The sequence below is a fragment of the Rhipicephalus microplus genome, chromosome 3 (genome assembly GCF_043290135.1).
Source record: "Rhipicephalus microplus isolate Deutch F79 chromosome 3, USDA_Rmic, whole genome shotgun sequence".
NCBI classification, from domain to species: Eukaryota; Metazoa; Arthropoda; class Arachnida; order Ixodida; family Ixodidae; genus Rhipicephalus; species Rhipicephalus microplus.
This window is the reverse complement of record NC_134702.1, coordinates 118359580-118431668: the sequence shown is the minus strand read 5'-3', so window position 1 is coordinate 118431668 and position 72089 is coordinate 118359580. Positions and strand designations below refer to the sequence as shown.

Here is a 72089-nt window from a genome sequence, read left to right as displayed (position 1 = left end):
AAACAAACGAGGGTTAAGGATATCATATTTGAAATCAAGAAGAGGAAATGGACATGGGCCAGGCATGTAGCGCGTAGACAGGATAACCGCTCGTCATTAAGGGTAACTAACTGGATTCCCAGAGAAGGCAAGCGGGTTAGGGGGAGACAGAAGATTAGGTGGGCAGATGAGATTGAGAAGTTTGCGGGTATCCGGGTTAACTGGCGAAACATAGGAGAGGCCTTTGTCCTGCAGTGGACGTAGCTAGGCTGATGATGATAATACAGTACCTGCAAGGTCTCAACGTTCAAGTCTCTGGCATATTTTCCAGAGGGCTCTCCGCTTTCTACCTTCGAGGAAGTGTCCTTTAGAGCAGGAACTTCGAGTCTATTGGCGAAACGTATTTACTAGTCGTACCTACATCTGTGCGAGAGGAAATTCCGCATCCATACCACGACGAGCCAACATCTGGACTCTTGGGTGTGAGCTGAACATTCGCCAGGATTCGCACAAAGTGCTATTGGCCTAAGTTGCTTGCATCAGTGCAGTGCTACGTGAAAACTTGTCAATGTCAACGGCGCAAAACTACACCCGTAAAATCAGCCGGCCTTCTCCAGCCAATAGACCCTCCGAATGCCCCATTCTAACAAATCAGCATGGACTTCCTAGGACCTTCCCCGACATCGTGTGCAGGCCAGAAATGGATAGTCGTAGCCACAGACTATCTGACCAATTATGCTGAGACTGACTCTCTGTACAGTGCGACAGCTGCCGAAGTCGCCAAGTTTTTTCGGAACGGCATAGTGCTCAGGCATGGTGCGCCCATCATCGTTATTACGGATCCGGGCACCGCATTTACTGTAGACGTAATGCAATACCTGATGCGCATGACAAATACTGATCACAGAAGAACAACGGCGTATCACTTTCAGTCAAATGGCTTAACTCAACGCCTCAACAGAACTCTGACCGATATGCTCTACATGTATGTCGTTGTTGAACATTAACAGTAAGATGAAATATTACCGTACATCACACTCGCATGTAATACAGCCGTTCAAGAAACAACCCGTGTTGCCCTTGTCGAACTAGTATTCGGCCAAAAAGTTACCACCCCACTGGTTGCCATGTTACCAGTATGACGCGAAAGCAGCTATCCACCTGAATTATATGACTTCTTGCAAAGAGCCGAAGAAGCACGACAAATGGCAAAATACTGAATACGCTGCTAACAGTGCATCGATTCAAGTCGGTACAACAAGCGACGCAGTGACGCACTTTATCATCTTGGTGACAAAGGGTGGATATAGATCGCAGTGCGCCACCGCGAACTATCTGAAAAGCTTCTTTGCCGACACTTCGGCCCTTATGATGTACTCCACCGTATCAGCGACGTCACTTATGAAGTCAGATCTGCTGGACAAGAGAGCTCAAGAGGCCGCTATACCACGGAAGTGGTACACGTAGTCCGCATGAAGCCCTATCATGACAGATCATCGGAAAACGAGTGAGAGTGCGCATGTATCTTTTCACTGTCTCAAGCATCAGGAAGATGCCTCTGAGGAGGAAATAATGCCGCGACTGATTGGCCCCGTTCAAGTAGCCCGCCGCTATCATCGTCGCACGAGCACTAGGCAAGACCCGGCTGGCATGCTCCACGCCGTCGTGCACTCGGGCTACGAGGAACAGGAAGACAGTTGGATCTGTGCAACTCGACGACTCGGAGTTCGACGACCATAGTCACTAGACTTGTGGGCCCAAGTTCACCCTAATAAAGACGCTTCTTTTTTTAGCCTGTCTGCCTCAGCATCGCTACAGTATGTTGACTCTTTTCGATAGAGAAAACACGCACCAGAAGAGAAAAGGAACTGTTATATAAGGCGGCCTCGCACATCGCAGCGATAATCACCTAGGCTACCATGAGCATTCAAGTCCCCTAGGAAGAGACACGGTTCTTGAAGTTCATCGATTAGCGACTAAAATTTGTGTTTACTCAGTTGATCGTGTAAAGGTATGCAAATACTGCAAAGTGTTAGCAATTTGTTGAAGATGACAGCTCGGACAGCTACTGCCTCCAGGGATGTCTGAAAGGGTAAATGCGTACAGCATGTTCGTTGATTAGCTATTATGGCAACACCACCGGTTCACGTGACCAAATTATCTCTGTCGTTTAGAAAAACAACAATATTGCGTAGGAAGCTGGTGTGTTTCGATTTTGATTGATTGATTGATATGTGGGGTTTAACGTCCCAAAACCACTATATGATTATGAGAGACGCCGTTGTGGAGGGCTCCGGAAATTTAGACCACCTGGGGTTCTTTAACGTGCACCGAAATCTGAGCACATGGGCCTACAACACTTCCGCCTCCGTCGGAAATGCAGCCGCCGCAGCCGGGATTCGAACCCTCGCCCTGCGGGTCAGCAGCCGAGTACCTTAGCCACTAGACCACCGCGGCGGGGCGTGTTTCGATTTTAGGTGCTGTTTTTTTTTTGTTGTATGTTTGTGTAAAAGTTCTTGGATATTGTCGAGGTTCCTCAGCAGTCCTCTGACGTTCCAATGTATTATATGTGTCATATTGAAGATGTGTGTTGCTGAATGTACAAAAAGGGTTATTTCCGGTTACAGGGCCTTTCGGGAGCCCAGTAATTCGACATTTGTCTTTCTGGGCACACTCTAAAAAGTTGCACCTGTCTTTCGGCGTCTGAGGCACTGGAGGAGTGAAACTTGTATCCATCACCTTCTGCGAGGTGGCAGATGGTGCCTAATGAGCAGGCACATTCGCAGAAGTTTCGGACCTCACTGTGAGTGCAGTGGTCCGGGGTCTGGTAGACTCTGAAGTGTGCTGAAACTGTTTGGCAGTAGGCGAGGCAGCACTGCCTACTCCAGCTTTGGGTGCAGATGGCGCGACTGCGGTCACACTTTCTGTGACACTCGCGGACGCTCAAAAATGTGGCGTGGTGCCCTGGCGCGTCACATATGCAAAAAGAGTGCTTGTCATGGAAGACGTTCATCAATTATATGGATAAAGCGCACCACTGCAAAGGCACACACACACGCAGACCGCTGTGCGCGCGCGCGCGTGTGTGTGTGTGTCTTTTTTGCGTTTTTGTCGCGGTGCGCTATACCCATATAAATGAACTCCAACCAACTAGCCCGGCACCGTGTCTTAGCAAATATGAAAGGAAGAAGTGCCGGCGCGCCTCTTGAAGAGACAAAGTGACTTTAGGTTTAAGCTAAAGATTTTTTTTTCAATACGGGCATCATCGCGAGTCGACGGAATGGTCTACTTCGCAATACACATAGTGGGTTGCAGCAGTACAGTTGTCTGATGGGTGTCTGTTGGAGTGCTTGTTGGAGCTACAGTTCGCGCAAGTCTCGCGCCCTCTGAAGCTTTGTGATCCATGTCCAAAGCCCAGACATTTGAAACACCTACGAGGATTTTGTATGTAGAGCCTGACTCGAAGCTTTCAGTAGCCGGTTTCGTTTGAATCGTTTAAATCACTCAAGTCCCGAAGGTGATAATTATATGTTTTCTTGGTGTTCCTTTTTTTGTCTCGTCGTATCAATAATATTTGAACCTTCACTACATTCTGGTCTTACCAGTCTTGCAATATATCACTCTCTATTAGTCCAAGAAGGTGGTCAAGAGATGGCCCCACGTACTTTTTCAAGGATCTGTGAGGGTCTACTGAAACTGGGACATCCCAAACGTGACCAGTGTAGGGAAGTTGTCGTATTGGAGCTTGTCGCGAACATCCAAAAGGAGGTCGCCACTTCCCAACTTTGCTACACAATATTCTGTACCCATTGCTTGGGTCAGTGTTTTCGAGACATGAAAAATATCAGATTGCTCCGACTGTTTTGTTCTGTTTCCGGCTATGCACGACATAAAACTTGGAAAAAGAATGCTTTAGTTTAGAAAAAAGGAATGGTTCTTCGGTGCGCCACCTTTTCGAAAGGTGATCAGGGAGAGCGAGGAAAACGTGCGCCATACAGACTTTGTACATTTCAGCGGCAATGGTGGCTACCCATCGCCGAGCCCAACAAGCAGACGCTACAACGTCGAATAGTAATTACTTGGTGACGCCAGCCCTGCATCGCCGCTGTAACCAATTATAACTACCAAAGGTTGGGTAACTACACAAGGTTAACCCTCGGCACCAGAAAGTTTGGAAGTAAACGAAAAAGAGAAGATAAGAGGACAGATAAAAATCGAAATATGAAAATGAAGATGTAGGGAGAGAGAGATAGGAAAAGGCGACTGCCGATTTACCCTGTGTGGGTCAGCCCAGAGGTGCCGTCTACGTGAAGCTGTGGTCAAAAGGTTTGTGTAGCCTCAGCCGAGAGGGCCTTCAAGGTCCAAGCATTCAGCGTGAGTTCAACCCCCAAGATCCCCCTTTCCCGGACACGGCTCAGCGATGCACGGCTAGGCATGGCAGAGAGTCTGAACTACCCCCCCCCCCCCCTAAGCTCAGTGGTGTCGCTACATACCAAACGCCTGCTCACGCAGACGCTCCTGCGGGGTAGACAGCGCATTAGTTATCAAATCCCGGCATTGCCGAATTGTCCAGAATTTACCTAATTCAAATTGTTGATTAAGAGTTTCTTTATATCATTGTTATTTCAAAACAAAACTTAATTTGTCCAACTTTATTTCAATTCCCCTCGTCTAGGAAAGTGTGCTTTGCAAGAGTGCAACTGATGTTAATGACAAATAAATTGAATCGTACAATGTGCTCAATTTTTGCATGTGCTAATGTTTCGTTTTATATGCTGTTCTAATGTAATATATTGTAATGTGGTAATGTACTACATGTCGTTATTGTGCAAATTACTTCTTAATATTTAAACAAGCGCCAAACATTACGAACACTAAGTAAGACACATGACGAACACTTTCTGAGTGTTGAAACTTTTTTGCACTTGTTTCATCACCAAATTGGTGTACCAACGTGCCCGCCTGGCAGTCATCCCAAATGTAATAGTGCCGAGTGCATAGATGCGTCTAGCTGCGAGGTAGCATCGACAACGAAAATTGCGAATTCGCTCGAGAAGCGCAGCGCCGGCAAGGGAAGAAGACGACAATCTTAGCGGCCTTCTTTTGAGAGCGTCTCTACGAGTTCCACTGTTCGTGTTTTTAAATAAACCCTCTGTATTTTATAACCCGCGACACTGGTGGAGGTGCAGGGTACTACCACCTCATGGTCGGCACCCCTGTGAGAAGCCCTGAGTCAAGCTCTACGAGCACCCACGCGTGGAGACGCCTCTGAACCGCTCAAACTGTCGCCTTCAAGGTCTTGAACCGGAATTTGGCCTTTTAGAAGGAACAACACTTCCGACAGCCACCCATACTCAAGAGATGGCATTTTTTGAAGAGTCCTGCACAGGTGATGGTCCAGAAGATGCGCATTGCTGAACCATTTTATGGCCAGCCGTATGAAGATGCGCAAGACTGGCTTGAGCCGTTTGAACGGTTAGCTAAAACGAACTGGTGGAGTCTTGATTAAAAGCTCTTGCACGTATATTTCGGCCTTGAAGACGGCGCGAAGACGTGGTCTATCAACCACGAGGCAACGTTGACGACATGAGAGGAGTTTTGTCGTCAGTTTCTTGACACCTTCGGTAACGCGGACCAATGTGAAAACGCACAACGCCTTCTTGAAAGACGCACCCAACAGCTGCATGAAAGTGTGGCCATGTTTGCTGAGAATATGGTGCGTCTGTGCCACCACGCGGACCCCAACGTGCCCAAGGCTCAAAAGCTAAGCCATCTCATGAGGGGTGTCAAAGAGCAACTGTTTGTTGGTCTTGTGCACAATCCGCCAACAACAGTGGACGAGTTCACCAGGGAGGCCACCGCAATAGAGCATGCACTGCTGTAACGGTAGCGACAGTCGGAGGGCCCGGACATCGGCGCAGCTGGAGGCGCCGCCACACTTACCGCAAACGACGAGTTCTTTCTACGCCACCTGATTCGACAGATCGTGAGTGAGGAGATTGCCAAGGAGAACGCAAAGTACACATTGCAGACACATGCGTCCCGCAGCAGGAGTGCACGGTAGCCTCCATCGCTGAGGTCGTTTGCCACGACAAGTGTTTGCCTCTCCTCATCAATATTTCGCTACGCCATACCATCCAAACTTTTATACCTACGCAGACGCTATGCTTCAGCCATTGGCTCCAGAAGTATCCGACCGGCCTAACGGATACAGCTATGCAGACGCTGTTCGTCAAAACATACGCATGCCTTTGCCACAGTAGGTCGAATCGTATTCTGTCACAGCCTGGGCTCAGCAGGATTCTATCAGGTGCCCCTATATGCGGAAGACCGACATATGGTGCACTGTGGATCGCCGACCACTCTGCTACAACTGTGGAGAGCCAGGGCACATTTACCGTTTTGCCCACATCGCCGAGCTGAGTACCATAGGAGTGCACCTACCACTACGCGCTGAGAGTTCACCGAAAACCGTGCCCCCATCGATGACGACCAGGCTGGACGGCGGGAAGGCTTTGCTATCTTCCGGACGTGCTCACTATACCCGGCTCGTTTTGATTGCTACAAGCGCCGTAGCTTTGCCGACGCCGTCAGAGGTCGGTCTCCCAGACCACTGCGGGGAAAATGAAAGCAGCTACCTCTGGGGGGAAGGTGGCAAGCCGTCGATTTGCCAAAATTTCCCACTGCTGCTGAAACACGCGAGAGATGACGATGAAGACTGTGGTGACAAAACTGTGACTGCCGACCTCGCTGTGACGAATGATGGCGTTCAAGTGACGGCCTTAGTCGACACGGTGCAGACTTTTCTATAATGAGTGAACGATTGGCAGACAAACTCAAGAAAGTCAAGACGGAATGAACAGGCCCTTATATCCGAAATGCTGGAGGCCAGATGATGACACCCACGGGAAAATGTACAGCATGACTTACGATTGAGAACGTGGCTTTTGTTGCCACATTTCAACATACGTGATGGTGTGAATACATTCATCGCTGACAAGCCTGTGACCCATGATCCAGACCGAGAACCCAGGGTGTTACGTGTGGTCGACGACGACGTCTGCGTGCCACCGCTGTCATGCAGGCTTGTTTCCGTGTGTTGCGGCGTGTACTGTAATGAAGACGCCATAGCCGAACGCATCACTGCCCTTCTTTTTCGCCAAGGCTTTGCCATCACTCGCGACATCGTCAGCTTAGAGGATGGGCGTGCAGTGGTGCTTCTGATCAATTTCACGAATGAACGCCGCACATCGTTAAAGGCACGGCTGGGGCGTACCTGGAGGAGCTCGACTACTCTCACGACTGCCTTCTTATGCAAAGGGAAGCCACAGCCCAATCACCTCCACATGCACCACCAGTCGATATCGCTCGAGTCTAACACCAACGGAAAGATTTCGTCTTATGGAGCTACTCAACCAGTTCAAGGACTGCTTCTAATCGATATCACAAGTGGTTCGAACGCCTCCGAATGAGCATCGCATCATTACGGAACACACAGCAAGACCGATACGACAGAACCCATATCGCGTCACTCAGAAAGAACGTGAGGTAATCAAGCCGCAAGTCAAGAAGATGCTAGAGGATGATGTAATTCAACCGCCAAAGAGTCCTTGGGCATCGCCAGTGGTACTCGTGAAAATGAAAGATGGCAGCTTGCGTTTCTGCATCGATTATTGTAAGCTGAACCACGTTACGAAAAAAGACGTTTATCCGTTACCACAGATCGATGACTCTTTGGACAGGCTATGACATGCGCGCTACTTCTCGTCAATGTACCTTAAAGGTGGATACTGGCAAATTGAAGTAGATGAGCTCGACCGAGAAAAGACTGCGTTCGTTACGCCACATGGGCTTTATCAATTCAAAGTCCTCCCTTTTGGTCTATTCTCAGCCCTAGCCACGTTTCAGAGACTAGTGAATACCATTCTGTCCGGCCTGAAATGTAATACATGCCTTCTGTACCTCTAGAACGTGATTGTTTTTTTCGGTCACGTTTGAAGAACACCTAAAGTGGCTAGTGTCCGCCGGACACACACTAAAGCCGAGAAACTGCCCCTTCAGCTTCGAAGAACTCCAGTTCGTTGAACACGTGGTCAGTCGCGAAGGTGTGAGGCCTTACCGAGATAAAAATGCAGCCGTCTCAAAGTTCACAAGGGCTGTTGATAAGAAAGCGGCCAGGTGTTTTCTGGGTCTCTGCCTTTACTACCGGTGATTTATAGCAGATTTTGCACACATCGCCTCTCCACTCACCCGCCTTACAAGGGAAGACGTTGAGTATGTATGGGGTGAAGAGCAAGAAGCTTCATTCAACGAGCTGCGACGGCGTCTACAAACTCCACCCATCGTCGCTCACTTCTACGAGAATTCATCAACAGCCATTCATACAGACGCCAGCAATGTGAGCCTAGGTGCTGTTCTTGTCCAATGCCACGATGGTGTGGAGAGTGTAGTTGCCTACGCTAGCAGAACGTTGAAACGCGCCGAGTCTAACTACTCAACAATGCAGAAGGAGTGTCTGGCTGTTGTTTGGGCAGTTGCGAAGTTCCGCCCCTACTTATATGGCCGTGCTTTCCAAGTCGTAAGCGACCACCACTCTCTTTGTTGGTTGAACAACATAAAATACTCATCTGGACGTTTAGCACGATGGAGCTTATGGCTCCAAGAGTACGACACGGCCGTAGTTTACAAGTCCGGAAGGCAACACTTAGACGCCGACTGTTTGTCAAGGTCACCGATTTAATCACGGGGGTCAGAGGATGAAGAATTCAAAGGTTGTTTTAGGAGTTGTTGATGCGGCTATCATTTCTCGGCAACAGCAAGATCATCGGGAGCTCAACTCAATAATAGAATTCCTGAACGGACAAGCCCCTAATACACCAAGAGTGTTTCCGAAGAACTTATCTTCAATCTGTTGACGGGACGAAATTCTGTACAAAAAGAATTGCTCATCAAGAGGTAGATGCTATCTGCTGATAGTTCCTGAAGCTCTCCGCAGCGAAATTTTACAAGCCTGCCAGGACGAAGGCACTGCTGGCCACCTCAATTTCACAAGAACACTTACACGTGTTAAAACAAAATATTACTGGCCAAGAATCGCAGCAGAGGTGAAACATTACGTCCGAACATGCATTGACTTCAGCGGCGCAAAGACCACCTGTCAAACCCACTAGGCTATTATATTCTGTGGCCGTGCCAGAAACTTCATTTTCTCAAATCGGAATGGATCTGCTGGGCCCATTCCCAACATTGGACAGTGGCAACAAATGGCGACGAACTGATGTGTGGAGACCAAGGCGATTGCGAGTGGCATTGCAGCTGAAGCGGCCCAGTTCTTCATTGAGAGCATTGTCCTGGGACATGGTACTCCAGCTGCCGTCGTAACAGTAAAAGGTACCGCTATTACAGCCGAGCTTTTGCGCACTGTGCTTACGCTCATTGGCACAGAACATAGGAAACTGACATCTTACCACCCACAAACGAATGGGCTTACAGAAAGACCTGAAGGGACAATCGCTGGCATGCTTTGCGTGTACGTCGATGTGGAACACAAGAATTGGGACCGAATATTGCCGTACTTCACAATCGCTTATAATACGGTGCGTCAGGAAACGACAAAAATGACGCCATTCACACAAATTCGTGGCAGAGAAGTTACAATGCTTGACGTCATCTGCCTTACGATTGCAATGATTCCGAGACAGTGGCCGCAGGCTTCACTGAGCCCGCCAAGTAAGCAAGGCAGCTTGCCTGCGTCAGAATAATCAACCAGCAGCAAGTTGACGTCCAACGTTACAATCTTCATCATCTATTCTTCGGTTATCAACCAGGAAATAGAGCCTGCGTTTGGTTTCCTGTACGACGGCGAGGCCTCTCGGAGAAACTCCTACGCCAATACTTGGGACCCTGCAAGGTTTCGCGCCGTCTTAGCGAAGTGACATACGAAGTCGCGCCCGGCGCCTTCTCCTCTTCGAAACGTCGCCAGCATCTGCCCAAGACATTGCTGAAACATTACCACTCTGAGTGATGTAAACACACGCTGGCCGCATCTCTACCTGGTGAGCATCGGGACGACGCTCACTCTGGCGAGAGGGTAATGCCGCGTGCATAGCTGCGTCTAGCTGCGAGCTAGCATCGACAACGAAGATTGTGTATTTGCTCAAGAGGCGGAGCGCCGGCAAGTGAAGAAGGCGACAATCTTAGCGGCCTTCTTTTGAGGGTGTCTCTACGAGTTCTACTGTCCGTGTTTTAAATAAGTCCTCTGTACTTTATAACCCGCGACAACATTGTCTTCACTGCAGCCAATTGTGTGAACGGAGCAAGAACCTCCATGAGGCCTCGGTGCCTTTCGCTCTTGCCACATTTCACAGAATCTATAGAGCCTTTCTTTTCCCTAATTCAGTAATCATGAATTGTAATACGTGCACTGAGCTACTCAGCAATGCAATGGCATCGATGAAGTGGAGGGTAATAAGATGCTCCCCAACAACTGTATGCCTACAACTTTTCCAAATCTAGGCATCCGCAACCTTCCTGTACGCAGGCGGTGAAAAGCACTGAGGCTATTCTATCCCTTTGTCTGACACCCTTCTTTATTAGTATTTTGTCACTTTCTTGAAGGAGCACCAAGGGGGCAGTTGGTACACTATAACTTTCTGAGAATTCAGAAACTTTCGTGAGCAGAACAGGAACAATATAAAATATTTCTTAACCGCACGGAAGAAACAGAAGAAACAAACACAAGGATAGCGCAACTGAGTTATTACGCTCCGCAGTTCGTTCAACTTTCTCTAAAGGTCTCACTGGAATAGATATTCTCTATAGGAATGTAATTGGTCTGAAATGTTGGTTGTTGTGCCGGAAGTATTTGTGCTCTAAATTCGCGATCTCTCGCGTGAGACTAGTGACACCGTATTTTCTAAAGAAAAAGGCACATGCACCCGAAATGAATCACCCACTCAGCATATGAATACATATACGGTGGTGCATGCTTAAAGGTGTCATGCAATAAAGTTTTTTTTTCATTGTGACTGCAAATAGGGGAACACTTATTGTGAACTATACCATCACCCTCATATTCTATATGAAGTTTCACGGATGACATCACCTTGCGGATGGTATGTTCTATGTGCGAGTGGAAGCTTGTGAAAGCTGCAGACAGGCTCGAGTACAGTAAGATGTACTCGCATGAAGAACAGGATGTGCAATATCTTATACTCAAACTTGGGCTTACCATTCCAAGAGCACCATAGTAGATTGCGGCTGGCCCGTATTCATACATGAATGGAGGATGCACTATGCCTATTGGTATTATTACGGTAGTCGGCGAGATGTAATGTGCATTGACTTGCTCCTCGTCGAACAGCCTAGTTCTCATGTTTTGCCAGCAGTAGCGAGTGTGAATGCGACGGCTTTTTATCCATGAGGGAAACAGGCGGTTCAGTGAAACGTCCGGAAGAGGTGCTGCACCGTGCGATCAACAATGCACTATTACACTAAGCTCTTTTATTGCTGCGCAAAAGCTATCGGCTGCTGAATAAAATATGAAAACTGTTGAAATCATGTCTGTCATGTTAGGAGTTGAAACGAGCACGTTATGAAATGTAATTAAGAAATGAAGTCTACCCCTCTTATTGGAGGCTACTCGGTGAAATATCTGGGTTTACCAATCCACACACTTTGAAAGCACACGTGAACGCTATATGTGCAGCTGCAGAAAAAAAAGTCATGGTGCTTTTTCTGTAAACTAATACTAGCAATAACAAGCTCTGAGTTGCTTGCAAATTCTATCCTTTTACTCTAGCACATATTTTTCGTCTGACATGCTCCAGTTGCTTGAATATCCTGTGCTGGCTTAAGACAGGAAAGTTAGTAGGAATAAATATTCATTTTTTTCGCTATCAAAAGGACACCTTAAAGGCTTCCAAACCACACCAAGTTCGAAGGCGATGCAGCAGCTTCCTTATCGCTTTCGCTACATTTTCTGTACAAACTCACCCTGTTGTTCTCCACTTATTTCTTCTTAAAACACGCTGAATGTCCACAATAGGCGCTCATTCATGATGCTTTTTCTTTAAACTAATACTAGCAATAACAAGCTCTGAGTTGCTTGCAAATTTTATCCTTTTACTCTAGAACATATTTTTCGTCTGACATGCTTCAGTTGCTTGAATATCCTGTGCTGGCATAAGACAGGAAAGTTAGTAGGATTAAATACTCATTTTTTTCGCTATCAAAAGGACACCTTAAAGGGTCCCAAACCACACCAAGTTCGAAGGCGATGCAGCAGCTTCCTTATCGCTTTCGTTACATTTTGTGTACAAACTCACCCTGTTGTTCTCCACTTATTTCTTCTTAAAACACGCTGAATGTCTACAATAGGCGTTCAGACAGACATGATTTCACGCTTTTCTGTGTACACTTTCACATACACAAACACCAAAAACAAAGTAACTTCGGTTTATTGCACATGACAATCGGGCCTCACAAGAAGGAACGGGCATGCGGCTGCAAGACAAAGGTGGATTGGAGACTATTCAACGCATACCAGTCCCACATATTGACCAATTCGGAGCTTATTTCATCCTGACGTCATGGGAAAAAACTGGTGGCGTCACGAACTGACCCGCAAAAAACTGCAAATGCCGATAGAGAGTACGGCACTAATTCTCGGTATTATTAGAGATTGTTAAGAGGCCCTTTGTTATTTGAAGTAAACCTTAACTTGCTACTGAGGGGAACAGTGCGAAAACGGGACCGAGAAAGATTAAGCGCACAAGACAAGCGTTGCTGTCTACAGCTATATATCTTGATGTAATAAATTTACACACAGCTGTTCGCAGTGCATATGTCGTGTGTTCATTCTTTGTTCGTCCTTTTTTGCGCTGTTCCCCTCAGTGTCATGTACCAAGTAGCCCTTAAAGACAACTTATTGTTCCTCGGCCAACCAGTCAAGTAATCAGTATGTGTTTTTGGTTCCAATAATCAAACTTGATGTGTCCATGCACTCTTTCTTTACGAATAAGTAAGTGGAACCATTTGCCAGTTTTTCTAGTGAATTTGATTATTGTACGCAATAAAGAGTGCGTTGAATACCAATGGTAGACTTGAGGGTTTCTAGTGTTGTGTACAAATCTACCATTTAGTTTTATTTATACTACAGTATAATTGCTTTGCCTTTGTTTTATGTGCAAATTCTGTACCTACCCTTATAAGGTCATGACGGCCCGCACAGTATTCAGTAATAAATGAAATCTCGAACTATACTGATTCGACAATACGCACAATCACCCTTGCACCTAAACCTGAAAAATTACGGAGGTTCACGTCTACACCTATCGCTGATGCTAACTAACTTCTGGCAACCAAGGACATAGATGCTTCTTTACGGGTGATTTAAACAAAACCAGTCATGCTTATATGAAGGAAAAAAAACGAGTGACTCATGAAACTGCCGGCTTGGAACGAAATCAGGCCTTTGAAGAATGCTTTAAGAATCGGCATATTTTTACATCCGGCAATTAATACTGGTATCATCATGAACTAGAATACAGTATTCATATTTTATCAATGATTCCTTCAAACACAGTGGTATGAATTTTACGTCCCGATTTTCCACGAATACCTTTCCGCTTCAGCATTTAGTGCGAAGCACAGTTTTGCACTTGCAACTGCATTTAAACACTACGTAAATGTAAATAAAGTCTTGCGTTCCAAGTGTACAGGCTTACAAGTAATAGCTTTACTTTTTATGGTGAAACGTCAGAAATGTCACCCACTAAACAAGGCGATACTGACCATAAAACGTTTCCACGAACTCGGGGTATATTCGATCCCCTGGACTCCCTGCTTGAATAGTGATTTGAACCAACTTATTCATCAAATGACTACGAGCTTCTTTGGTGAGCCAGGTGGAGTTTTCCAGGGCCTCCCGGAAGGAACTCTTGATTCGGAATGCCATGCGCTTCAAGTACTCTACCGTGTAAGGTGGAGCCACTGTTGAGTAGAAAAAATTGCAGGAACATTGTGTTAGCTTGTCGTATTGAAAATATTCTTACAATTGTGAATGAAATTTATATATTTAACAATAAGACTCACAAAGTTAAAAAACGCGAAAACTACACAGGCAATATTCCATTATTTATAAGATAGTTGTCCTTTCATTTGGTTTATCTACAAGAGTAAAATATATATGAGACCTATTGTTTCTTGAGATCGCTGCAGTTTGTCTTGTAATGAATAAGAACCCTATGTCAGGTATTCTTCTCAACGCTATTTACTTGTTTTGTTCCCACTTTGAATTGCTCGTAAACGCCGCCCACGGTAGAGGTCCCTGCTCTGAGCATTAGATGAGGTAGTGGTAGACATTTTGATTATGGGAGTGTGGGTTTCGTTAGCGAAAGAACACACGACGGAAGGGACACTCAATTGCAACAAATTTATCGTTTTTCGGAGTCGCCGCAAAACCTCGTTGAGACATCGTTGAGACATCGGCCTGGTTTTCTGATGGAAGCTTTTCTTGATTGATTGATTGATTGATTGATTTGTGGGGTTTAACGCCCCTAAACAACTATATCAATATGAGAGATGCCATATTGAAAATCTCCGGAAATTTTGACCGCCTGGGTGCCTTAACGCGTACCAAAATCTGAGCATACGGGCCTACAGCATTTGCGCCTCCATCGGAAATGCAGCCGTCACAGCCAGAATTTGATCGCGTGACCTGCGGGTCAGCAGCCGAGTACCTTATCCACTAGACTACCACGGCGGGGCGGAAGCTTTTCTTTAACTGCGTTGAATTTTCTGGAGCTCTTTCCTAGCACAGGGATGAAATGACACGTATTTCTTTCCGCACGCTGTTTTCCTTGCTTGTTGCCTTGTAAGGGCACAAAAATGTGCAAGCTCCAGGCATTCCGTAACCAAGAGGTAAGCGCCATGCTTTCATCCTATTTGTTCAGGGTTGCAAAAAACGGTGTTTATGTGTGGCATAATATCATACTTGTTGGCCCTGTTTTAGTGAAGCGCAGGGCAGAGCACCAACTGGAGTGCTAAACAATGGCTGGGCTGATTACACATTAAAATTTAAAAAATTCTCGTGAAATTCTCGGCTCTCATCAAGTTTCGATCATATTTACGCAGTCACATTATTGATAGCGCGCTTCCACATGCATTTAGTTGGCTGTCGCCGTTTAATGATCATTGCGACTGCCTGACATGTTGGAAAATTTCCTCGTAGGGCTGTGTTCTAGAGCGGTGGGCAACTAGTGTTGGACACGGACACCTTCGCGTTCTTCTTCATGAGTGACGACAAGGCCCGGTGCTAGACATCTCAGCCTTTTGTTGCTTACGTAAACATTTACAAGTTAATCTCTCAGCAGTGCGAAACTCCTAGATTCTCACGATAAAATGCTTGCTCCGTGATTCATCGACACAACCAACCACTCCCGCATAGCTCGGACAAGCACAACATTTGGCCCTTTGCGACAACGTACTTCGCCGGCATGATCGGAGAACCGATAAAAACTAGTTTGTCAGTACCTTACACTCTGCATTTAAAAGTGAGCGCTGCTTTCCATGCTAATACGTAGTGTGGCAACCTTGGTATTTCGAATGATTAGTACTAATTCTAAAAGTGGTACTAGTGGAGGTGGTGTACCGATACGTCAAGAAGTTCATGAACTCTTGTTCAAAATGACATGATCTCATTGGCAGCGCCGGCAGTTTTCACACTGTCCATAGCGCGCTGGTCCACAGCCTTACCTCTCTCTAGTAGTCTCCGTGGGTTCATCGTCATCGATCTGTACAGCCCACTGCAACAACAGCAGTTAAAATTCCCTGGGTAATGCAACTGATGCGCTTGTGGCAACTACACGTGGCGTGGCGCACTTCCGCCTCTCTTTGTCGGTTTACCTTCATCAACGGCTTCGACGGGAGTACCTGAATGAGAGCAACAATCTCCTTCTTCCCGAAGTTGTTGAAGCTATTCCTACACTTGTGTCACGTAGTTCACTGCACGACCACCATGCTTCACTCTTGCACGACTGCATGTCGGCGAATGCGCGCTTCAATCGCGATTTCGGCGAAATGCCTTCAGTATACCTCACGGCCGAGCCTACAAATGGCAACGTCTTTCTCCCCTTTGTTACGGAACCGAACTCCGCTACTGAGAGCACTACTCTCCCTTTATTAGGTATAGTGCGGTCTGCCCGCGTCCCACATCATTCACACAGCCGTACCATATCACTCGAATGATTCCGACTCCGTACCGACTTCTGACATGGTGAGAAATGCAGGAAAGAGCCACGACTCCCACAGAGGCCTCATCTCCACTGCCCAAAAGTGCCAAAACTGACTCGCGCCGCCACTACTACTGCGGTCACGTTCGTGCATCGTTTACCGAGGCCCGGTGGCGCAGTCGCCCACGTTACGGCACCTGCTCTTGCTCGGCTCCGACCTTTACAGCCTGTGCCGCCGCATCATTTCTCTACGAATTCTCTCCTTCAATCGCACCAATCCTTCTCTCTGCAATCCTCTCTCGACAGTGACGCTCCCTGCAAGCACATACTCGCCAATGCTAAAGCATGTCGAAAGAAATTAAGTTTCGCCTTAACGGCCACACAGTAAATCATTTTCTGCTGATATGTATTCCTTCATATCGAGCCTTTATTGTGATCTCTACAGTTCTTGAGTCAACGGCTGCTAAGGTGATTTCGCGATATATTGCCTCCAAGAGCTACTTTTCTTTGATTCCGTAAACAAATTAAACGGGCCCTGCAACACTTCATGAGCATGGTCGAAAAACGTCACTCAATACTGGGGCTATTATATTGTTACGTGATTTCGGCTGACTGTAATAGGGCATTGTGAGACATACGCAAAAAAGGGTGCCTCAGACTGAGAGGGAAGTAGTGGACGTTGTAGGTGAGCTATGTTGCGGCTGCGGACTGACTGCTGTTATTTTCCACGTAACATTTTGGCCGAAGTGCTGGGTGCTCTTTGAACAACGGAGCTACGCAGTGGGCGTCTCCTTAAATCTGCTACCATAACTCCGGGTGAGGATACGCCTTCGCCACCAACCTCGGTAACGACAGCAACTCGGTACGTTGCCGTAACGCAGCCCCGTGATTCCGGTACCTTTACTTGACAGGCCAATGCGAATGTGAACAAGTGACTTAGTATGTGAGAGCGCGTCAGCAAGCAATGTGGCTGGGACCAAGCCGTTATGCTTGCGAATGTCATCTTCTATCTTGACAAGACCCCTCGCATCTGGTTTGAGACCCACGAGCACGGAATCACAAGCTGGGAAATGTTTAAACAGTTCCGCAACGTTTTTGGCAACCAGTGTGGTCAACAGCTTAATGCCCGAAAGCAATTGGCCGTACGTACAGATACGTCCACGAGCCCTACTTGATTTATATTCAAGTCGTGTTAGCATTGTGTCAAAGGTCCCATCCCAACATGACTGAAGCTGAGAAAATATCGCACGTTTTAAAAGGAATCCCTGACGATGCGTTCCACCTGCTTGTATTTACGAACGTAACGACCATCGTCGCCGTGATCAAAGAGTGCCGCCGTCTCGAGCAGGCGAAGAGTCGACGCATTTTACACCAGTTCCAGCGCCTACCTAACACCGCTGCAACGTCTTCTTGCGAAGCCACTTCTTGTCAGCCGTCTACAACCGAAGACATTACGCATGTCGTCCGACGTGAACTCGAGGCCGCTTACCCGGCTGCCAACAAACCGACGTTGCCCGGTGCCTCAACGCCAGCTGTCTCTTTTATCCAGGCTGCTGTCCGCCAGGAATTCACCAACCTGGGTATCCTGTCCACTGCCCTTTCCCTGGATAATACTGATGCCTTTGTAGCTTCTATTGACATGAGACGTCGCCATCCGTACTCTCTTCGAACCAGAAATTCATCTGAATGGCGTAGAGCTTATGATAAGCCAATCTGCTTCCGCTGTGGTCGCGCGGGGCACATCATTCGTTACTGCCGCAGCCAGTGGCAATCTATGCCTTATGGCTTGTATCCAACTTACAATACCTCATTCCATACCCCGAGCCACCGTTATCCGACCCGCACTGAGTCTACAGCACTTACTGCCCCAGAGGACAGTGGCCACCTTGTCTCGTTGTCACCGCCGCCTCACAGCTGTCCTTCCCGTTCAAACGGGTCGCCGCTCTACCTCGCCATCGTTTAACCGCCGCATGTTCCCGGAAAACTAGGCTACGCAGCTTCTGGAGGTGAAGCTGCCCAGTCTACCTTACCCAAAAATCCTCTGTTGCCCTTACGTTTGAACCGGAACACCATTGAAATATATGTGGATGGCACAGCTGTTGAAGCTTTGATTGGTATGGGCGCTCACGTCTCTATTATGAGTTCGCATTTTCGTCGTCGCATAAAAAAGGTCCTCACGCCCCATTTGACCAGTGTCGTCTAAGTTGCAGATGGCGCAAGAGTCCCTGTTGTCGGTATGTGCACAGCTCAACTTACCGTAGCCGGTCATCAAGTGGTTGTCCTTTTTACCGTGCTTGCAACATGTTGCCACGACCTCATACTCGGCCTCGATTTTCGTGCCGCCAATTGTGCTCTGATTGATTGCTCCACTGGTGTGCTCCACCTTCAACGGCCACAAATTAGTGACGCCCCGTACCAACCTACACGTCGATTACAATATAGCGACTTTGTTCACCTGCCCTCCAAAACTGTGACGTACATCAATTTTCTGTGCTCACCAGCTGTGCCCAAAGGGAACTATTATGCTAGGACTCTCACTGACGTACTCCTTGCACATATTAGCGCAGTTCCCTACACGCTGCTCAGCGTCACCGATAACAGAACTTGTCTACCACTTGTAAATTTCGGCTACATAAATCAAGTGCTTCCACAAGGCATTTCTGTGGCCCACCTGTGTCCGTTGCTCGATTCACAAACTGAAGTGCTTGCCTTACACCCTTGTTTTAACTCAGTACACACCACTTGCAGCACATTCGGGCAGCCGTCAAATTGTAGACATGATCACTAATGATCCTCCACTTCCGCCAGTTGACGCCCTACAGTACTTTCTCAAGGCCTACCAGAATATTTTTAATTTTGGCAACCGACCTCTAGGGCAGACGTCCTTTGTTCAGCATCGCATACACACAGGTGATCGCATACACACAGCATCGCATACACACAGGCCGTACGTTGCTTTCGAAAGTGGTTGAAGATATCTTGCGTTATTACGAGTGTGTCAACCCATAGTCACTTCAGCTATCCCCGAGAGAAATAGGGTTTCTTGATGTCAGCTGTTGAAATTACAATGTCACACACACATTTTTTTTTTGCAATAGCAATTATAAAGACACTCTCAGTTGAATTTCGCCACCGGCGTCGGCGTCGATGTCATGCACCGTGCATGTATACGTTTCTATATATGTGAAAATGCAAGAAAGAAACAAATCAGAAAAAAATTGGCCCCAGATCTGCTTTGTAAACTGCAAATGTCGTCGAAAGACGATAATCTTGCATCCGAAGAGAGTGAACAAAATATTTATTTCATTTTCTGCGGAATAAAATTGGTGAATGGTATTCTGAAGGCGCTGCGTTAAAGTGCCTCGAGCGTGCAGCGGAGGTGAACGAGAGCATCGAGGCACGTTAGAGTTACTGTATACGCTACCTTTAGGTAGCAGAGGTAGCGCCAAGGTACGCCATCTTGGGTTAAAATGTCTTGCGGGAAAGCCACTCACCCCCCGCGTAGCAGCCGCGCTCGCGCTTATAGCGTTGCTTTATTAATTTATTTTCTTTGTTCTCTTTCTATTTTTTTGTGAAGGTACGCGACAAGCTCAGTTTCTCTGGTGATGCCTGAAAGCCTTGATTTAATGTTTACGTTTAGGTAAGTATAGTTGAAAAAAAACGCGCGTCAGCTCATTGAAGCAGTAGTACATATGTATATTGATAGTAGGCCACACATTAGCTTCAGCATTTTTGCAGTGTTTTTTTCCATTTAGATATATCACTATCGGGCTAGAGTTGAAATATTTTCATCGCGTTGGGCTCATGCGTTAACTGTGGGAGTTAGCAAGCTAAAGCTATTTAGTCTTCAAATGAATCGAGTTGGTTAGCGATCGAGAGTGGCCATGCGACGCCCGCGTTAAGCGTGCATCCCGTATTACGCTCGTATTAAAATCGCGGCTCACAACAATTGATGCGAATCATCGTTCGACTACCTTGTCGTGTCCGACTTTCTTTTCACTTAAGGTTTCAAAGCTGCATTCCTATCACGCACTACCAGCAACACCTTGCCGATTCAAATAGTTCTAGCTTAAATTCTTCTTTTTTGTTTAGCCTTTTAACAGCCGGACAGATTTTGGGCGTGTGCAGCTGACACACGATGCACGAATTTGCATATATAACGCATTCACTATTGCATCGCTGGTTAATACAAATAGAGCAATTTTTTTCTGTGTCGTGGACAGATTGAAAAAACCAAGCGCATGGGCGTCAGCAGAGAAGCGGAAAAGGGGCCCTTGTCCCCCTCAAGCCACAACAGTACTTGACCTCATCCAAGCTAAACCTGTCCTCTCGGTCTCCCTAAACCGCAATGCAACAATGATTTGCACCACTAAGAGAAAATCCTCCTGACGAGAATGGCCAAGCGTTTATTCCTTCCGACTGAACTATAACCTTTCAATAGCAACAGCTGCTGCACCTGCGGCTAATCGCATGGACTGTACAAAGTACAATTCAACAGAGAATGCTTTTGCTGCCGCATTTCTCGTGACCGACAGGCAGCATAAGCTATAATAATGAAGAAGCACGGCGAGAATGACAACAGCTGTTGTCAACCCTGCGTGATCTGCCCAGAATCTGCATAGCATTGGCTTCTCCGCAGTGCAAATGAACCACCTGTGACCACTTGATGGCGCTCGGTGAATAGGGGCGCTGAACTCTTGTGGGTTGGGTGGAGCGAGTGGTGCCCGGAAAACAGTGGCGCAACTCTGCTACCTAAAGATAGCATGTACAGTGAATCTAAGGTACGTTAGACACGAGCGCCATCTGGCAGTTATCTTTCAAAACAAAGGAGGGCGTGCGCGACTGTGAGGAAAGATGCGTGGCGTCTCTGAGGTGATAAGGCGCAGTCTAACGTTCTTTAGATTCACTGTATATGCTACCTAAAGGTAGCCTATACAGTGAAGCTAAGGCACGTTAGACACGAGTGCGAACTCGCAGTTATCTTCGAAAACAAAGGAAGTCGTGCGCGCCTGCGGGGAAAGATACGTCCCTTCTCTGAGGCGATAAAGCGTAGATCGTAAAGCGACTGACAGGTGTCACCACCGTGTCGTTTTAGCAAAGCGTTGGTAACACTTGCCTTTTTTGAGCATCGCGCTGCACTGTCAGCGCAGCTTGTTTAACGATACGGTCCTTATGATTAGTTCTGTGTGCCTTCTCGAGTATAAAGGCACACTTTCAAAGCATCGACGTTTTGTTATAGTACCTCATATATGCGAAATGTCGGATTTTTATTTGACATTCGCAAAAGTATGTATGACATTTGCAAAAGTATATTGGTGGGCGCTGTGGAAGGAGTCGTCCTGAGGTTGCTTGAAGGGCGGACAAACAGACAAATGTACAAACAAACAGATAGACCAAACTTTTTTCGTCGAAGGTCCGCAAGAGAAACTATCGTCTTTAAAAGAGTCTTTAAAACACTTCGGCGTGCATAATGGAACGTGGGACCTCTGCGTCGTGAAAAGGAGGCGTTGACCACTGAGCCACCCCGGATAACGTTCTTCATCGTTCAAACGGCAGGTGATTTGTATATACCACTTACCGCTGCTGTGTTTTGAGCATTACCACAAAGACAGCGCAATGAGCGCATGTCGCCACATTGCGCAGCGGCGCACTCTAATATCCTATGCGTAGTTTGGCCGGCTTAGAGAAGGGGAGCTACGCTTCTCATGCATCCTTATCTCGGGGTGGCGACCAGGGGAGGATCGTACGCCTTTGCTGGCCTAGGGCTTTACGTGGAACGATTCTGCTGTATATAGTTACCGGGCGCACAAACGTCACTGCAATTATTGCAGTCTCCGTTAGCGAAAAGCGCGTGCTTTTCAGACTCAGGGAAGTAACAATTAAGACGCTTATTCGCGTGCATTCGTACCTGTGAATACTTTTTCTGCGTAATTTGTGCGCAAGAAACACGGGCCACGTTTCGATCTGCTTTCCATTCTGGGCGTGAACTTTCACATTGTTGCTATTGCATGCATTGCTTCACCTTTTCGGCAAAGCTATGACTTTTTTCAGACAACGGGATTGAGAGCAGCGTACATTCTTACTCTCTACCTTATTTATTTCCGAACTTCGATATTAATGGTTTCGATGCTAGGTTCGACATTAATTATTCCGAGCCTCTGGCTTCTGTTCAAAAGTTCCGCACTCATTAGCTTTTACTTGAGAATAACCAACTAGCTCGAGGCAACGCCTTTTTTATACAATAAAACCATTTGATGATTACTTGGAAAGAGCTTCGAGACCACTTCAACCACCACAATGTTGCTTTTGCGTTAATGTCATTTCATTCATGTTGTCACCGTGTTGGCTGACGCCAACTACATTGAGCGTATGAAACGTGTGCCGCAATGCTGCGAATGTCCTGTTCGCAGGAAGCACATCTCCTTAAAAACCTTGCGGAGCCGTAATGTGTCACAGAGATTATACGCACCCGTGTTGAAGTAGTTGCTCAGAACTGCCAGTCTCATTACATTCTTGACGTGCACGAAACAAGATTCTTCTGCTGTCCGGTCACCGCGGAACAAGTATGGCTCAGTGAACTCGGCCAGCTGCCTATATATGCTCCAGGCGACCAGGTATTGCAATCCAGCTTTGCCAATGACATCGTCCTCGAACAGCTTCTTGATCATCCTGGTACCGTGTACGTAGTTGTAAATTATGGCATCATCCCCGTAATAGCCTTCGGTGTACTTGGAAAAGTAGTTGCCCCACTGCTCTGGTGTGGAAAAAGTAAATTTTGTCAAAGATAGTAGAGTTACGTCATTATAATATTTTCTTCGTTATTGCTAATACCTTTGCATACGTCACATATGCTACCTCGGCAGCGCCAGTGCTTAAGGTACTCCACTACTGACATGCAGGTCGAGAAGTCAAATCAATGCTGCGACGGCCGCATTTTCGATGGATGTGAAAATGCAGTAGGCCCGCGTGCTCAGATTTGCGTGCACGTAAAGAACCCCAGCTAGCCAAAAATTCCGCAGCACTCCGCTACGGCGTCCCTCTTAATCACATGGTGGTTTCTGGAACGTTAAATTCCAGACATTTATCAAAGCAAAGCTACCTGGGTTTTAGGCTGATGATTTACCGGTGCCACCCACTACATATACCCACTTGATAAGGCACGGCGGCACTGCCAGGATGCAACACCTCAACCCGTTTGTTTATCTACCGCAGATATTTGGCGTCCTGCTGCTCGCACAAGCAGGAGGCGAAGAACCGGCTCTGCTATCTGGATACGACGGCGCACCACTTCCAAGCCATCAAGCGCATCATGTGCGCATTGCGCACATGAAATCTACGCTCGGCTATTTGCCTGGAAACAGGCCTGCCTCGGTGACTTCATGCGCCGACGCGGATCGCCACAACGTGAAGATGGCGCTGCTGGCAGACTGGAGTGGTATCAAGACTGGACACCCCTCGACTCAAGCCATAGGGCATGGCGGCGCTGCCAGGATGCAACACCTCAACCCGTTTGTTTACCTACCGCAGGTGAGCAGGCGTTATCACAAATGTATTCGTTCAAACTACCTATGCCTGATAGTGCTGCCGTGCCCTAGGCAGATTTGTGCCCTATGGAGTGACATGTGTACCTGTATCAAGGAATTACTGTTTCTCAGTGGCGACATTGAAACAAACCCAGGACCCGATATGAACAAGATAATGAAACAGCTTCAAGTAATTGCAGATGACATAAAAGAAGTAGAAGAAGAACGTTTAAAACCTATTGAAGCAAAACTTGAACAAGTAACGTTACTGGAAAACAAGTTCACGTCCTGTGTCTCCCAAGAAAACAATCTTCAAAAAACCGTTCATTACTTGGAATTAAAAATAGACGACTTAGAAAACCGGTCTAGAAGGTCAAACGTACTTGTGTATGGCGTACCGGAGAAGGCAGACGAACACCCCGAAACCCTCGAACAAACCACAACTGAGCAGATACTTAAGAACATACCAAAGATCAAACCCGTTCCAATAGAAAGAATCTACAGGATAGGAAAACAAAACGCTCAAAAACCTAGACCAGTGATGCTGAGACTCCTCGACTTCCGAGACAAAGTAACCATTCTTATAAACTGCACGAAACTAAAGAGCACCACTTTCTCTGTTGGAGAGGACTTCTCAAATAGAATAAGATACATCAGAAAAGTGCTTTGGCAAAATGCAAAAACCAAAAAAGAAGCTGGAGACAAAGTATTTCTACTCTATGACAAGTTAAAAGTGAATGAAGATCTGTACCGATGGTATGATGATACAAATGATATTGTGCTCGTAAGCGCTCGCCGTCACACCATTAACCATGAAAAAAACGACGAAGTGAAAGCATCAGTCGAGCCACAACGACGTAGCCAACGAAAGAAATAACATTTCTTACCTTAAACACCCACAGCATGCTTCAAAAAATAGTACCGCTTGAATCCTTACTTCTTGGAATTGAACCCGACTTCGTAGCTTTGACAAAAACATGGCTTACAAATGAGATAAAGGATTTTGAGGTAACACCCACCAACTGCGTCATCATTCGTAAAGATAGGCAGACGCGCGGGGGAGGTGTGGCCATCCTACTTAATAAAGAGCTTTCCTTTGAAATACTTCCTGAGGTTAACGGAGTCGAGGCAATATTTTGCAAGCTTCTCTTCACTTCTCACCCAGTATTTGTTGGCTGCGTTTATCGTAGCCCATCTTCAGACAAGGATAGCTTGCAGGCATTGCACACGTATATGCATCGGTATGTTCTCGGAGCCAGGCTAATTTTGCTCGGCGATTTTAACTTACCCGATATAAACTGGCGAACAATGCAACACAACAGCGCATGCACGGGTGCGCTCATTGACATCATGTTGACATTTAATCTGTCCCAAATCGCAAAACAGCCTACCCGTATCCAAGGGTGCTGTTCTAATATACTCGACTTGGTGTTCTTAAGCGATCATTTTCCTGCCGATAATGCACAGGTTGAAATTATTTAGGGCATATCAGACCACAAAGTTATTCAGGGCTCCGTTTCAATAGTTGACATCCCTATACCGTCCAACTCCTTTTCTGCCTATCTTGACTTTAACCATGCCGATGACACCAGTATACTTGATCATCTTTTCTATGAACTTGCTTCATTTGAACTACTTGCGATTGATTCAAACACAAATGTGGAAATACTATGGGAAAGCTTCAAATCAGTCGTAACACATTGCGTTCTTAACTATGTGCCATCTAAAACAAAGAAAACACGAAAGCATAATTCCTGGATAACGCGTGAAATTATTCATTGCAAGCGTGAAGTAAAGCGCCTCAGAAAAACTTTGAAGGCAAAACCTACTCCACAAACTCGGAACAAGTTGAGTCAAGCTATTACTAAGATGAAATCCCAAATAAAAATGTCCAAAGCAAACTATTTTACAAGTACGCAGGTCTCTTAACAATAAAAAACCGCGCTAAACTGGCACGTCAGAAATTCCTATATCAGTTAGTTCACCATCAGCTAAACATAGACAGTTCAAAGTACATGTCATTTAAAGAAACAAGGCCAACACCACAAAAGCATTCTCAGACACTGAATGAATATCAGTGCCGGACGGACTGTCTGAAGTATTCTTTTTTTCCACTAGCAATTCGCGAGTTGAATAACTTGCCAATCAGTATAACAAACAGTCAATCATTGGAAAATTTTTCATCTCTGCTCGAATGTTATTTATTGTCTTCAGAACTGACGAACTCTGTTTTTTTCTTGTCCACTGTTTGAAGTGCTCACTTTTCTTTTTTTCAGTACTAGTTGGAATTGATGTCCCATGCTACTGAATGTATTTTAGTGGTACAGAGGTAGTCATCAAATGTATTTCTGTCTGCTTTGTCTCACTCGTTATTATAATAATTCAGTGAGTACCCTCTGTATAAATCTTGCCCTTTCACAATGTATGTGCCCTTCCTTCAATAATCCCTAATTGGGATTGGCAGTATATGTAAATAAATAAATGAGTAAAATATACGACAGCCTATTGCTGATAAAATGGTAAAATTGGCCGTATAATAAACTACAACATAAATAAGGCGACCTGAGGCTCTCTGGGGGGAGCTCCTCGTTGAAAGACAAGACCTTCATCTTACGAGTTCACTCTGATACCGATCATAGCCTTCCTCTTTTTTCTGCTTCTGAGCAGAACGCTCGAAACGTGGTGATTCCACCCTAACAGGGAGACTAGGTGCAGGTGGGGAAGTTCAGCCTAGCGCACTTGCTTTTTGTCTCATTTCTTTCTCTCCACGTGAGCCATAAAATGAGTCCTAGTGGTGGCAAGCCTTGCTGATTCGGTGGCCACTCGGTGGTTCTTGAGCCAACTGATTTATTTTAAGACATTTTCTGCACATGTTCTGATCTAGGACTTAGTGGTGTTTTGGCAAGATCACTAGTACGCCAACAGCCAACGTTGTTTATACACGAAAGCTTTTGACGCGGAGGTTAACTACTCCTCCGCTGACGTATGTCACGGATATGACGTTGTAAAATATATAGAACTATTAGCAAAAACGATATTACAAAACTCCGCCACTGGGCGAAGCTTTTGAATATTGCTGACTTATGGGAAAAAAGTGTCGCTTTTGACGATATTTTCCCCAAGGCATAAGGCCTGGGATAGTGAGTCAATTTTGCCCTAGTACAACGGTGAAAGGAAAGGGTGTTGTATTCTTTGTCGTATTACCATCAGCCAGCGTCATCATGATGCTGAGTTCACCCCTTCTCGAGTTCACTGTGCGCAGTACTTTTGTAACGCAATTCGCCCACATGAGGGTATAGCATATCGGGGCGGGGGGCGTAGACGAAAAGTAAGCCCCTCGAGTAAAGCAAGGCAGGTTCAGTCTGCCATGGGTGCAACCGACCTATCCGATTGTTCGAGCTCAGCTGAGCCCATTCCGACAGGAGTGCTCTCCCTTCTACTCGCCCCGAAGAGCGGCGCAGGAAGAGTAGTCAGGACCGTCCAGCATCACCACTGGCAGAAAGAAGCCAACGCACTGCTTAGCCGACTCCGGCTAATAGGCCTGTGGGGCACATCTCCGCACCACATGCAGAGGGTAGCTTGCAACCCGCGCAAGAACAGCCTGCATTTTTACGTGGTACAGGGTGTTCTTTTAATATAAAAGCCACGACTCCAACTTGACTGGATTACAGGGGGACGCAACAACCCAAACATTTATGACACCTCTGAATCACGAATGGATTCGGGTCAGTCGCGAAGCAGCAATGATATCCAAACCCCACATTACGGCCTCTTAATTGGCTGGATTACAGCGGCTTGGAAGTTCCCGGGATCTTAGCGGTACGTACCTCGTAACCTCTCACAAATACAGCCATTATATGCCAAGTCCTCCGAAAAGTTGCAGTATAGGTGCTTACCAACCCTTCCAGCCAAACTAGCACAGTTGGTAACCCCAGTTGGTAACCTAAGCCAGCAGGATAATTGTGGAACTCTTCCTTGAATGCTCGCTAGTGGTAATCGGTTCATGAGCGGCCCCCTGTCAGAGTGATATATAACGGACCACATCAACTCCAGGCAATGGAGTAGAGAGGCTCGCCACAGATCCCCGTTGTGGAAAATCCTGGTAGCCTGTCATAGACCTACAATGTCGGAAACCTCGGTCAAGTCTCGGACATGTTGTGGTCGGTCTTCTGGCACAAGGTTGACATTTATTGAATGTATACCTAATGGGGCTTGGTTGGCGTCTGACTACGCACAGTCAATTGTTTTTAGACAGCAATCTGTTGTCCAAAGAGGTTCCCTAAAAGATCGCATAGCAGTTTCTTGCCCCTATTGCAAAGAACGGCATCCCCAGCGTGATTCCAGTACGCTCATTGGTATTGGTACACGCTGGGGTCACTGGTACGCGCTGGCATAAACTGTTACTAAACAGGGTGCACTGAGAAATAGTGTTGCAGCAATACTTTTTTTTTCAGACTCGTTGCTTCATACTTGAAAAATTGATTCACTGCAAAAACTTGACGGAAAACGAGGGAGACAGGAAAAAGAGAGGGTGGTACTCCAAGAGGACTGTGGTTGTGATACAGGCCAGCAACAGTTCGCAAAGCACAAAAGGAAGGCGAATAGAATGGCGGAGTTCTTGTGGCAGAACGTCAGGTCAACCTTTACTTCCAAACCACGACTGTCTGCAACAGGCAGTAGTGTCACTTACCTGGGAGACGTAAGGATTCCTGCAACAGTGGAGCAAGTCCTCAAAAAGGGTCCCAAATGCAGTTTCCAACCTCGTTCAACGCGTCCTGAAATGTTGTCCATTGTGCATTGATTTGGCCAACGTGTGCAAGAGCAGGACCAGCAGAGGGCCATCGGGGATGGAATAGACTGCCTGGTGGAAACCGTGAGTGATCAGCGGGTTCCTAGGCCTCCTCTAAGTTTCGTCGTCGAGGAACTCAAAGATAGGACTTTGATGGTTCTAACCTCAGACAAAGAGGGAGGATTCGTGGTTCTTCCTGAACGAATGTATGAGGACAAGGCACTAGATGAACTGTGCAAAAACTTCAAGAAGGTGCATTTCTGTCCAAATAATAGGAATATCATGCTACAAAAACTGTTCAAAGAAATGAACCTTGATGCACTCTGCAGAGAAGTGGTAAAAGCAAGCAATGTGCCGCTACAGTCATTTTTCACCTGCAAGACGCACAAGTGTGACTACACGCTACGCCTCATTGTGTCCGAGAAGGGCAGCTGGCAAAGGGTAGTGTCACAGTACCTACAAGACATACTTGGTTCTCTTAAGAGCGGTGACTTTTTCTTAGTGTGAAGTTCATCAGAAATCGTTTCTACTTTGAAGGAAGGCTTAGCAGTGGCGTCCACGGCTTTTTCAATTGATGTTGAAGAGCTTTTTTACTCAATCCCATATGCCGCGCTTTTTGATGCTGTCAGGAGTGCAATCGATGATTTCGGGGATCAAAAACAAGCATGGTATCTTCGTGAATAACTATTTGGAACTTTTGAAATTCTACCTTGAGTCCACTGCAATCAGCCATCAGGAGGGTACCTACGTCCGAAAAGCTGGAATTTGTATCGGCTCTGCAGTTGCGCCTGTCCTCAGTGACATATTCTTGGCAGCCTTCGACCAATGCCTGAAGGATAAGCTGTCCCATTTGGATGTCGTTCGCACCTTCAGGTATGTGGGCGACTACCTCATTGTGCTTGGAAACGTACCATGTGAACGTGAACAGGGTGTTGTGAAAGGTGTCCTTGAGGTTTTTAACAGACACTCCAGTGGCCTAAAGTTCACGCAAAAATGCCGGTCGAAAATCAGGTCGTTTGTGGACCTACGGCTGAGGTTTGCCAAGGAGCACATCTGCTCTAAATACCATCTGCGATTGAAGAATGGCTTGTTGCCTTTTGAAAGCACGCACTCGAAGTTGATTAAGAGGGGCATTGTGTTGTCAGCTTGTGCGGCAGCCCTCGACAAGTCTTGCCTTCATCTGATGTTTGAAAGCTTCGAGAATCAGGTAGCTCGTCCGGGCGCGGCTGGATACCAGGCACAGATTTTAGTTAGTGCTTTCGAAAGCCTTCCTAATAATTACAAGGGCGGGGGTCCAAGTGTCGGAGGAAGGGAGAGGAGGCCTATTTATGTTATGCCGTACTTACATAGTGTTTCCCACAATGTAAAAAGGTGGCTCATAGGTATGGTGTTGATGTACTGTTTTGAGCACCTACAAAGTTAGGTCAGATCTGTTCGTTAATGACTAAACAGAAGAAGGCAAAATGCACCAAAAAGCAAGCGAACGTGTTCATTAGGTGCGTATTTGCTGTTGTATATCTGATCCCTTCGTCGTGTGGGAGGGTGTACATGGGCAGAGGGGCTGTTGCCTCAATGAATGCTTGCGTGAGCACAGTCTGGCCGTCAAAGGAAAAAAGGGTGGTCATTTAGATTTCTACAGTTGGACATGCGGATGCACCCCCTTGGTTTGAGAGTGCGTCAGTCATGGCTAAGGCACGTGATAAAACCGAAAGAGAGATTATGGAAGAGTACTTTATCAGGCAATTTATTGACAAGTGCATAAGCATGCCTTCATTGTCAATTTCGGACTGGGGAATGATCTTCCTACATGGTCATGTGTAGAGTTGTGGGTAATGCCTTGCATTGTGGTCTCTTGCATTTCTCTTATTTTGTTTTGTTCATCAGTGTTCCTTTTTATTTCCCATGCGACGATACGTAATGTGTTGTAAGGTTATGCTTGTTATTATATTTTTGTACTCTCTCGGCGCACTGCTTTTTCGGGTTCGCTCACTTGGGGCTGCTTGGAGTAACTATAAGATTGGTAATTTATTGTTTTTTGGTGCTAAGCGCTATAATAAATGTTTTTAAACAAAAGTCTCTAGAGTACGTTTTCATATTTTTACGCCTTTGATCTTGGTGCAATAAAAATACAAAATATGTTAAAGGATAATTTTTATATAAATAAGACCGCACACCTTGGGAATACGCATCTCCTGACCCGCAGGTCGTGGGATCAAATCCCGGCTGTCGCGGCTGAATTTCCGATGGAGGCGGGAATGTTGTAGGCCCGTGTACTCAGATTTGGGTGCACGTTAAAGAACCCCAGGTTGTGAAAATTTTCGAAGCCCTCCACTACGGCGTCTCTCATAATCGAATGGTGGTTTTGGGACGTTAAACCCCACATATCAATCAATCAATTGGGAATACGCAGTTTCGAATGTGGTGGGTATCACTTCTGTATTTTGCCATTTTTCGCATATGTCATTGTGGTAGCAGTCACACTTGAAATGATTTGTTTTGGGACGGCCTTGTTTGCGGCATCTTTGGTTTTGTGCGCATCGTGGAAGCGCAGCGTAGTATGCTTATATATTGGCTTCAAGAAGCGATAATAAACAGTTGGTAGTCTGCGCTCTTTCCTGTCTTCCTTGTTTTCCTTGAAGATTGTGCAGCAAAACAATTTTTCAGTGTTGCACTGGTAGGGGCGCTGGACTAACCGCTGTGATGCTAGTGCACACTGAGAAGCGCTGGAAGTGTTGGGTATATTACTGGCAAGCGCAGGAGAATAATGGAGCACGCACTGTTTCTACGAGAGCAGAGTGCAGAACTATGTAGCGTGCGCCATGGTATGTTTCGGTGTCGTTAAATATAAAACGCTCGATTCTACGGCATGTATAGATGCTACCCTAACAGATACCGAGCATACGTAATTTTTGGTGTGCACGTACGTATCAAAGCAACTATTGCACCTTTTCCGCATGCCCCCGCGTATACCGGCCATATTCGTATCAGCTGTGTATCGCTGGAACGATTTCATGTTGCAGGGTTTACAGGCCTGGAGCTGGACGCCACTCCTAAAAGAAACAAAAATTGTTTATGTCACACGTTTGACGAAACGCAAATGAGCTCTCTCAATCGCTTCCCAAGATTTTCTAGTGGAGGCGAAAAAAATATCTGTCGTTCGATTCCGCCACACCGCCTAAATAGATGCCTGGCCGTGATTATCCTTCTACTTACTCCAGGTAACAGTTATAAATGTTCCGAAGCTCAAATGCAGGAAATTCAACCATCTCAACTCACCGCATTGAGAGCGGTCTTACCCAGTCCCGGCCCAACGAGCATTAGGCCTATCGTGCGGGCCACGTGAGTGTATATGTTAGCGGCCCTTGTTGCTTCGCGTACACACAACTTTAAAGTGTGAGAATAACTGTAAAGTATAGTTTAGACATTCATGAACCTAAATCAACTATTTTATCTTGTGTCGATGTTCGCACAAGGAGCCCTGAAGATCAATGCGCCATGCTTTCAGCTGCGCAGGCTGTCATAAAGAGCTGCCGGCCGCACTTAGGTGGTACTTCTCTGCCTGATATGTAAGAACACGTAATTTCCAGTTGGTAATTTGGTACGCCTTGGTGAACTGACTCCCTGGCATGCGTTTTCAGCGGATCGCATTAGTATTTATTTGGACGTTTTCTTAGTGGTTGGGATTGATATAACTGCAAATCTGCAGACTGGCACATCCGCTGTATACTGCCAGCCGTGGCCAGAAAAACAGCTATCGCTCGGGATCGCCGCCGCGGAAAAGCATGTATGGAAATGACTGACCTTCTACTTACTTCAGGTACAAATGAGGTAACAGTTAGAAATGTTGCGAAGCTCAAGGGCAGAAACTTCAAGCATCGCAACTCAGCTGCGTTGAGAGCGGCCTTTTGCACTGTCCCAGCGAGCATTAGGCTTATTGTGGCGGCCGCGTTGGTGTACATGCTACCGGCGCTTTTTGCTTTTAGTTGGCACAATTATAAAGTGTAAGAATGACCTTAAAATACAGTTTATACATTCCTGAGCATAAATCAACTATTTCTACGCTTGTGCGGTGCCCGCACGAGGAGCGATGACGATCAATGTGTCGTGCTTTGAGCAACGCAGGCTGTCACCGAAAGCTTCATTCCGAACGTCGTAGCCGGTACTTTTCTGACTTGTATGTGATAACACGCAATTTTGAGTTGGTAATTTGGCACGCCTTAGTCAACTAACACAATGGCATACTTTTCCGCTGAATTGCATTAGTATTTTCTTCAGCGGTTTTTTAGTAGCAGGTATCGATATAACTGCAAATCTGTGCTCTGGCACGCCAGGTGTATTCTGCTATATCGTTCCTTGCGCGAGAAAATACTCAATATTCAGTCGTGTGCGCGCATATGTACCCAACAAGTCGTCCTAAATCATCTGTACATGTTAACCAGTAGAAAGTGCGAAAAGTGACTCTCAAAGAAAAAAAATATATGGGCAGCAACAATCTGCCCCAGCTCCTCCAGTCCATTTGAAATTTTTTAGAGTTAAGATTAGATTCTTCGAAAAACTTTGCGCACTAGCCAATATCCGCACGTCATTCGGCTCCCGGAACCCGTTCGCCACTGTCGAATGAAGACGCAATTGTTATTTGCAAAGAAATATCGCGTTACTGTTGACTGTGCGGCTTGTCAACATGAAGTCGAAAGGCGTGTTTTTAAGGTTAATGGTGATATCTAACCCAACCAACATGTTTTTTCGTGACTTATTGAATAGAGTTCTGGGGTCGTGATTCAATGGTCGTGAGGTCAAATCGTTTTGTGAGGTATTTTATTCATTTTTCATTTATTTATTTGTGTTATGATTTTGGGCTTTATGGCTTCTTTTACTTCTGTATTTATTTATTTATTTATTTATTTATTTATTTATGACAAAAGGGCACCCCCCCCCCCATTTTAACCTTGTGAACCATTTTGCGCCGAGTACCCAGCACCAGTACCCAGCACCCAGAATTGCGCTGGTACTGGGACGCTGCCGCTCCAGCGTCCCAGTACCAGCGCAATTCTGGGTATCAGTCATGGCGCTAAACTTTTTATGAGGCATGGCGCTGAACGCTGGTAGCCAGAAGTGCAGGTTTTTGCAATAGCACATCTCCCAGCTCGTAACCCCGTGCTCGAGGGTCTCAAAACGGACACGAGGGGTTCGTCAAAATAGAATAGGAAATTTGCCAAAATGACAGTTGGGTCTAAGACATATTGGTTCCTTACGCGCTCGTTGATGTTGAGCATTATATCCAAATTGACGTTGCTCTCCTCAAGAAAGGAACCGGGGTCGTAGGGCTACATTATAGCGAAGTAGCCGCTCGTTGTCGGTGATGTTGTCGAGGTGGTTCGCAAAGGTGTATCTTAACGCGGGGCCTTGGTATTGAACTGCAGGAGACGTGCAATGCTGAGCTCTGTCATCAAAAAAGTACCCAACACCTCTACCCAAGATGTTACGTGGCAATAATTCTAATTCAGTCCCAAGCCACACTACAGCTCAAATGGGAACGTCAACTTCTTTAACTTCCTTCTAGATTCCTATTAGGAATGTGTTGCACTATGCACTGAGAATGCCAGTGACAAGCCCGAAACAACATGAATCTATGTGGCTGCGTTTTTCAATGAACGTGGCTTGACTAACAAAACATTATCTCAGTGTATAGGGCAAGACTGCAAGAAATATTGTCAATAAACGAGGCTAGACTGCCATGAAAGTTATGTAAAAAAATCGGGCTAGAGCACGGATAGTTATTTCAATGTATGGGGCTAGACTGTGAGGAAAAAAACACTAGGCCCACACAGAACACGGAGAACAGTCGCAGGAAACCCTCTACATCCTAAATCAAGATATAATTTGTGTAGTTAGGAGGCATTCACTCTGCCATCTTTCGTCTTTCTTCGGAGATGCGTGGTACTTGCTAAATACTTGCAAGACATTTCAGTGCTATTCTTGGTGCTGTGGTAATGAAGATGAAAGATTATGCTTGAAGTGAGTGTGTGCCACAGTAGATTGGTGAACATGAACACGGTTCTTTTCACGCATCAAGCCTGCCTAAGACCAGTTTCAAGAACCGGCGTGGTTCTGTGTTAGAATACAGGGCTGGCACGCAGTAAACCCGTATTTAAAGCCCATGGTGTCAATAATGCTTTCATTTACATAGTGTATCTTGTATTTCACGCGGTATTGGTTGCATACACCGGACACTACTACATAAATGAACTTCAGCGCATGACACCTAACTACAATTTACGATACCCGACATATTGGCTGTTTCGTAGGAGTGAACATGTAATGTTTATAAAATTTGATGGCCAGTATTGCAACTCCAATGAACGTTTCACGAACGTTAGGGTCTATTTGCACATTATTTCCGAGAATTGGCGTGGCTCTGTGATAGAATACTTGATTGCCGCGCAGAATGCTGGGGTTAAATTCCTGCTGAGACACTGACACTTACTTTTTGCATTCATCTGGTCAAGGCTCCCTAAGTCAGCTTTTTCTTAACTTTCAAGCGTTACAATTGCCCATGTTTGTTATCACCGTTCCTGGGTAGACATGAAATGCCTATCACCTTTGGAACATATCGACATACCAGTGGCACATACACGCCCTCGGGGACGTGCTATAGTTTATTGGGAAAAGATTGACGACGTAAGCAAAGAGATTTTGACAATATTCATGTAATAATCAGCGTGTGGTATTGGTCAGACAATCTTACCCGCCCATACCAATTTTGGTTTACACCAAGTTAAGCGGGTGATCATAAGAGCACCCAGACCTAGGCGACATAGATAGATAGATAGATAGATAGATAGATAGATAGATAGATAGATAGATAGATAGATAGATAGATAGATAGATGTCCAAAGAGCTTGCAATACGCTAAGGACTACTTCGCAATATTTATTAGGAGAACTAAGAGATCCGTTGCAGTGACATAAGAGCACCTATCGTCTTCGTGTGTGTCTGCGGCCAGGTTAGGGGTTCACTAGTCGGCGGTCGCACTTTCATGCAGACGAGATGCTGGACAGTGAACCAAAGTGCAACACCGAGACGACAATTATCTGATTGAGGCCTCGAAAATTCTTTTGTGAGTCTTTCTTCCGGTCGTCCTCGTTTTGATGGGGTGCAGTGGCTCATCATGCATCATGAACTTCCTTAAGTTTTACGAGCCTAGGTCGTAAACGCTCGTGTACTTCGCAACGTCAGCGCATGCTCAATAGAAATAGATATTTTAAATTGCTGGAGCCCTCCATTACAGCATTCCTCATAATCACGTAGTGGTTGAGAAACTTCGCGGCCCTACACATATTATATTTTATTGTTATAACTATTTTATTATTATTATTATTATAACTATTTATCATAATATTATACGTTCATAAGTCATTGTCAACCAGGAGCATTTTGGTGTTCATTGCAGTTGTTTGCATGAGTTTTCCGGTTTGATGTCTGTTTTATTCAACAAGTAATCTTCGCTTTACCAGAGCCGTCTCACACCTCTTGTTCCATACAAACGCGAAGAGTCCGTAAAACTCGCAACAGCGTGCGTATGCCACAAGTTATTCTGCTGACAGTGCCGCCATGCGCTGAACTGTAGCGGAAAGTTAGCGCACATTGAAAACTCAATGCCGACGATGTTTTTTTGCATTTAGGAACATGTGTGCTATAGAGAGTACCACTGCGGGGCACCCAAATAACACTAGAGTCACTTGTGAACTTTTCATTCGGGCCTCTGCTCAAGGGGCGTACGAGTTTTTCAAGTTAAATTCACAAGGCGCCTTAAAATTGAGGTGTTGCGGTGCACCTATTTCACAGGGCACTTTATAGAACGTAGTAACCCCCTTCAAACTGTTTTCGGCACGTGAATGGATGAATTTGTGGAATGCAATATTAGCTCGCGCGGCCACGTGATATATTCTGTACTTCAATAAATGTCCTTGAATAACAGCAATTACGTGTATTCGGCCGATTTGTTCAGCAGAGGTGTGAACACTGAAGAAGACCCTTTCTACAAAATATTGATTACACTTCAGCCTTGCAACGCAGTTGCGCGCACGCGTGTCAGCTGTAAATATTTTTTCTCTATCCAAGACGAGGGAGTGTTCAGCTACTAAAATGACGCCGGAGACATTGTGCCAAACATCAAAATACTGTAATTCTCAACGTCATCTATAGTTATAGGTGCGCGACATATACAACATATAAAGTGAATAATCGTGTAAAAAGAAGACAATCCCATATGTCGTTGGAATGGCTAGCCGAAAAAGAAACTTTCTCTGGTTAGGAATTATACCAAATTTAGTCTACATGTTCCACATACCTGCTGTGACGTACGGTGTTGTGAGTCGTCCCAAATTCGAAATCGACATTTTATACCCCTTGTTCCAGTCGACTGTGTTTCTCTCTATCCATCGCACTACAGTAAGAAGAAAAGAAGAATTAGTGATCTTCACAGCAATAACTATCGGCGGTTTTTGCGTACAAGAACCAAGAAAACTATAGTTAGTTATCGTGCGCATACATTAAAGTACAAGGCTTCTAAGTAGACTCTGTCAATATGAAACTGTTCCGGTCAGGATAAAACACATGGCTTCTTTGTCCCCAGTCAAGCGCTGCAACCATTTTACAACAGCAACATGCTATCCATCGCAGAATATTTCATCATGATCGTCATCATCATCATCCTGACTATGCCCATTGTAGGACAACGGCTTCTGCCATCCGGCAAACATTTGTTCAGCTGAACCTATTGCATTTACGCAAAGCACGTGACCACTAGTGCATAACAGAACGTAATTATTTGACTAATTCAAGACAAGCACCTCATATATGCTCACCTAGAAGCCCAAACGGTAGGCGGAATTTCTGGCAGTGTGAGTGTGCCAAAATGACAACGCATCCAGGAAAAGAACCAATGCCATGTGGTGTCATGAATCATCGTATTTCACCTAGACAGCATGCTAGGCATTTCATCTGTAGCATGACATGACTAGCATAATTGACAATGCGTCATTGTAGTCAGCATATAGTTGGGATGTCTCAATTAGCCTAACAGTAGAGGAGATTCGCAGCATCTACTTGCGTAAAATTAACACTGCTTTCACAGCCATCAGCTCATATTGTGTAATACAGCCTAGTACCTGCTAACTGCTGTTCAGAATTGACCATAACTGGCCAATTTAGGGCTAGTGCTGGCTACTAGGAACTAATTTCATCTATCGGGTCTATAGTATCGGCTAATTCTGCTATAAAGTGAATCATTTTGCCTAACTGAAGCAGTTCCTGCTAATATTTACTGCTTTTGGCGAGATGTGTTGGCAGAATGTTGCTCATGTTGTAGTATTGACCAGCGGTACAGGGTTGACATCAACTGTTAGATGTATACGTATATAGTTCAGCGTTTCACGTGTTGGTCATCACTGGCTAAATTTTACTGCTAGTTACATGGAGTGGTGTGACCTGATAGTCGCTAGGAAGACAAAATGTTGGTTCATCGACACTAATCAGCGCGTAATATTGATTTCGTGTGCAGTCATAATAGTCTACCGTTTATACTTGGTGTGGCTTGTTCCCGCTGGATTGCGCTGCTGAACAATGCTTCTTGGGCTTGAATGAGCTTACTGGCTCTACATCAGGCTATAATTTACTGGTCTTGCAATACATGGCTTTAAGGAATAGAGAAAGTCCTAACGAAGGTTTTGATTATTTATTCACATGCAACTGATCCTTACCGAGCATGCGATCTGTTGAAATATGTTTTCGCGATGCTTTCTGGTCTCCGCAGAGTCCACTATACTACAAATAAGTACATGTAGTACATAGGATATATAAAAAAACAGCTCAAAGCAAGAAGGCACCTAGTGGAATATTTCCTGGTCAAGCTGTGGCCCAAAGAACAAGTCAGAGCCGAGATTTGATAAACAAAACAAAATTATATTCTCAATAATGGCACATCAAAACAATACACAATTAAGCACACTCGACAATAGTTGAATACGATATGTCATTCTTCAAACAACGTACTACACAGTACAATCAGCCACACTCGAAACAACGGACACATACAACAATGCGCACTACAATGAAGTCGCATGCATTGAACAACCAAGACACTTAAAGACTAAAGAGTTCGAGAACTTATTCAGTCCAAAGTCCTTGGAACAAAAGTCAGAATGATACTCTTCCGAGAATCACTCACTCAAAGTCCAGCGTTGTTGTCGTTCCGCTGCCCCCGAAGTTTCTCTTCCAGGAAACCTCGCGTCTTCACTTGGCTGCTCTTCAAGCACCAAACTTCGCCGGTAACACGTCGGCTTCCCACGCGTTAAGATTGCAGGACGCGTCTTCGCTCTCTGGCGGAAGTCTCACTCTTCTGCTTGTAGCACGAGTCTTCACCCCTCCGCTAGAAATCCTCTTCATTACCTCCTTTGTCACTGAGGACAAAAGGCTTCACCCACACGGCGGAAAGACCCTACGCACACTAGCGCAACATTCCTTCTTCTCCTCTGTCACTGAGGACAAAAGGCTTCGCCGACAAGGCGGACCACCCTACGCACACAGGCGCAAAATTCCCTCTTTTCTTCCGTCACTGAGAACAAGAGGCTTCGCCGACAGTCACGGCGGAAACACCCTACGCACTCTGGCGTGAAATTCCTTCTTCTCCTGATCTCCCTTCTCCACTGCTAGGTTAAATACCTTCCGCGCTAGATTCGAGAAAATTCTCATCGTTTCCGTCGGCGCGATGCGCAGCGAAGGCTGGGGAAAGCGCGAGACGGTTCGAGGGCCGTCCGTGACACAAAACGCAACTCTGCATCACCACGCCCCTTTCCCTCGAGAACCTTCCAGGGCTTGCTCGGCCACCAATGTGGAGAGGTTAGTCGGCAAACTACGCTTCCGAGGGGAGAGAGCCGGCACGCCCGGGGAGTCTTTGAATGCTTGTTTTCTTCTTTATAGTTGACCTTGAGGCGCCTTTCTGCGTATGGTATCGTTACTGTCGCTAAATTTGGCGGCGCACGCTTTTTCGGAGCGCTCATTTGTGACAGGCGTTTAGTGTTATCATGAAAAGGTGAACATCGAAAGCTACGCTCCAAGTCCCGCCGAATGCAGGCCTTTTAGGCGGGACGCCTCAAGATTGAAAACAACTCCCGGCTGCAGCAGGCATACGGAAAAGAATTAGCCATGACAAGAGTATATACAAATTACACTATTTGCCGCTAAAGGAACTATGTGTAGGGGTGAAGCAGTGGGGGCCAGCGCTTACACTGGTGGTAGTGCTAATCCTTGTCCTCACCGCGCTGTCTTTACGGAGAGAAACATGGGGAGGTCGAAAACACGCAGCGATGACACAGTGTTTATTAATGCAACGTGTCATTCACAGCTAATGGCCAATGAGAGAAGGCTGATTGGACACTGACATCCATGATCCACTTTGAGTTAATGCGCATGCTGATAATCTGTTGCTCCACAACGCAGAGGAAAAAAAACTCCCAGTGGCACTACCTTGGAAATCGAGATCCAGTTTTTATATGTAGGGGGTGGCCAGTGTTGTGCCGTGGCCTTACCAGTCTCTACCGGAAATCTCGTCCTGTGTGGAGCGACATTCCACAGCAGCTTCCACTACAGTGGTGAAACAGTGACTTCTGTTGGTCTATCAGCTACCGGACCAAAATCCGCTTATACACACCCGACTACCCGAAGGGACGAATACAGCCAGAGCTGCCACCTCCTCTGTGTTGTACAGCGGACGATGGGTCTCACATCTGGACTTGATCAGAAGGAACACTTTCTAGATTCCTGAGCCAGCGGCCATGTCTTGGTGCATTGTTATCTCCGGGGCCTGCGAGGAGCTAGCAGCGCTGGATGAGTCAACCTGGAATCTTGCCACCCGTGGGAGTCTCCTCTACGCGAGGTGTTCGAAGTCATACAACTGAGCCGGTTGCACTGTATCGCTCCTCCTTGTGCAACAAGGTGTGCATGCCCTTGCACTTTCCTAGAAGAAGGTTTGACTGCCTGTTCGGGGGCGGAGTGGAGGGGGACAATCCTACCGGAAGGACCTGAAGTCAATTGTGTTTCCTCGCAAGGAACCTTGAGAAAACGAAGAGTATGCATGAGAGAATGCTTGAGAAGACGGAGAATATGCATGAAGAACATATTTGTCTACTTATTACATGGAAATCATGACATGATTAGCATGAATGTCATGATTTACAATTCATGGTCCTGCAGCCTATGCGGTGGTTTCGTTCACATGGCATGTTGCAAAACTGGCATGTTATGATATGATTGCATGACCAACACAAGCGACAGATCCTAACATGAAAGTCATGACATGCGCGTGATGTAACAACATGACTACATGCCACGCTCATGATGCGCTCGCTGCCGTTTCACTAGCGTCACATATACCAAGTTTGGTATTACGGTACGTGAATGAATTATGAAGGCATGCGACTGGTGCATCTTGATATACAAGAGATGTGTGTCATGTAACGACATGACTACATGCTACGTTCAAGATGCGCTGGTGGTCATTTCGCTATCTGCACTCTTACATAATTTGGCATTAAGGGACGTGTATAGATGATGAGGGTATGACGCTGATGCAAACATGAGACGGGTGTCATGTGACAACATGACTGCATATTACGCTCATGATACGCTCCCGGCCATTGCGCTAGTTTCACATGTACCTAACTCATTATTACGCGACGCGAACGAACAGCACAGGTAAACACACATCCAAACATAATAATCATGACATGCGTGCCATGTAACAACATGACCACATGCCACACTCAAGATGCGCTCGTGGTCGTTTCGCTACTTTCACATTTGCCAAATATTATAAGACGTGACGCCAATGAATGACGAATGTATGTGACTGGTGCAAAACATGATAATCATGGCATGCGTGTCATGTGAGAACATGACTACTGCCACAGTCAAGGCGCTAATACATTTTGAAGTGATGTGGTGCGCCTGCTCGCCAGCGTTCATATCGTTGCGTCACACTGGCGTTGTCACGCCGGCGTCACCAGGCCAGGCACTGCACCTGCCATATACATGCAGACGCGCGCAGCGCTGCGTTGCTTTGACGCATGCGCGTTTCAGCGCATCCGGTGTCCCTCTGTCACGAAAAGAAGGAGACGCATTGTTGTCTGCCTAACACATTGCTGCGAAATGCAGCGTGTCGAATTTCGCGCCGGTTGCCGTCTGGCCGTGCCGACTGATGGTGTCACGCTTGGCGTCGCACTATAGTGTGCTCGCGTTTTGCTACACTAGCGTCACTGTGCCCAGCGTGCGCGCGCGCCAACGCTACATTGGAGTATAGTGGGCCAGTTAGAATGGGGTAATCATTATCGGCGTGTTTTGTGAAGCGCAATTAATGCGGTCGATGCACAGTGCGGAGCCAGTTTCCATACAGTCAACTAACGAAGCTGATCGGATCCGGTAAGGCGAATGCGGGGGACCTGCGCATGGAAAATAAAGGAGGCTCCTTCGTTCACACGGTTCACGAGCGGCGCCGTCAAGGTCGCCCCCGTTTGGTACTAGAAGGGTAAGACTTACTCGGAAGAGCTTCTGACAAGAAGCAGGCCATGCGCCACCGTCTGAGATTAAGCCATTGTTGGCACACACGCGTGCTATTGAGAATGAAGCCGGGACGCGACCACTGGGCTGACCGATACATAGTAGCGGCAAGGAGACGAGCATATCTTCCGCGCTGTACGTCATCACGAAGTGTTGTTAGGATATCGGGGCGCCTTACAGTCGCGTCCACACCTAGTCAGCGTACAGGGCCTCACGGTGTACTCTCCGTGCTTAAAGAGGCTTCTATGAAGCGACGTGTAATGAGAGAGCTCACGGGGCTCGAGCGTGAGAATGGCTGCTGACGGGGGTTGGCCTGGTATGAGAGACAGTGTGACACGCAGAAAACCTCTCCCCTCCCTTCTTGTACACCATAACGTGATATTCACCAAAGCAGCTGCCTGTTATAAAAGTATTTTCATGATTGGTTGTGGCGATGCGAGCCCACACGTGTGATTGGCTTGTGTCGAGACCCTTTGTTCAACCAAGGGTTGAAAAGAGGATACTTGAATGCGAAATAGGAGCGGAGGTTCGGGCTTGGACTCGGGCAGACGCCTGAGGCTGCAATAAAGCGTCTCTTCACCGGACTACGGCTCTGCCTTCGCGCTGCCACCGTGCCCTCGAGTAATCGAGGGTACCCATTCCGAACCTCAAACATCTTCCCGCCTTAGCTAGTTAGAAGCTAGTCGAGGAGAAGAAAATTAACTGGCGCAGTCGACGTGTAGTAGAGAGTCCGCTGCGAGGAAGGTGCTGATGACCGGGAAGCTGACAAGACGCTCACCACTTTTCGGACCTGCTGGTGCTCTGCAAGAAGTAGCGTCAAGACACTCGCTGCTTTGGGACATGTGGGGTGCTACGAGAAGTAGCATTGTAATTCAGCACGAGCCTGCTGGTCAATGTTGGAGCCAGAAGTTGTGCAGCGCAAGAGCGCTGCGCGTCGGTAAATGAAAGCCGAGCAGCAGGGACAATCGGCGCGGCTGACTTCAGACAACGAGAGGGGTGGTCTGATCGAGCAACCGCGGCATCAAAGGCTTCGTTGCAACCAAGGTTGGCGACGGGATGGGCAGAGTTCCAACCAACGTGGTCATCGGGAGACGCATCGCTGCAAGGTGAGGCCTGATTTGTGCACTTTTGAGGCCTTAATTTTTTTTCTTAGTGAATGCGCTTGCGTTCAGGCACACTTTCGGAGATGGTGGATTCAGAGAGACATGTGACGGAAGGTGAGGGTATGAATGAATTTGATCGCCCCGCGAAATGGCGCTCGAGATAGAAGTGGTAAAGTTCAAGCTTGAGCTAGAGAAAATGAGTCGTCGTGTGCCTTGTCACAAGAGCCAAATAACTGGAACAAGCATTCTAGTATTGCACGGCAAAAGAAAGGGCTAAAGGCAGTCCTAGCACCCATGCCCACTAATGAGCCGATTCTTGCAGCTTGGTTTATCAATGTGGATGTTCTTTTTGCGGCATTGAAAATTCCTGAGGAAATACAGGGCTCGATTTTGTTGGCATTCTTAACCGATAAGATGCATATGTTTGTTGCCAATCAGGCAGAAGCAGGGGTAATGCCGTATTTAGATATAAAGTCAAGTGTGCTAAAGGAGCTGAAGATGACTCCGACAGAGTACCAGCGAATGTTTCAGGAAATCAAACGAGAGGCAGATGAATCGTGGAGCCAAGTGACGGCACGCCTGGCGACCATGTTCGCTTACTACCTTAGAAGTAGAGAAGTGGAGTCGTTTAAAAGTCTTCAGGAATCGCTGATAGCTGACAGGCTGAAACAGTTAATGCCAGATAATCTCCACTCCTTGGTAACTCAGCAGGAAATAAAGGGTTGGTTGAGGCCCAGGGATATTGCCGAAGTAGCCGCCAATTCTGAAGAAAGCCTCGGCTGCGGCAGCCAGGGCAGCTACCGCAATGCAGGGCCAGAAAATTCGAATCATGGGCAGCAATCCAAACAAACCATTTACTAGAACGAAATTGAGCCCCAAATTAGGAGCGTGTTTTAGATGCGAAACAATGTGTCACTTTCAGAGAGATTGCGAGCTTTCACGTGACACTGCTGCTAATACAGCAGAAGTTTAATGTGTAGCTCCCCAGAATAAGAGGTCATTTGAGAGCCGAGCTACACCTTCTCGGCAGTCTACCATTAGAAAAAAAAACACTGATGAAGGATCCTCATATTGATATTGTTGTGAAAAACAAACCTTCTTTTTCACGCAATGACTCAGGTGCTGATGTCACGGTGGTACGAGCTAGTGAAGTGTCCACTGAAATTTTGTACCAGAGTAGGGGCACAATAGGACTAACAGACGCTTTTGGTCATGGTGTTACTGTATGGTGTTACTGTATGCACCTTTAGCTCTTCCATCCTCGCTGGGAATCGCTGCTCAGCCTGTAAAATTGCGATGCGCATTGACCGATCAGTTGAATAAAAGTGTGTCGGTATTGCTTATACTCCAGCAAATTACGAGTTTCTCCATCGTCGTCGGCAAAATCTGATGAGTTATCTAATGGAGTGTGACGCAAGGGTGAACTGTGTAAGAGAGGATATTATACCGAAGCGGTATTCATCGATGAGGGAGCCAGAGCATTTACCTCGATGTTCTAGCTCTAGCGCTAACGCCGTGCAGCGCACAGAGGAGAAACTGGACGGCCAAGCAAGGGAGTCGCAAACAATTAAGTACGCGTCACTTGTAGAGCAGACGCAGTTGAAAAGTTCCAATTCTGCTTCTGAATGTAATGTGTACAGCGAGCGGCTTGGTCTATTTTGTGGAGATTATTGCGACGGGGAACAGGAACACGATGAGTCACTAGCCGATGTGTGGCATCAGGTGAAAGAAGGGTCGCACGTCAATGTAACTGACGTGCTCTATCGTAGAGAGCAATTAGACAGGAAGCAGTCCCACAACTCAGTGGCGTGAGAATCGACGTGAGACGAAGTGTCAGCGCATGACAACTCTGGCGTTGGTAACTTCCCAGAAAAGAAAACAACAAAGCGGATTAAAAAGCGGCTAGCATTGGGGTTCAGTGGTATAACGAGGGGGTTACACGTCTTGCGTATTCCCCGTTCTAAAGGAAAAGTCGTCAGACCAGGACAATCGCGTGTGCGACTCAAAGATGAAGTTGAGTCATAAGGTCTTAAGAGAATTTAAGTACCAGTTTCTTGAAGGAATTTTTCTTTTGGGTTGTCTTTTGGTTAGTTCCGGAGCAGTTTTTTATGTAATTACCATGGACAGAAGTCATTGTAGTAACTAGTTTTGCGTTTTCTTTTTTGAGTGTTGAGGTATGGCGTGTTATCGAAGAGTGGCGACATTGTGAAAGGCTTTTAGTGAAAAGTCACTTATTTATTGGTTAAGGCTGTACGAGGGTGTCGAACACACTGCCAAGACACGTAGAGGGACAGCTAGCGTTTAATTGAGGTAGAGGCCTTCGCATTGATTTCTGCGTGGTCGGCAACCACCCGCAGCGAAGATTTTTATTTGGCTATGAGCGCATCGGAAACGGCAATTAGAGGATGCCTTTCCAAACGATATTGAATGTGCACCATCAGTGGCATTCTTCAGTGAGAGGCTGAACCAGTTGCAACGAGAGGCGTCCACATTTGAATGAGAGGTGAATGTGAAAAAAAATCGTTCAAAACAAAGGCGCATTGCGCACGGCTGCGATCCTCTTTCGCGTCTCGGACGATCATTGGATTCACTGATCGTAACTGTTAAGTGGCAAGGTGATGTTTTGTATGTTTCATATAACTGAGCTTTTTTCCTCATTGTTGTTGTTGTTAATATGTAGCCACTGAAGCAGTTACTGTGAATTGAATGACGGTACAGTAGTTTGCATCGCACGTTTATTGTTATGCGTTATGTGAAAGTGGGCCGAACAGACTAATATTTCCGGCGTGATGCCAAATGATTGTTTGTTGTACTAGGCATTTTTAGGGGCGAAGCTTCTTACAATGGCACCCGTTCATCCCTTGTAGCCGTTGTAGTACGTAACACGTATAACGATTTGACCTCCAAGGTGGTGCCGGTGAGAGATTTCTTCTGTGCGTTGTTGAACAATAAAAAAGTGCACAATGTACATGCCAATGGCTTCTAATGGGGAATGAGAGACAGGAGCATTTGGCTTTTAGTTAACGCGCACGCTGCAATCCCCATTAGAAGCCAATGGCATGTACAATGAGCACTATCTGACAAGAAAGGATTGCTACGTTATACTCTCTGGGTGTAACCTCCTAAGTTTTAGAAAGGTTTAGTGAGCGTTGAACCGCAGTGCCATGAATACAATGAACTGGTATATACCATGAACTCGAGGAGATTAAGGTTGTAAGTAGATACGAAGCGCAAGCCGTAAGAAAGTAAAAGCCAAATTCTCCTGTCTCTCATTTCCCCCTAGCAGCCATTGGCATGTACATTGAGCACTATCTTACAGGAAAAGGTTGCTGCGTTATACTCTCTGGCGTAACCTCATTGGTTTTAGAAATGTTTAGTGAGCGTTGGACCGCAGTGCCATGAATACAGTGAACTAGTATGTACCATGAACTCGAGGTGCTTAAAGGTGGGAAGTAGACCCGAAGCGCAAGCCGTAAGTGTGCGTGTGCCACCTCTCGTTTAGCCCTTGGAATATCCGCTGGATGGCGGTGCTTCTATATGGGGATATATGATGAAACGATGAGAGATGGTGGTACTTGGAGTGTTTATTAGATGGACGAATGGACACACAGACAGATGCACGGAAGGACGCATGAACGAACGCAGGGACGGACGCACGAACAGTTGCACGCACGGACGGGCGGATGGACGCATGGATGGTCACACAGACGGACGCATGGACGGACGGAAGCAAGAACGAATGGACGGACGAATGCTTCGCTCCCCTCTCCATCATTCACTCCGTGGATATGCTGCCAATTTTTTTGTTGTGTTGTTGTTGAGAGGCAAGCTTGCCTCTAAGTGGTAGAACTGCTTTTTGGTGTAGTACAGGTGTTGTGTAGGAATAACTTCGTAGGTAAATATGGTAGCGTTTGTGAAGTAAGTTTATATTTTTTTTCTTGGTGCGATCCGTTGAGACTAAAGTATACCTGTAGTGCTGGGTCCGTCACTCTCTTCGAGTGTGTTATGCGGGGCATTGAGGGCGCATGGAGTGGGGCTCACGTGTTGGAACGATGACCTCATGGTGTGTAAATTTAAAAAACAAGAGCCGCTGGACTATGCGCTTTGGTTGTGCTCTGTGTCAAGCTAATGCGGACTGGCACTGTTGACTTCATTCCGAGTGCATTCTTAATTCTTGTGCATTGCGAGAGTGTTTTTTTTTTTCGAACGACCATTTGAGAGCATTATGTATATGTGTCAATGTGTCTATTTCGCTGAAGGACGTGAAAGTTCTCCTCTTTAGAGTGAAGTTAAAATAGGTTCACGCATGTGCGCGAACCAAAAGAGAGTTTATATTTAGTGATTTTTTGTTTGTTTTGTCGCGTTACTGGACATCAAGTATCCAGTAACACTTTTGAGGGGGGAGGTGTTAGTATGAGGTAACCATTATCAGCGCTTGATGTGTAGTGCAATCAATGCGGCAGATGCAGAGCGCGGAGCCAGTTCCCGACCCGTCAACTAATGAAGCGGATCAGTTCAACGAAGGCGAACGTAGGGGATCTGCGCATGGGAAATAAAGGAGGCTCCTTCGTTCACACAGTTCACGAGTGGTGCTATCAAGGTCGCCCCCGTTCGGAACTAGAAAAAGGCTTACTCGGAAGAGCGTCTGGCAAGAAGCAAGCCATGCGCCACCGTCCGAGTTTAAGCCATTGTTGGCACGCACGCGTGCTATTGAGAATGAAGCCGGGACGTGACCACTGAGCTGACCGAGATATAGTGGCGGCAAGGAGACGAGCATATCTTCCCCGCTGTACGTCATTACGAAGTGTTGTTAAGATGTCGGGGTGCCTTGCAGTCGCGTCCACATCTGGTCAGCGCACAGGGCCTCACGTGTACTCTCCGTGCTTAAAGAGGCTTCTGTGAAGTGACGTGTGAAGAGAGAGCTGACGGGGCTCGAGCGTGAGAATGACTGCCGACAGAGGTCGGCTTGGTATGTGAGAGAGTGTGACAGGCGGAAAACATATTCCCTCTCTTTTTGTACTCCATAACGTGATATTCACCAAAGCAGTGATTGATTTGTGGGGTTGAACGTCCCAAAACCACCATTTGATTATGAGAGACGCCGTAGTGGAGGGCTCCGGAAATTTAGACCACCTGGGGTTCTTTAACGTGCACCCAAATCTGAGTACACGGGCCTACAACATTTCCGCCTCCATCGGAAATGCAGCCGCCACAGCCGGGAATCGAACCCGCGACCTGCGGGTCCGCAGCCGAGTACCTTAGCCACTAGACCACCGCGGCGGGGCCACCAAAGGAGTGCCTGTTATAAAAGTATTTTCATGATTGGTTGTGGCGATGCGAGCCCACACGTGTGATTGGCTTGTGTGGAGACCCTTTGTTCAACCGAGGGTTGAAAAGAGGATGTTTGAATGCTAAATATGAGCATAGGTTCGGGCTTGGACTCGGAAGACGCCTGAGGCTGCAGAAAAGCGTCTCTTCACCAGACTACGGCTCTTCCTTCACGCGGCCACCTTGCACTTGTGTCATCGAGGGGACCCATTTCGAACCTTAAGCATCTTCCCTCCTTAGCAAGTGTAGAAGCTACTCGAGGAGGAGGAAATTAATTGGGCCCCTTATGATGCGCTCGCGGCTGTTTTGCTAGCTCTACATATAGCAAATTTGGTGTTACCTAACGTCAATGAGTGACAAAATATATGACTGGTGCAAACATGATAACCCTGCACGCGTGTCATGTAAGAGCATGACAACATACAACGCTCATAGCATGCTCGCGGCTGTTTCGCTAACTCCACATATACTAAATTTGGTATCACGTGACGTGAACAGATGACGAAGGTAAACGACACATTCAAACATGATAATTATGACACGGAAGTCATGTTGGGCATCACTTAGTTCCACCTCGTAACATTGTGTTAGTTTAAAAGTGACCTATCAACATTTCTCTTTCATGCTTCGCATATCACTGATTCCCACTGTACACGGCATCTGCCATTTTTTTCTACTCCGGCTTCTCAACTCATCTTCCGCTGAGACTCGGATGGCTGCAGCCAGGACCACGCTACCCAAGGTCGCCACAGTCACGGATGTGGTGGCATGTCCCGACACCTCTTTTTCCTAACACCAGTGAATGGTTGTGCAGCGCGAGAAAGTCTGTTTCTTCAGTAAGAAACTCGCTAGCAGACGTTGCTTGCGCCCAAGTTTTGAGGCGCGATATGGGCAGATAGTGCTTCTTAGAGAGGAAGACGAACACCTGATTTTTGTCTGCCATAAGGCGCCACGGCGCAGTGATTAAAGACAGGGTAAAGCCCGAAACATATGCAGCGTTTCTTCCAGCGTTTTTCCGGCGCCGCTTACCTCGGCGTCATCGCGTGAACGCCGAAAGAGGGTGGCAAACTTAATGAGGAGTGCCAAGGCCAGCGTCACCTCCACATCGCAGAGAAAGTCGCAAAGTGGGTGGAAGAAAATGAACGCGAGACCTCGCAAAGCAGTGTGTAGTGTCCATCAATTCTGCAACAAGAAATATTCCTGAAAACCGGTTTCATGTCCTATTTACAGTTCTGAGGTAAGAAAAACAGATCGCAGGGCTACTGAAAAGATTTTGTTTTTACTTCTAGCGCCAGCTGTGTGGAATAGAAAGAACCAGAAACTCGCAACACACGGCCCCCAAGCTTGAGAGTTATTATACATCTTAGAGGCCACGTATTTAGCCAATACACTCAGGCCTGCTTACCCTACCGATAGACTTGAATTTGAGTGTACTAGAAGTGTACCTGAGTTTGTCGCTCGAGAACAGTTCGAAGAAATCCCGAGCACTTCCTGTTGAACAAGCTAAGTGAAATACAAGCATCAGTTCAGAATTTTCGGGCCACACAGCGCACGGTGACGTCTTAACAGATCTGAGTCGGGCGGCAGCTATGTAGACAGCAGCAAACGATGCTGCTACGTAGCGGAAGTTGCTAGCAGCCATGCGCTGATTGGTTCTCCATTCATTGATTGCTCACTGCATCGGTGCCGGCGCAGCAGATATCTGAAATGTCCAGAGTTTGACATTTCGACCACTGTGACCGGCAGCTTTGACGCCGAATGACGCCACCGAACGAAACACCGGGAAAGCACCGGGAAAACGCTGCATATGTTGCGGGCTTAAGCGTAGCAGAGAGAGATGACGAGGGGACACGCATTCGAAGTGGGGGCGCAATAGTCACTAGGATGGATTTCTAGAGAGGGTGGAGTGAGCGTAGGTTAGCAGACGCTGCAGCCGTCAGCATTGTGAGGCAAGAGTGTGGGAAGCGTGCGAAATGAGGAACAGGGAATGCGCATGCGCAGTGTGGTTGTATATGTCTCTTAGAGGGGTGCCGTGAGGAGAAAGAGGGGAAAGAGCGTAGGCCAAGAGACGCTGCGTGCATCGGCGTTGCGAGATGAGAGAGAGAAAAGTTAGAGAGAGGATAGGGGCGCTCATGCGCAGTAAGGGAGATCGTGCCGCATGCCGGATTGAGCTCGATCATAAGACGCAATGAAACGAGAGTTTGAGCACATTTATTGAACGGAGTTTCATTTTAGACCTGAATTTGGAGGTGTGATAAATTTGGTTCGTTGAGCTTGTCATGAGCACCGGCAACAAGCCGCTGTGAAAAAATCCATTCATGTGAGCATTTACAACGTGTTGAGAGGAAGTAGCAACAATTTGTTGCTCTAACATCACATTGCTACACGCAAGCTGTGGACGCAGGATTACATGACCGTTCGCCACATTTCTGTCTAGCTGGTGTTACCAGCTGGGCTTCTCTTCTTTCTTACGATACATGTTTTGTTATTATTGCTACCGTAACTCATGCTTACGCGGATATATGTGACCGACACAAATCGATTGTCAGAATACTGTTTCGGTATTTTTGGAATGATGGAGTACCTGTGCCGGTATGAAACTACTTTGTTGTCATCATTGTTCACGAGGGATGCATATTGCGCGTGGCGGAGATTTGATAATACTGTTTTTTCGCTCTTTCAGAAGGCCCTGTTAGGTGTGAACATTGGTGGGCGGAAAACCCACCTCTATGAGGAGTCGTCTGCCCACACTGGTGCGGACACGCCATGGCGGTGGCAGTCCTACATTAGGAGACAGAACCTCGTGGTGGAAGCTGCTGCGTCAATGCAGCCTAATATGACAACATAATTAGTTTTGCCGAAGCATTGGTGTACCACAACGGGTTTGACCATTAACGCCGGTTGAAGTTTAAAGCAGGCCTCACTCATACTGGTGAATACACGTGCGTATTCACGGTGCCCTTTCACTGAATATTACGTTTTCTGGTGCCATTTGCCCAATGCTCCGCTGACTGAGATGTCCGCGAGTAAATAATACGTCGTGTACAACTGTGACACTTGTGCAAGGTACAGTTCTCAATGAAGGGAAAACTACGCTATATATATATATATATATATATATATATATATATATATATATATATATATACACGCTGAAGAATAATTTTGGTTGCCGCAAAGTACAAGTGTGAATGAAGATAAATGCGCTTTCCCATAACAGTCAAGTTACCCCACATTTTGACGGGAGCCCAGTCTTTTTCAACGCATAATATAATTACGGATTTTCCTTATCTTTGTTGGCTTGTGGAGCCAGGAGGAAAGGGGACAGGTGGGAGAGATGAACAAGAAGAAAAGAAAAAAACTAAGAAAAACAAAGAGAAAAAAAGAGAAGAAGAAATGAAAATATGACTAATAAGGAATGAACGGCATGTTAAGAGAGTAAGGTGAACGTGAACATTGTAGTAGTAAAAGAGGCATGCGATCATTGACGAAAGCCCGCGAAACATCGTACAATTAGCCACAGCTCCTCTGTTTCATGGTCAATGCAAACGTGGTCACACTATGTACTGAAGAAAATTGTCTGCTATAGGGAATCAACGTGCACTGTCGAACTTTTAGTATCAGCATGAGCTGTTTGACATCAGTACATGCATGGTGCTTAAAGCCGGCGCTCGGGCGTGATTGCATGATTACATATATATATATATATATATATATATATATATATATATATATATATATAGAGAGAGAGAGAGAGAGAGAGAGAGAGAGAGAGAGAAATTCAGAAAAGTAGTGTTAACTCTACTTCTATAATTAATAGCTAATAACTAATAGCTAAGCAGAAAACAGAGTGCAAACATGAGATAATCACAGAAACTAGACGAAAAAGACGCACGCTACTTTCTTCTCCCCATGTTTAATAAGGGCAAGTACCTCACAGAGTGTAATATTACAGGGTAAGAACAGTAACCAGTAGAATAAACTCGTATGTGAACTTAAGAATTTAGTTCCCCTATTGAAAATCCTCGGTTGGTGGATGGTGGAATCATTGCTGGATATGATGGAAATAATTGTGGAAATGTCGGAAATATTAGTGGATATGGTGGAAACTGTAGCGGGCATAATGGCTCATGACGGCGAGAGTGGAAAAAATGATGGCAGATGGTGGTGATGGCGGCAAGCCAATGGTGGTGACGGTGATAATCGCTGGCTTATGACGGCTAGAGGGGAAAAGTGGTGGCAGATGGTGGTGGTGGTTACGAACCAATGATGGTGATGGTGGAAAATGCCACCTGATGGTGGCGAGGCAAAACGTCTTTGGTGGATGGCTTGGTGAGCAAAGTGGATGACGGTGGCATGATGGAAGCTTGGAGGTGATGATAGCACGATGAAAAAGCTTACGACAGTATGTGAAATCGCCTATTTCCAGCGTTCCATTCTTGTATGCGCAGAAATATAAGTTTATAATCAAAAGAAACCAACGCTGCCCATCACGCTTTCTAGCACGTTTATTTTTTCATTCTAGTGGTGTCAACAACGCTTCAATTTTTGTGGAACATAGAATATGCGGCCGTAAATATATGTTTACATTTCACCACGTACTTACATCAGTTTGACATTCGTGATGTGTTTTTTGTTGTGATGTTTAGAAGACTAGAAGTGTCACTGTGAGCAGTGACAATAAGTGTTTTACATCAGCGCACAGTTGTCGAGAAATAAATGAGCTCCAGTTCGCAATAGCCCGTTAGAACGTTAGAGCAGAACACAGCGGTAACTTGATATCACCACGCTAGAAACGCAACCCTGGCGATTCTTCCACACTCTATTGCTTTAGCCATACTTTTAAGTTAACAAAGTGCGTGCGAATATGCATAAACGTTCACTTTCGACCATCGAGACAAGCCCCAGCGAATTCGACTTTCACCCTTCTGTTCTACCACCATGATTTCCACCAAAGGGTAATCCTACCTACCAAGCCCGTAGAAGTGTTATTGGTGCTGCTGAGTTTCAGAATGCCCACTTTTGATGAGTGAAAATGATAATACAGCAAAGCTGTAGCATCATTTAACCTAAATTAAGTTTTTCTTATGGTGTACGCTGTCCGCGTAAAAGAAAAAAAAAATAACGAGGCGACGCGTTTGCAGCACTTCCATCAAATGTACGCCTCCCCTCACCAACAGCCGCTGGTTGCACTCACGGCCACTTCACTGGGTCTTATGCGAGAACACAGACTAGCCGATTCTTATGCGTACAGAACGAATAATATAACAATGTTTCTGGCGCACTGCATTCATTTTGGCCAAGCCGTTATGTAGTTCTTCCAAACGACAGAGCAACAGTGGTGCGCTGGCACGACTGCGCTGTGCGTTGCGCGAAAAACATCACAATCACTTGTGTGGGCGTATCTGTCGAATGAACATAGAAGCGTCATAAAGCCTGACAGATATCGCCCCTTGCAAGGAGCGAGAAACTGACAATAAACTTGACAGTAACCGCCGATAAACTGTAGGTGCTCCTCAGTCAACTGAGTTGTTTATTTTCTTGCGGTTGTATATTGTAACAAAAACATAGCGCTGTTGCCATTATCGCAGTGGCAATCGTTACCGGTTGCAGTTGTTCGTGTTTATCAAATGTGCGAATGTTAGTAGCAGGGGCAGATCCCATGAATCTCGAATAAGCGACAAACAAAGCTGAAGTCGCATTCAACACTCACAATCGCATTCAACAAGTCGCAACGACAAGTCAAACAATCGCATTCAACAAGTCTTTCTTGCCTTTGGCCATAAAGGAATGGAACTCGCTTCCCGAATCAATAGTGCATCAAGGTGACAATTCGAAATTCAGGCAGTTAGTATCAGCCCATTTAGCAAAATGAATTTGACCGACAACAGACTCCTGTACTGCACCGACTCACACAAGAAAGTGGAAGCTTACTTTTAAGCTGCTGCTTCTTCCAAGTGTATATAAATATTTCGTACTGTACCTTTTTTATTCTTTATTCTTTCGTAAATATTACAGCGCTAAAGTTATATAATACCACTGTCCTCGACTCCGTAACAATGTATAACGAAACCACTCCTTATTGTAGATTCTGCTTACAAAATCAGTCCATCTATCATTTTGTAAACACGTACTATGATGTTTGTTTGTTTATTTGTTTCTTATTAGTTTTCTTTTTTTTCTCCCTTTGTTTTGTGCATGTCAAACCGCAATGCAAATACTTTGCAAGCGCATGCGGAAACGCGTAGCATGTGTCATTTTTGTTTTTATTTTCAGTTTCGTAGCAGTGCACAGAGCTAACATGCCTTTTTCCTTTGTAAATGTGACCTTGTATGCATATTTTGATGTCCCCCCCCCCTTATGTAATGCCCAAACCAGGGCCCTTAAAGAATAATAAATGATGATGATGATGATGAAGTGTGAAAGTGAGTTTGTGAATTGACTACTTTCGTAACACCACAGCTGCCATCTGTCAGCGTGACGCCGTGGTTAATGTGCTGAGTCAGAAATTGCAAGGTGGCAGATTTGATTCCGCGCGGCGCATCTTTCATTTTTTTTTGGGGGGGGGGGGTGCTTTCTGCATGGTTTTTCATACAATTATTTCTATTATTTCTTTAGTGGCAGCTCGTCACGCTGGTTCTGACGTTGCTTCGCGTTCCAGCACTGCCGGCTCGAGCGCGCCATCCACCCTCTGCTACACCATATACGCCACCATACACCATGTGCCACCAACATTTCCACCGCCATAATCCACCAAAATGGTGGATGGTGAAAGCCGCCATTCCTATGGTGGACGTTTTTAAATAGGGTCTGCAGCACCGTCGACTATGATTTCGAAATGAACTGAAAAAATAATTCGGGAAGAATTGAGCTTCGCCTTAAAAGTTGATCGCAGTATTAATATCTTGATCCTAGTGCGTGTTTCATATACATAGGGTATAAAATTTTTTCAAGCTTGCTATGCACCCGCTACATGGCATTAATGGTGCAGTAGCGTTTGTGCGCCTTGTAGTGGGGGACTGGCTTTAAATTGTGAAGCCCCTTTGATAATGCCAATGTGATAATCCGATGGCAATGCACGGTTTTACCAGGCATTCGTATGGTAACATTACCTGTCCTACTTTGAAGCATGTATAATGTATGCGGGTGTTTTAATGCATGAGTTACTCTCACATTACTTCCAAGCAGAGGACACTATTTCCACTATATACCTCGCGTGGCTGTGTGGGAGAACACCCACTTGCCACGCAAATCGACCGAATTTCGATCCACACTCAGACTCGAAACTTTTATCATTTATTTTATATCCATCTTTCTTGATTTTTCCGTCACGCAAAGATTCTTCTTTTTTTTGCTCACAACCAACGATGCCGACACTGTCGCCGCATTTTCCGCAAAACGAGCTCTTTTAAGCTATCGAATTATTAGGCTCAATGATAATATCATCAACTGGCCCGTTGCCAAAGCGCTCTCTGTGTTAAAGCGCCCTCTGTGAGGATATCTGTTAATGATGTAAAATTTTTCTCGCGACTAGCAGGCGCACTTTCGCATCTGCGTATTCACGTAGGTAAAGAAACAAATACAAAATAAACTCACATCGTCTTTCGTAGCGTAATGTCTTTCTAGCGAATACGAGATCTTCACCTCGACGCACTCCAGCCATGAGAAAAAACATTCCGTAGTGATCCTCATTGGCATATGTGCTTTTGTGTCTCCTATGTAGAAGCCAGGTTTCTTGCTCTTTGCTGTAGTTTATCTGTAATTAAAACAATTGTTTTCATGCACCGATAGTTTGTTTTCATGGTGAAAAGAAAAAAATCACCACTGTTAGTTTTCGAGATTCCATGAAATAAGGACGTAAATGCATGATAGATTTCGTAAACGTCCTATCTCTGATGAAAATACGACTTCGATATTTTTGTGGACGCCGGAATGGAACACTGTCGTTTTAAACAAATATTTATGATACGTCTGAAGATATATGTCATGGTAAGAATGCAACAAAATCGATTTTCACAGTGCCATGAAAAAACGGAATCGAGCAAAGAATAGAATGAAATTGTATGGTGTGAAATAAACTAGATCTTTTTGCCACCCTTCGGTGGGAAGTTGAGAAACACCGCCACCTATGATACTTCCAGTGATCTTCAGCGTTCGTCTTAAGCGACCTCTAAACGACGCCAAGTTCAAAGGCGAGAAAGTAGTTTCCTTCTCGTTTATAACACGCTGTCTGCAAGCGCTATCTAGTTGCAACCGCCTTCATCTTTGCAAAACACGTTCAATGTCAATACACACTTGACAACACGGCTGCTGTTGAGTCAGTCATGACTTCGCGCTTATGAGCTGCTCGCTGCAACCTACACTTGAGCAGTCGCAAACGCCGATAACAGAGTGACATCATGATTTGATATGTGGGGTTTAACGTTTCAAAACCACTATATGATTATGAGAGACGCCGTAGTGGAGGGCTCCGGAAATTTCGACCACCTGGGGTTCTTTAACGTGCACCCAAATCTGAGCACACGGGCCTACAACATTTCCGCCTCCATCGCAAATGCAGCCGCCACAGCCGAGATACAGAGTGACATCAGTGTATTCTCTATGATAGTCACGCGAGTTAAGTCAAAACGGGCATGTGAACCATCAGCAAAGCAGGGTACGCGATAATTCAAAACAGTTATCTCCCCTACCCTACTGAAACGTTCCGCATATACGGATCCGTACATACGCAATTATTGGACTACGGAAAGCCGCATCATGCGGAAAGATGCGAACATCCGCAGCTTACGGAAAGCGCCATATCATGCGAAAAGATGCGGACATCCACAGCTTACGGAAAGCGCCATATCATGCAGAAAGATGCGGACATCCGCAGCTTACGGAAAGTGCCATATCATGCTAAATTACCTGATAAGCAGCTTACGGAAATCAGCATAATGCAGAAAACATGCATCTATCTGCTGCATCTTGCAAAGATCAAATGGACATCCTAGATCTCGAGTAAAAGCAATTGGCCATTCACGTTGTTTGCAAAAGCAAGTACTGTGTAGAAATATATATGAATATTTCATTCTTAATATGTTGCATGAAAGTGAAATATGCTTGCTATCTGAAACAGCCTTGATGAGTAAACAAAGGCTTGAAAGAAACAAATGTGTTAAGAAGCTACTTAATGAGGGATTGAATCATCGGCATCTTTCTAATTGTCGTGATGCGGAAGCAAAATTACCTTTCAAATAAAATACATTACAAAACTACTGAATTAACATGCTAGCGATCATAAATGGTGGTTACATTGCAACACATTAATGCAGTGTTCTATGCAAGACCTAAAGAACTTATAAAGTTATTATTATCAATAGAGAAGCATTATTGTACACACCAGCCCTGCTACAATCAATATATTTTTTTTATTTGTCTGTATGCTTCAGCTGTGAGTGGTGACATTGCAGTGTTGATGGTACACAAATGAGGTGACTACACCGTAATTTCACGAGCTCCACCTAAGCCACAGGATGGTGGCACAAAACACAATGTAACAGCAATTTTAGAACGAAATGTTTAAACATAAATAATAATCATAGCACTGTGAAAGTGTGGCACTGTGTCTCATGAACGCCTTGTGGTGATCGGCGAAATGCTGCTTGAGGCTCCGGCACCACTGTAAATTTGGAAGGTCACTGCCATAGAACTTATGTGTCCTTCATAGGCACCTGGAAATGAAAATAATTGGCACAAATAATGTCAGAGACACATGTTAGCACATTAGTTCACATGCACAAGAAATATAACACACAGAATGAAACTGAAAATGTAAGGCACACAATCCTTCATGTTATGCATATGTGAATAATAGAAGGAATGAGTGTATAAATTAGTTCTGCCACATCAAAGAAAACAGCATGCTTATCACAGTGAAAATAACTAGGTTGTCACGATTTTCAATGGTAGAGATAATCGATTAATATGTCCTTATGAAATTATGGTTTAAATGCTTCCTGCACAGTAAAACTTTAGAAACTGCAAGTGAAAGCTCTCAATGTACATTTAATACTGTGTGCATGTACATCTGCTGCCTTTATACTATACAGTTTGTGCACAAAATTGGCATCTTGAACAATATTGAGAGTTAAACCTATGCAGCTTATGAAGGTTAAAATCACCATGAAAGCAAGCAGGACAAGGCAGGTGCCATTAAAAATCTGTGCAAGCCAGATCACTATAACCGAACTGCACACATATAGGGGAGCAAGAGTACCAGAAATTCGGCTGCTGACCCGCAAGTCGCAGTATCAAATCCCGGCTCCATTTCCGATGGAGGCAGAAATGCTGTAGGCACGTGTGCTCAGATTTGGGTGTACGTTAAAGAACCCCAAGTGGTCGAAGTTTCCAGTGCCCTCCACTACGGCGTCTCTCATAATCATATCGTGGTTTTCGGACGTGAAACCCCACATATAAATCAAGAATAACAGAAATAAACTGCCAACAGAAAAGTTGAGTGCATGTGCTATCTGTAAGTGCTTAAGCCTTACTACATACAGCATGCTCATTCCATTTTAAATACCGATATTGAAAATAACTGCTTTATTAGGAATGTAAAAGGTAAGGTAGAACTGAACGACTCTACAAAAAGTGACCCTATTATGACATCACGTTTTCTTATAACAAAATTGACTAAGACTCTGAAATATCATTATGCAAGAAAACATCTTCAAAAGAACAATCAAGTTTGAAGTCATATATTTTTAATATGGCTACTATGACTATAACCAAGAAATCGACCTCAACATGGCTAATGTTAGTTTTTAAGGCCTACGTTCACTAGACAATGAACTATACCACAAAAAGCACAGCGTTCAGGCAAAGCACCACACAAAAAAAGAAAGCAGTCCTTTTTGTTATTACCTACAATGCCTTTAAAATGGTATTTTTACCTCTACTTCCCGCTTTTTATCAAAGTAACTGGTGTAAAACAAGTTAGCTGAAAATGCACTGTGCCTCCAAAACCTGTTGGTTGAGTCTGAATTTTTAAAAAATGGTGAAGCTTGCACTAAATTAGGCTCCACAAGCCTTGGAACAGCGAGACTGCATGACTCTTAGGACTACTTTGGTTACTTGTGTTTTGTTTCTGGGCCTAAGCATAAAGACAAGGGCTTAACTGAATTGCTGCTAACAAACAAATGCTTTCGAAATTGCCCGAGCGTCAAAGAATGCTCAGACATTTGTTGTTTTTCGCACTGGGCTATTCTACACCAAACATACAAACCATACTGCCTGGCGACCATCACAGATGTATAGTTTAAAAAATGATGTAATTTACTCTTCTGAAAAAAGCTATTTGCAGAAATGTTTTGAAGAGAAAAAAGTAGTGGTCACGTGGGTACCTTCAGAATTTCGCAGAATGTCGTGCGGGTGTTATTTGTGAGAAAAATTTCAAAGTACCGCCTTTTCTTGCCATATCAAATTTGATCTACATATTAAGTAAAGGTGCTTCTTAAAGTATTTGAAGCCGAGTAACATTAGTGCAATTTTCCCCCTACATAGGCTTTGAAGAATTCAGCTAAACTGTTTATCGTTTGCATTTATTGTATGGCAATACTGCACTTTGTATGAATATTTGAGCCACAAATACTCACTGCACAGAAGTTATATTTCACGAAAAAAAATAATGTTAGGTCCAGATTACAAATATCACTATACAATCGTTTTTGTCCACATTAAGATGCAACTTGAGCTGTGTGTTTGTCTGATTGAAAATTACTTTTATGTGTAAGTTGAAAGCAAATAAACAGTTCTTGTTATATGGCAAGTGTTATCATTACAATTTTTGTTTAAATGAGGAAAATGATCTTTGAAGTCTCCTATTGAGGGCCATGGAGAACTTCGGAACGAAAGCTGTCGTATATCAAATGCAGAAAACAGCCATCATAAGAAAACTTCAAAAATTCATTTCTACTTTAAGACAAAGTGTAATCATATAACTTGCCATATAAAGAGAACTGCTTCCTTGCTTTTGATGTGGCAAAAAAATTGCACTAATATTACTGAGCTTCATGCACTACACACAATCACCTTTACTTAATACCTAGACCGAATTTGGTGTAGAAGAGGCAGTATTTTTGAAACACTTTTTACTTTTTACAAACAACACCCAGACGACATCCTGGGAAGTCCAGAAGGCACCAACAAGCCTAATATTTTGTTCTCTGCGATATATTTTAGCATTTTGCTGTTTTCAATTTGGTAACCGAGCACAATAATTTTTTTCAAAACACATTTAGTACGGTTGGCAAAATGGCTGGGATGTTTGATGTGTAATTGCTTCACTGCCAGCATTTATTCTTCCGAAGCTCAAGCTATCACCTCTCTGTTACTGCCTCCCTCACATACAATGCCTGCATAGGAGAGAAAAAGAAAGGCAGGTCCGACAAAGTTCGCAAGGCAAGATATCTTCATGTTGGATAAATTCATTACCATAAACAGCAGCAAAATAACATTCATTTTGAGTAGTCATAGACACAAGCTATATACCAGCATACTAAGAGCCAAGCACAAACTTTTCATTTGAACATGTGTGGTGATAGACAGGAAGCACTTATTGCAAGACTGATCAGTCTGTAATTAACTGAATGAAGTACAATGCACTGTTCAATCCAACACCACATAGGCATCTTTGCTATAGCAAAGCCATGTGTCATTGATTCATGCACTAGATGGGACAATGCAAATGTAACAAAAAAGGTGAAAAAAGAAAACAAGGGAAAAAAAGAAGAAAAGGGGGGATGCAAAGTAGGAGCAGTGTAGCACTACTTTTACTTTGCATCCCCCTTTTCTTTCTTCTTTTTTCTTATTTTCTATCATTTATCTTTTTTTTGCTTCCCTTACCCCCAACCTCCAACAGGAGACACTTTGTATCAGCGCAACCTAACTTGAAAAGAAGCAAGGGCTGCACTCTTCTGCGTTATAGGTTTTTTTTTCAGACAAACATTTCCAACAGGCACACACGCCTACGCCAAAAGATGATGTCGTTACTGACCCCATTTAAACTAACACGCCAAGGATGACAAGGTGACTTCTAAAAAAATAGGTCCTCCTATCGCAACATCGGTCAGCCTGTCTGAGGCACTTCCACTGTTCACCCTGATTACCCCACTAGATGTTTCCATCTGTCGACTCACATCTTCATTTTGGATAACACTAAGACGAGCTTACATTGATGAATACGCATGAAATATTAGTGATGTATCATGTATGAGATTAAGCAACTCTGTTAAAAAATTATTGATAGCTTGCTTCCAGGCTTTTTATACTGTAGCCTGAAACTTCGTAATGTCTTCTATGCACATGAACCAGATTGACAACGTAATGCACAACATGCTTAAGAATACTGCGAGGAACATGATAACGACAAAACGACCGGCCACCCAAATTTTTCGCTGTACATGTTTATAAAATGTTCATGTACACCCAAACGAGGTGCTTATGATACAAGCCGAAAAAACCTACAAGTAGGGCCTTGGAGCCTTCCGGAAGTAGACGTGTTGCATTTTTTCTGTGGAGGGCTTTACACCCATAAGTGAGGAACAAAACTCCTGTATAATGAAGAATAAGGGCAGCTATCAGTTATAGAAAAACCTAATGCAGCTAATCTTCCCCGACACATCTGTACATTTAGAGAGGTGACGTAGCTTCTGTGATTGTGGCAGTAACTCCAACAGGACCAGTGCGAAAATTGGCACTACGTGGCTAGACAAATGTCCAAACATGCCTGCCCGACTCCCTCTAGCCATCCCGGCTGAATCTGACACATGATTTCTTAACTGCTGGCTGGACAAAAACAAAACCACTGAAGCACTCACAATACACAGCGTGAAGTTCCTCTGGAGTGGTCAACTTCGTCTTCTGCGATGAAAGAGCAGCACAGTGTACTGATAAGGCACTCCTTGCAATGGTTTTCAATGCCACACAGTGACCATGATGTTCCTGTCGAAGAGAGCTTCGGGAGCTTGGAGGGTGCTTGCTCTTTTCTGGGGGCTGCTGCCGCTCCTCGTTTTCTGCTCAAGGTCAACCTGCACAAAGTTGTAGACGAGGCTTAAAGAGTTGTATATAATGATATGCAAATTTTCGCTGAACACACATTTCCTCGTGGCACACTGAGGAATTTCTTATAAAACTTAAGGCCTCGCATATGCAAACATTTACAATCGATCCGAAGATGCACTCGACTCTAAAGGAGCAAGTTTGTTATGTAGTGTATATAAAGAAAGGTCATTCAGCACAACCACAACTACAGTTGCACACGAAAACGACATTTTACACGATCCTGTTTATTTACATGGTCCATTTTATTTTATTTACACGGTCCATTTTACACGGTCCTGTTTTACACGATCTGGTCTGCATGAACTCTTGAACCGAGCACCATATAGATTGAAAGACACACACAGAGTTTGAGACAAACCTAGTTTCCCGTGGAGCATCCTCTTGCACTATAACAACACATCTCAATTTAGTTAGTTGGTCAGAACGAGGTGAAAACAGCTCGCACTTGAAAAGCACGGGCAGAAGGAATGACGCCTGCACCCTGTGCTCCCTGTACATTCTCGTTGAGGGTGCAGTTTTCACCTTATCCTTATGCAATTTCGCATTTATAACATTGTTCGCTGCATATTATTTGTGGCATTAAAGTGTGTGATACCGTCATGTCTATCCCATGTAATTTATAAAAATAGAATAGCGTAATTACTCTAATCTAACGCGCACCTTTTTTCCGGTTAAGCGAGTTCATAAATCGCATGCGCATTAGAATCGAGTACGAACAAAAAAATTACGGCCAATCTATTGCCATCGGCAAATCTAAAATGGCCGCCCCCTACGTGCGTCGGCATGGCGCGTCGTCCATTTCTGCCTATGTGTTTCTGATGTGCGGCACTTCGTATGTGTGCTGAAGAGTTCGTCATCTAGTAGTGCATTAGTATCGACGGCGTGGAATGGCCGACTCCAAAAACTCGAGTGCACCACGATGCCGCTTTTAAAAGAAAAGTCATCGCGTGTGCAGAAACGGACGGAAATCGGGCCGCATCGCGGTCCTTCTCGAAACGTTCGTGCGGGACCGGCGGAAACAAAAGCAGAAGATTGTCGACAGCAAAGCTTCACGCAAAGGCTTCAGTGAACCACAGCAGGGTCGGTTTCCGCAAATTGAAGAGCTGCTCCGCGAGTATGTGCTTGAGGAGCGAGCGGCACAGCGGCCCATGACGACAGAACTGCTCCAAGTGCGGGCTATGCAATTAGTCTTAGAAAAAAGTCTAATGCGGAGCCTGTTTAAAGCGAGCAGGTGCTGGCTAATTAACTATATGAAGAGGAAAGGCTCTTCGCTCCGAAGGGGAACATGCATATGCGAAAACTTTTGCGGAGAAGTACGATGAAAAGCTTTACAGTTTTCAGAGGTTCGTCCTAAACTTGCGGCGCAACAACGGCTACCTGCTTGGGCAAATCTGGAATGCCGATCAGACGCCTCTTTACTTCGACATGCCTGGCACCACAACTGTCGAGAAGAAGGGGCGAAGCAAGTTCGCGTGCTGACATCGGTCCACGGTAAAATTACAGTGACGGCAATGCTCTGTTACACGTCAGATGGGCACAAGCTTCGCCCGTACCTCATATTTAGATGGAAGACAATCCCGAAAGGAATCGTTTTTTCGAGTGGTGTGATCGTGCGGGCCAGCAAAAAAAAATGGGTGCGCGTTGCAATCGATGTCTTACGTTTTTTTTTAGCGGTGGAAATCGGGTACGCGTTACAATCGAGGGCGCGGTAGAATCGAGTAAATACGGTACAATATAGCTTGATTCAAAAATAACCAAGTGAATCCAGTGCCATGTCCTGTAGCCATTCTTTAGGCAAGTGGCAGAATGATTTATTCTTCAAAACATATCTTACTTGTAACCACTACAAGAGCCAACTCGTGCACTGGCACATTCTGTTTGCCTCTTCAGATTATAAGGTACCTTTTTTACACCAGAAAGTCTTCAAGAAGAATAGAAGTGTTGTAATTGTGAAGAAAGAAAAGTAGAAGGAAAAAAAGATAACCTGCCCTGTACAGGGACCGAGCCTGCAAACTTCGAATAACATGTCCGATGCTCTATCAACTGAGCTACCATGGCGGCTATCCCACTTCCATTTTGTACGGTATATATGTGCATTTATACATGAAAGAGTCAGTCAGCGCTGCTTGTTACCATTATGGCGAGTGTGGGACAGCTTTTTTTTGCCTACTGGCGATTACATTACGATTGCAATTACGTTACGATTACTTCCAATATCCCTATACTTCTTTGGCAGCATTGTGCATCTGTCAGTTCTCAGAAACTCTGCTAGTCACAGGAGGTGGCAATGGTTCACCCTCCCACCTAAATGCATGTACTTGAACACATGCACAACTGATCAAAAAAAAACAAGTCACACACTGCTAAGATTACTGAGATTCACTGTTTCAGATTCATGAGTAAAGGAAAGAACTATAAATTTAAGGGTTTGTTGTCTTTGTTGAACACATCATAATGAGAACTAGCAGAAAATGATGCCAAACAAACTATAGGGGATGTTATCAAAAGTAACTTTAACAAAATTGTGAAAAGAAAAGTGAACAAAAACGTAACTTGGCAACATTTTTTGACAATTGAATTGACATGGCATAGACATTACTTTTTATAACATCCCTATATTTTACTGGGTAATGTTGTCGGGTAATTCTCATTATTAGAGTGGTGAGTAGGCTGACAAAGAAAGCATATATGGCATTGATACTTCTTTTGAACACCTAATAGTTTGAGGACCTTAAAAGAGCGGAAGCTACTTTGAGTAGACCAGAATATTTAGTTGGAGCGAAAAAAAAAAAAACGTACACACATTTTTACCAGGCTTTTCAACACATTTTGAGACATAAAAGTGTATGCTGCCAGTAATGTTAAGTACCATTACTTTTGTCACACTATGCACTGTAGCAGGTGTAGTTAGAGTGCTGATAGTGAAGGATTAATCAAGCACGCCACCAACTATGTTCACATCAATGGTCGCGTATTTTAAAAATAAACCTGCTGTATAATAAAAAAAAGTTTAGAGCATTTATGTTTTTATCCAAATCAAGTTAAACCGACTGGGTAAGCAAACCATTTGCATAAAATCAAAAGGCATAAAGTGATTCATGTATTATAACTATGTGAACAATTTCAGCAACGCAGGGCAAAGTGACAACAGTTCTATTAAAAAGCCCTCTCATTATAACATGCATGAAAAGCACCACACCGGAATATTTTATAGTGCATGTAATATCGAGACTACTAGACTGTCTATTGACCTTTTAGAAGAAGGGTATCTCTTTCACGTTCAAGGGGCAACCACTTAGCCTTTTCCTGAGCTTTTCTGTGAATATTTCCTGAATTTCAAATATCATTAGGATTGATTTAGAGTGAACAGATTTTGCTTACGCATTGAAACCTAGTTCTGTATGTAACTGCAATTATGGGTGCCAAACCACCTCCAATTAATTTTTAACATTTAACTCATTTTTTAACTACAGCAGCACAACTAGCTGTGGGTGCCCAAAAAGTAGCTAGAGACAATACCTTTACCTCTTTGAGCCTTTTGGAAGTGTTCAGCTTCTCAGTGCTCACCTTACAACATTTTTTTAAATACGTGTTTGTGTGCCCACTACTCTTGCTCCTTGTACAGTGAGGAGGAGGAGCACATGGCAAGAAGAGACAAGAAAGAAGCATTGAAAAAAAAAGCGAAATAAGCGAGGACCCCTTTTGTATCGTACAATGTGTGTAACATTACTATTGCGACAACATATAGACAAATTATCACGGCTATGCATCCATTGTAGAGTCATACACAGCTGAAACACCACGACTAAATTTCAACCTTGTGTTGGTTTAGTATCCCTTTATAGTGGCAAGCTAATGATATCTGCATTTGTTTGGCACACATTGAGATGCAGCAAAATGTGATATGGTAATCTCATTTAGAATGCACGTCATGTGGCTTCATTGTATATGTGGCTACAAGTAACTCTGGTTGCAAAGCATTATGGCAGAGCCTAAACAGACGTCACCGACCAATCCAATCTGTACTTGCCTTTGCTACTTGCCCATTATCATCCCAGCAAAAAATGAATAATTGAATCTGCTACAGGTATGTGCTAGCTTATGCTAAGGACCAAGTATGAAGGGTGTTTTGTCATTATTGAGATCAGTTATTTGTTCAAGAACACTTGCTGTCAAACACAAATACATTGCTGTCGAAGCATCAAGATTCAAATATAAAGCAAAAAGAAGTGTCTCTTTAAAAATTACAGGCCACAAGGTGCAAGATAAATATTTGATATACTTAGGATGTAAGGCACGCACAAGAGGTGCTGCCATATCATACTTTTCCTTGTGTTCAAACCTGCTTGTTTTACTCACCCAACACATCTGTAAAGATGCCGTGAAAACACCAAGGAGCTGATGCAGCAAGGTTGAACACATGTCCAGGGATTCCACCATTCCTAAGCAGCCCTACAGCCTCCACAGTCCTGCAACCATTTGTAAGATAAATATAGTTCTACCCAAAGTTCTTGGTTTACAGACACACATGCAAGACGCATAACCACTCTATAGGAAGTTTGCATGATAATGCGCTGGGTAGCAAAACGAATGCCAATATCAAGTATCCCGGCCTGCCGCTTCTTTCTTTCCGTTCTTAATTAATCAATCCATGGTTAATAAGTGTTCCCCCAATGTGAAGTGTACTGGCAGTTCGGTGAAGAATTGCAATGTATTTCAAACACAGTCCAATTCATGGCAAGTAAGCATTCAATAGCGTTTTGTCAGCTGTTCAAGAAAAGAGCATGAAGTTTAGCCAAAACATGTTTTTTATAAACACCATTCAATTTGATATAAAAGTTGTGAGCATTATGTGAAGGAACACGGATTAATGTTTAATCAATGATTTCTTATAATGTACTGATATGAATGCAACTAACTGAATATGAAACGATAATTTTTGCTTGAGAATTTAGAGTTATGAACACTATCGCACTTGCCAGCTGCATCTTGTCCAAAACAGCAGCAAGATAGGCTAGTTTCTGTAGGTTAGCAGTAATGAGCAGTGCAAAGTAACAACAAGAAACACCAGTAACAACAGTATGGAGCAAGCACAGACTGCCAACTGTATAATTTATTGCACAAAAGTTCGCCTGAATATCAGTCAGACAACTCGTGCAAATGAAGGTCCAGTTGGGAATGAACGAGTTACGAAATCAACAATGCCTGCTTTCACTAACAGGACCCTCATTCACATAAAGTATGCAGCGATAGGCCCCTACCGAGGTACGTCACAGCATGATGTCACTGGCACATGTAAAAGGTGTGGCTGGAAAAACACTCCCGCTGGTGGCTCAGCCCGGTACAGTCGTGCGGTGTTTGAGGCAAGTTTTAATTTTTTAAAGCTTACACTTCACGTTACAATGTCGACATTAGCTGTAGTATGTGTCAGCAAACATCTAGCTGTGTGGTAAAATATTTGCCACGCTGTCTGTTTATTTTGAAGAAGTGAACACACGTGGTGGCCTGTGCGAGGAACAGTGGCATAGTCTTCAAAAATGTGCACTGTTGATTGTGGCATGTAGTGTGCATTGAAAGGTATTGAGAATATTCGTTCAACTGAGAATATTGTGTGTGGTGTGTGCAGTGTCAATAACAATGTGTCTTGTTTGCGAAGACATTAGCACTCATGGCAGGGACCGGTCAATGAAAAAACTTGATTCGACATTTTAGTCAAGGTAAATATGCACTTGACGCGACCATCTGCGAGTGGGTACATCTCGGTGTTTGCGCTGTGTGCAGAAAAAAATTGCATGGTCACCGGGCTGGAAGATACAATTTGCTGAAGCTGCATGTATGAATCGCCCCGACGAGTACGCAAGCCCAATAAATGTATAACTCGTTTTATCGAAGGCCTCATATGTCTTCATGTAATAAGCAGAGATTCTTGTTTCACATACACTCAGTACCTTTACCGCTCGATATTCATGAAGTGACAATGCAAACAACAAGTTTGTGTGTTAGGTCCTAAGGGAGCAATGTAAATATGCAAATAAGTTGTAGGTGTCAGATGCAGCGATGTAACTGCGCAAAAGATTATGTATATATTAGGCTACAGGTTTAGAATCGCATACATCTCAGTGGTCTATCAGGAACGTCACAAACAACTTCCTTGCCAACCAGCCCTTGCACAGAGGGAGGGAATGGCTGGCACGGCACTCGAAGTGACGTCACACTATTTGAAAACATAGAGAGGTTTCTTACTTAGGCAACATTTCGCACAATATATTTTTTAGATGCAAGACTGTACCCGTCCACATTGATCATACTGATGTCTTTTGTTGTTACTTTGTGCTTTGATATACTAGGCATTTAGTCACCATGATATTTAAAAGCTAATTTCAGTGTTCTCTCTCATATTGCTGACAACTGTGTTGTTGCATAAATTGGGCAAAAAAAGCAACACAGAAAGGCTGTCACAATAAATACACCAACATGGGTATTCTCCAGCAAACAAAAGTCGGCACTGTTCCTGTCATTACCTGTCTTCCTTCTCTCTTTGCCTTGTTTGTGCTGAAACAGCCAAACACCTGATGAGTTAGATGAGAAATATTAACCCATCAAAACTATTAGTGCTTGCATCAGCAACTACACAACAGCGTGATAACCGCACCCCTGCCACACAGCAGCGAAACATATTTTGAACATGCTGGCAGTGTATTATTTTATAAAAAGCAACTCTAGCAGAATACAAATTCTCACATTGTGCATGCAAGTTTTCTTCAAAGTCAGGCATACAATGTAGGTGCTGGCCGGTACATTATTAGTTACAAGCAAAAGCGTCTTGCAGGTACATATGCAGATTGCACGAACACCTCTCTCTCTACACTAGGCACACACATTATATCTTTTAACAAGCACACGCCACTGTTTAGGGGCATAATAACGCTCTACCGTGAACGTATGCTAATCAACCCACTTAGGCGGTTGGCTAGGTGAATCGAGCCAAGTTACAAATTGTATCGCCCGCGAACGTAAACAAAATGCTGCTTTCCATCAAATGGCACTGCAGGCTTCGTTTGATCAACAACGTAGCAAGCGCCGTGTGCGTCTTCCTCACTACATTGCACATATGAAAAAATCGATCACCATACACATGGATGCTGCCGCAGTTGTCTCGAATTAGCTCCAGTAAGGCCGCGCCGATGCGCCATGGCTCTGCTAGCGTTAGCGTTGTCAAAGCGAATCGGCAACCGCACTCGCAAAGGCGCGTAAGGTTGCCGTTTCACGACGCCTCGTTCGAGTGCAGCAACACACTTGCACTGAGTGGCATACTTGGTCTACATAAAAAAGTGTCCCCCTTACCTTTAGTTTCTTTCACACTGTCCTGAGGGAAGCAACCACAGGCGTCAGCCGTCACCTCGGAGTCCTTCGAGCGCCCGCCCAACCCGCCGATTCCTTGGACGACTCGCACTTGATCCGCACTCGAACAACCGCGGGAATAGGGCGCAATCTTAGCACATCACACGAACGAGGAACGGCGCTTCCTTGCGTAAATTTAACATTTCGTGCTCTCGTGTGTAGCAGCGCGAACACATGAGAGAGCATGCCCACGGAGACAAAGACAAACAACATGTGGCTTTAGCTGTAAATGGATTTGGCTTGGATATCTGTGTGCGGAAAATAAAAAAAAATCTGTTGCTGCTATAAACTAAATAAAAAATGTATGTTATCTGGCGAAATAACTTTAAAAGTGATAAACGGTTATTCAAAAAACAAGTTACAACTTATGAATATTTTCGCAGGTCTTTGTTTTGTTTTTGTTCTAGCAGACGACAGCCTCCTACTGCTTTTACGACAGACGTAGTGCGGTTTCACGTTCGGTGCGTGTCGCCGACGCAAAGCTCTACAGTAGTTATATAAGAGTTATCAATTCTCAATGAATCATAGGATGGCTACAAAGCAGTAACGTTTTGACATAGTGCAGTACGCAATCTTTCAAGGTATGACATTTCTTTGCTCTGAAGTAAATCGAAGCAAGCCGGCCGGCGCAATCAGCTGATGTCGCCACTACGCGAGGCATGGTCGTGCGCAATAGCGTCGCGCCCCGCGCTCGATTTGTCATCAAGCGATAGAGCTACTAAGTGGAATACAGCTAGATGCAGGGATTAATGGCGTATCACTCTAATTCCCTGTGGTGGCCGACTCAATCGCAAGAGAGCCCCGGGAAACAACCTTCAACTGCTCAAGCTTGTGTGTGGGTGTAAAAATACTTGTTTTCATCCGTGGCGGGGCAGCAATCTATAGTTGAAAGACATGCGAAAAGCATGTGACGTATATACAATCACAAAACATATGCACACAACAATAGATACGATCGCATATCGTACATGAATATACGAACACATAGCGTGTAAAAAGCAAATTTTATATACATAATTTAAACACACACTCTTCCTTCGTTGCGAATAGCTTAGCAAGCTAACGCACTCGGTTCACGTACGTGAGCACAACTACGTGGCGCAGGTTCGAGTCCCGCCAAGTTTAGTTTTTTTTTTTGTTTTTTTTTTCAACGTTTTCATTGTACTGCTATCTTTTCTAATGCCTTAGGTTTTAAAACAAAATAAAAGCAATATTGCATTCAAGTACGTATGTGGGACTGTGTTTTTTGCGCAACAGTTATTAGTATTTTTATTTTCATTATTACTTTTTTATTTATTTCATATTATAACAAAATTAAGGACTAAGGGGAACATTGGGTCTGCTTGATTGTGAAGGGACTCGAGAAGTGAGAAAACTCAAACCAAAAAATTTATTTGAGAAAAAACTGAGCATTCCACAGACGGACCAGTTTCTTCAAGGGTAGGCCCTAGGTATGCGCGAGACTTGCTATATGACTAATCTCAAGCTGTGGCAGCTGAGGGAAGGCAATATCACCGAGAAGCAGTTCAAAAATATATTTTGGTTGATGTTTTTTGATTCCTCCAAAATAAGGGCTGCACAATTGTGATCAAGCCAAACCAAGAATTGCTGGCATGAAGTCATGAGACAGAAAATGAATAATGTTGATTGTTTGAAAAATTGCCCTTAATAAAAGGAAGAGTTATGGAGAGCTACGTAGCTTAACTCGCAGTAGGAATTTTATATATACATATAGATAGTTTAAAATGGACAATGTTGCACACACAGACATTGGTTAAATTTCTTTGCAGCACAGTTGAAGCATCTATGTAGAACTGAAGCATCAAGAGAAGCTCATGCGTCCTCACTTCATTGCGCTTTACATAGCTTGTAAGCGTCCATGCAGCCATGATATGATATATTTTAAAGCATTTGTTTAACCTATAATCTTCTTATTCATTAAAGCTGGCCCATAAGTTGTGTCTTATGTAGCGCTACAATTGAAGCGTAATCTGCATGGTGGTCTGAAACAATGCTT

At 45.0% G+C, this 72089-nt stretch overlaps 1 protein-coding gene across 3 annotated transcripts; it reads right to left on the bottom strand.

The window, feature by feature from the left end:
• Nucleotides 1–12419: 12419 nt before the first annotated feature.
• Nucleotides 12420–70288, bottom strand: LOC142803895 (uncharacterized). 3 transcript variants are annotated; one of them, XM_075890186.1, is made up of 6 exons: nucleotides 70016–70288; nucleotides 67031–67140; nucleotides 56165–62637; nucleotides 36874–36969; nucleotides 22681–22965; nucleotides 12420–13971 (listed from the first exon to the last, which is right to left on the bottom strand). In XM_075890186.1, exons 3-6 carry the CDS (start codon nucleotides 56241–56243, stop codon nucleotides 13754–13756), a joined length of 678 nt encoding a protein of 225 aa, XP_075746301.1. In that variant the 5' UTR covers nucleotides 56244–62637; nucleotides 67031–67140; nucleotides 70016–70288; the 3' UTR covers nucleotides 12420–13753. The 3 variants fall into 3 exon arrangements, 2 of the variants coding, with proteins under 2 accessions (XP_075746301.1, XP_075746302.1); XM_075890187.1 differs by lacking the exon at nucleotides 70016–70288 and having other exon boundaries at nucleotides 56165–58281; nucleotides 62428–62637; nucleotides 67031–68873; XR_012894353.1 differs by lacking the exons at nucleotides 22681–22965; nucleotides 36874–36969; nucleotides 70016–70288 and having other exon boundaries at nucleotides 13836–13971; nucleotides 67031–68873.
• Nucleotides 70289–72089: the final 1801 nt, after the last annotated feature.

Excerpts from the sequence above, each read along its gene's own strand:
- LOC142803895 (XM_075890186.1), bottom strand. The coding sequence starts at position 56,243 with ATGTTTTTTCTCATGGCTGGAGTGCGTCGAGGTGAAGATCTCGTATTC. Across the intron at positions 36,970-56,164 it reads ATTACGCTACGAAAGACGAT|TGCGATGGATAGAGAGAAAC; the intron begins GTGAGTTTATTT and ends TTCTTACTGTAG. Across the intron at positions 13,972-22,680 it reads GAGCAACTACTTCAACACGG|TGGCTCCACCTTACACGGTA; the intron begins GTGCGTATAATC and ends TCTACTCAACAG.